Raw genomic sequence first — 72,089 nt, 5'->3', positions numbered from 1 at the left:
CACATGGGACCATTCTATAATAAATTTTCAAGATTTTAGGAGGTGATTTGGCGATTTAAAAAATTTAGAAAACGTAACCTTTATCTGTAGGTGGCAAAATCGATTTTTGAGATATTTTGAAATTCTTTGTGACCAAAACTTAAGCGTTTAATTCCTAATAAAATTTAACCTGATAGATAACTCATAGAGCTATTCCATAATATTTTGTAGGATTTTAGGAGACGTTTTTGGCTATCAAAAAAATTTAAAACCATGACCTTTATCTGTAGAGGCAGTTTCGATTTTATCTTCCTTTCAAAGCTATTTGGTGGCATAAAATCAGGAATTTAATTCCCAATTAAATTTTCCTTGATAGACAACTTATGGAAAAATTCCATAGTAATTTTTCAGGATTTTTGGAAATGTTTTTGGTTGTCAAAAGAATTCAAAACTCTAGTTTACTGCAAAGGCAACAATGGTTTTGACTCCACCAACTTAATTTTATGAAGGGTTAATTCTAGGGATTTAAATCCTTAAAATTCTTGACAACAATTCAGATAATTTATAGAACCTTTCCATAAAAAAATCCTCAGCCAATTGGTGCAACTAATTGCAAAAATTTAGGCCTTTCTTGGTTGCCAAGCCAAACAAAATCGTGACTATCACTGTTGTAAACAGTAGCTGTTTCAGCCATGTTTCTCGAGTCTCTCTAGGAACAATTAATCTAGCAACTTTCGAAATGTATTCGCTTTTAATTATAGCTACTTTCTCTCTCTATACTAATCTAGAAATTTGTAAATCCTCTAAACTTACCTTAAATGAGCCAAATGTTGAAGCAAATCACAAAAATCTTAGCTTTAATACTCAATAGAAATTTCTAGGCAAAAATCATAAATTTCTAGCATAAAAAATGTGAACGTTAAAGGTCTCAACCACATCAAATCACTGATATCTCATCTAAGAACTCCTGAACATCCTCAATCACATCAGACCTCAAAAATCATGAAGGTCTAAACCTCATAAACTTAAACAATGAAACCTTAGATGAAACCCTAGCCATCCCATAGTCTTGGTGGTCCTCATGACTCTGTACTCTAAGGAAGGCCTATCCAGTAGGATGGCCCTTCCCTGTCTCCTCTGATCTAGTATATCTTAAGCTAGAAGCTCTATAGTCTAACTAACTCTTTATAGTTTAGTATGTAAATCCTCTAGAGTTACTACTTGAGCAAGTGGTGCTGCAATCTCATAAGCTTGTCCCTCAACTACTAACTCGAGACCCTATCCTTTTGTCTGTGTACTGGTAGGGGTATCAGTTTCCTTAAAGTAACGACCTTGTTGCGTCTGCCACTACCTCTATAGTAGGTATGCATGGTCTTGTAGTACTGTCTGCAGAAGCCTAGCTCTTTACCACGTCTCTACCATTGGCCTGTGTCCTAACTAGCACTTTACCATGTCTCTAGCACTAGCCCTTGTCCTAAGTAGCATATCTCACGTAGACAAGAGCAACATATATAGTAAGACTCAATACTATAGACTTATGACAGTACTAGACATAACTCTTAAGCATTACATGGGCAAACAAACACAAAATTATATGTGGGAGACTATTTTCGATTTATGCTCGGGTACACATAATAAAAAGAAGATTCCTACATGCAACTCCAAACATTTTGTTGACAACCAAAGAAATCCTAAGACTCTATGAACCTAGTGCTTTAGTACCAACTTTGTCACATCCTTTTTCTTGGATGGATCTGTAGTACCCCGTACTTTGATATGGTGGCTAAGAAAACTTACGAATGCCAATTCAGGTTAATTACCGAGTTAAAAAGGTGATTTGGAAGTGAACCTGTGAAACCTCAACCTCCATAGACACATAACTAGAGTAGACGCCATAACGCGGACTAAGGGTAATTTCAACATTTCTCCTGATGCGCTTCTAGAAGTGGATTTTTCTAGTATTATTGAGGACTAATTAGGCCTAAGGAATAAATGAATGATGTTAATGACGGTGAAATAAATGAAGAAAATAGAAATAACAATAATTTCCACGATAGGGGCAAAATGGTCATTTTACATCTCGAGTCTAAATTTTTACGCTTTCATGAAATCGAGTATTTCTAGACTATTATGGATTTTGTCTTAGTGTCAAAAGAGTAAAAAGATTACACAAAGGATAGGAAGAAGACAAAATGACGTTGTTAAGGGCATTTTGGTAATTACATGAGAAAACGGATAAACATAAGGCATAAATATCTAAGTTTCTAGCAACTTCTTCAAATTTTTAGCAGATTTTTCAAGCTTTCAGCAACTTTTTCATCTTCCTCACCCATCCAATGCCATTTTCATTCCACCTCCATGAAAATCAAATTTTTCATGGGATTTTTCCTTGTTTCCTTTTCATTTCTTTTCTTTTCCTAATCCTTCCTTCTCCTAACTTCTTGGGCACTAAATTTTTAGCTTCTAACCCCAATTTGTAGCACATCTAAACCCTAGGAGAGAGAAAAAAAAATCTCTCATTGTTCCTTATACTTTCTATTTCTACTTCACTTTCAACAACACTTGGATTTTTGGCTTTAAACTTCATTTTCAAGGTTGAAAGGTATATATATATTTCCAACTTTTGAAATTTTTGAATTTATGGTTATATTTTTAGATTTATTCCCTAATTTCTTCAAATTATTTTTCTTGGAATGATTAGGTTTTTTGTTGATCTTCATGCCTCCAAGCTCATCCAGGTAATGAAATTTTAAATTTGAGTAGTTGGCCAAGTGGGTTTGTGAATTAGACTAGAAACTTAGGTTAAATATTAGGTTAGAGGGTCGATTGCCTAATGTAAATTCATTAGAATTATTAGATTTAAGTTATGACTTAATTGAGGTTGTTATGGTTTATTGATAAATATAGGTTTTAATGGTATTTCAAGACTACTTGAATTAGGACCTTGTTGGTGCTAGTTTTGTCAAGTGAGTGAACTTGCATTTCAAAATGTTTTGGGGAAATGTTTACGTGTTTCAATGAATCATTTGGGAATTTTATCGGTTTTTGCTTTAAAATTTTCTGGGAACAAGCCCTTGATAAAATGTTTGATGTTGTGAAATGTGAAATGTGTAAAAGGATGAATCCATATGTTTTTGTATAATGTTGATATATATATATATATATACTAAGTCATAAATGGTACCATTGTGTGACAAATGCAACCGTGCATGTGCTGGGTGAGTGTGCACTTGTTGGTGATGACGGTGGTGAAGGAGATGGATGGTGATACTATCCGGCTATGTGCACGATGTGGTGGGATGCACATGAGCTGGGTGAGATGCACATGATGAATCTTGAAAATTTTTCGTTATTTGCAAATTGATTTTATTGCAACAAGAAACATTTTGTTTATATTGCCTTACTTGCATAATTGTTGGAAATTTCCCTTCTTTCTAATTTCATGCTGAATACGGTTCCTTCCTCATTAAATGTGTCAAACCCTGTTCTATAAAATAATTACAATGTCATTTACATGCTCAATAGAATGTTTGCATATTTAGGAAGTTCGAAGAATCGTTAAAAGACGATATTGCCCCTAATGGTATTATTAAGTCAATTAAGCCTCGAACTAGTTCAAATAGGAATTTTAAGGTGAAATTAAGAGTTTCACAGCTCAGGGATGACTTAAAATAGTAATTCGAAGTTCGAGCATCAATTTGGAGTCAAACTGGAATTTTCACTATCTAGGGGTAAAATGGTCATTTGCCACTTAGGAAAAAAATGGGAAATTTTGGAAAAGATTTTTTTGGTCCATTTGACTTATTAGAGTATGATTTGAGGTTTAGAAGTGAAAAAGTTTAATTCCGACGATTTCTAGAGTGTAGGGGCAAAATCATAATTTTTCCAATTGTGGACAAAATTTGAGATTTTGAGAGAATTTAGATCACATTTGACAAATTGGAGAATGGTATGAGTATAAGGGATGAAAAATATGTCAATGGGCAATTTTTCAGTTTTTGGAGTAAAAATGTAAATTTTGACTTTTATAAGGGCAATTTTTCAGTTTTCATGGTGAATTCATGGTTGCCCAAATGGGTATGGAGAGAGAATGAAGTTAGATTAATTTGATTTTAAGTTATGTTAGTGTTTTAAGTTAGTTTAGCATATTTAGAAACAAAACAATAAGAAAAGAATTCATTTTCCTCCATTACCATTATTGGCTGAATTTTCTAGGGGAATATTGGCTGTTGATTTTGATGTTTATTTGAGGAATTATGATGAATTATAAGCCTACAAAAATAATGGGAATTTTCGAAGCAAAAACATGAATTTTTACCCACTAGGGGTATTTTTGTAATTTGCTATCGAGACTGATAATTTGGGCCACACTGAGGAACATTTAGTCAATTTGGGTGCAATTGAGGTATAGAAACTGAAAAAAATTAATTTGGAATTAAATTGGACGCGTTAGTAATTTAATCGGGTAATAGGCCGAATTAGGTCAGCATCGCATTTAAGTGGTAGTCGGATAAGTTGCATGTCATATCATGCATATACACCGAGCCTGAATTGATTTTATAATGGTCAAGCATTGATGTGGTGAATTATGTATTGTACATTGTGGATAGGTGGTGAGCAAATTACACTAGTAAAAGTACAGAGATTGTGCTTGAAGACTGGGATTAGGAGTACATCGACTCCTAGAACTGTGAGTGGACAATTTATCGTCTTAAATATCTAGAGTAATTATACTTGTTTGATGCTTTTATTGAATGGTGAATTTAAATTATAAAATATTATGTTTTCCAATTAAAATGTTTTTTAATAAAAATGAGATTTATACTGGTTTTGAAATCAAATATTGTTTTGGGAAAATTGAGTATATGGAGACTGTGTTGAAATTTATGATTTTATATGTTATTGAAATTGTGGCTTATGACAATATGGTAGCATGATGGCTAAATTTTTGGGGTTGGCATGAAATATATGAATAGTTTTGGATTGGTCTCAGTAAACTGGATTAAATTTTATTCGCCATATTATGCTACTGGAAATTTTATGGGTCTGGTGGTATAATAAACGGTCACTGCAGTGGCGGGGGTTTCCGTGGACTATCTATGAGAGGGGTACGGTAACCCAATTATATACTTACCTCCAAGGGGAGATATTGGGTGAAGTATCTCCTGAGGTATAATTTGAGTGCACCTCACGTTCGGGCCACCAAGTGAGAGTGAAACTCAGCCAACGCCAAGGAACGGCTGTGTGTCAGATATGAAAACATGTTTATGGGTATGGGTCATTGAACAGCCTTGGCAGTCTCAGTGGGATACCTTGACAAAGGTACCCGCGAGAATGATTCTGGCAAGGGCCAAGTTTAAGAAATTCATAAGCTGGGAAATTTTGATGAAAAGAAATTGTTTGGTATAGATTGAAACGAATTTTGTGTTATGAACATTATTGAGATATAACATTTTTATATTGTCTCCATCTACTCGGCTTTAGCTGCTTTTGATGGTAATTGTTTACTCATTGGGATTATGTAATCATAATTTCACCCCTCTTCCTATCCATTTTTCAGGCTCAAGACAGTTTGTTGATAGTTGATTAAGACGAGAATTAATCTCGGAGTTGTATCCTAGAAAGTAAGGGTTCGTAGCCCTACATCTTCTTAGTCAGTTGGGGGCCCAAGTGTCATTGTAAAGGTAATTTTATTCTTGAGTTATTTGATTTAAAGTATGTATGAATATATTTAGCTTTTACACCATGTTTTTGGCGAGTTTCAGTATTTTCGAAGAAAAATAACGAAAATGCCCCTATGAGCCAAAAAGTAATATTTTATTGTTTTGATTTGGAAATGACTTATGACTTTTTTGAAATGTGAGATTTAATAACTGTCGCTCACTGGGGAGATGCGAAAGCTGATGCTAAGCCTTGTGGGGTTTCGATTGACATTCGGGGTAATGAGTGCCTATCGGGACGTCGCGACGGTTGTCACGGGCTCGATGGGAGTTTCGGGTCGTGACAATTTTATTGGTATCCGAGCAAAGGGAAAGATAGCCCTATTCCTGGGAACTCTTGCATATGATCTAGGAGCTTGGAAGAGGAAGGAAGGGACTATTCCTAGTGCATCCCGGAGTGAAGTGGACGTCTTGCTGAGTGCTCTGATAGTTACCATTTAATGCCATTATGCCCTTAGGGGTTGAGTCGAATTAAAGTGGTATCAGAGCATGGTTTAAAGATCAAAGAATTTGGTTTTAAAGCTTTGGAGTTTAAAGCTTTTGATTTTAATATTGTTTTAAGAATTCACACTAACACTGCATGGCCCCAAGTCAAGTTAAGTTAGGTTAGATCGAGTTAGTTGCATATAGAATCTAAAGTCGTCTAAGTCCGTTCCATTTCTTATTGTAGAGTACCATGCCTCCTCAACGTGAGCATCCACCTCTCTATAGGTCAGTAAGGAGGGGAAGAGGCCGTACTAGACTTAGTCAGCCAGATATCGTGGAGGGGGAGTCTGCTGCACCTACTTTTCGAGTAGCACTTGTTGCTGAGCCTACTGAGATTCCTCCACCTCCTCCACCACCTACTGCTACTCCTAGTGTTCCTGCCATGTCTCCTGAGGCAGTCCAGGCATTAGCAGCTTTTCTTAATGTCATTACAGGCCAAGCTCAAACTGGTCAAGTCCCTCCTATTGTTCCCCCAGCAGTATCTCCAGTGCCACCACCACCACCTCTTGTTCCACCACTAGTGCCAGATGTCTCCATTTCCAAAAAACTTAAGGAAGCTAGGCAGCTGGGTTGCACTTCTTTTGTTGGTGATTTGGATGCAACCGCAGCTAAAGATTGGATTACTCAGGTAATGGAGACATTTGTGGATATGAAATTGGATGACGATATGAAATTAATGGTGGCCACAAGATTACTAGAGAAGAGGGCTCGTACATGGTGGAGCTCGGTAAAATCACGTTTCATTACTCCGTTGACTTGGACAGACTTCCTACAAAAATTCAACGGTCAATACTACACCTACTTTCATCAAAAAGAGAAAAAGAGAGAATTTCTAAGTTTACAACAAGGGAATTTGACCATAGAAGAGTACGAGGCTCGTTTTAATGAGCTGATGTCATATGTGCCAGACTTGGTGAAGTTTGAGCAAGATCAAGCTAGTTATTTTGAAGAAGGGCTTCATAACGAGATCAGAGAGCGGATGACTGTGATAGGCCGGGAGCCTCATAAAGAAGTTGTACAGATGGCTTTAAGGGTCGAAAAACTAGCTAATGAAAATCGGAGAATGCGAGCTGAGTTTGCAAAGAGGAGAAACCCGAATGTATCCTCTAGTCAACTGCCCAAAAGAGGTAAGGACACATCTGCTTTTGAGAGTACTATTTCTGTTCCGGTGATATCTCCTCGACCCTCACTTTCGCAATTACAGCAGAAACCTCCAAGATTTAGTAGGTCTGTGATGAGTAGTGCTTTCGAGAAGAGTTTTGGAGGTTCAAATAAATGCGAAAAATGTGGGAGATATCATGTTGGGGAGTGTTGGGGCATAAGATGCTTTCATTGTGACCAGCCGGGCCACATTAGGAGTGACTGCCCACAGTTAGGACGGGCTACGGTAGTTGTTCCATCCCCACTAGCTCATACGAATATGCAGAGGAGAGATTCCTCTGGAGTACACCCGAGGCAGGGGGTAGCTGTACAATTTGAAATGGGTAGCAACACCCCAGCACAACCACCTTTGAGGCCATTGACTCGTTCTTCAACAAGAGTTTTCACTGTAACAAAAGATGAAGCACGAGTCTAATCTGGAGAAAGTGAGTGCAAAGTTAGAAAAATGTGTAAAATAGTGATAGGGGATGTAAATACCAAGTGATGGACGTGTAAATAAAGGTTTCAAGAATAATATAGTAAATGAGTTCATATGGAATATGGTTGTAAGAATTTCTTACTATATTGTGGAAATTAGAACTCAAAAATACTTGAGGTATACAAAGTTCAAATGAACTTAAATCTTAAGCAATAAATTGATGTCGAAATACAAGAAGGATACAAAGCAATATAGAGGCATGAAAGATGATTGAGGACAAAGGGATGACTTTGAGGAATTGTGATATTGCATCGTATTCAATGATCCAATCAAGATAGATCTTGGATACATGAATGGGATTATAAGGCATATACACATATGTGGGGTTGATATTGTGATCAACTAAAATGAAGAATGATTTTTAGTGAATTAAGATTGAAACTTAATATATGATGAGTGATGTAGGTAGTACAATGATAAGAAATTTTATAAAAAATTGAACTATGTGAACATAAGAGACTTTGGGAAATAGTCAAGGAGATAATATCAAGGAAATATGATCTATAGCATGGTTAAGCTGTACGAGATGGATTAACATAATTAAGAAGATTAATATTTTATACCTGTGAGATAAACAGAAAGTATGTGGAAATAATGGAAGAAAATACCCCACCTTTTCTTTGAGTTTGATAAGTGAAATTTTGAGGACAAAATTTTATTTTAAGGGGGGTAGTGTTGTCAAACCTTGTTCTATAAAATATTTACAACGTCATTTACATGCTCAATAGAATGTTTGCATATTTAGGAAGTTCGAGGAATCGTTAAAAGACGATATTGCCCCTAATGGTATTATTAAGTCAATTAAGCCTCGAACTAGTTCAAATAGGAATTTTAAGGTGAAATTAAGAGTCTCACAGTTCAGGGATGACTCAAAATGGTAATTCGGAGTTCGAGGATCAATTTGGAGTCAAACCGGAATTTTCACTATCTAGGGGCAAAATGGTCATTTGCCACTTGGGGATAAAATGGGAATTTTTAGAAAAGATTTTTTTGGTCCATTTGACTTATTGGAGTATGATTTGAGGTTTAGAAGTGAAAAAGTTTAATTTCGGTGATTTTTGGAGTGTAGGGGCAAAATCGTAATTTTTCCAATCGTAGACAAAATTTGAGATTTTGAGAGAATTTAGATCACATTTGACAAATTGGAGAATGGTATGAGTATAAGGGATGAAAAATATGTCTATGAGCAATTTTTCAGTTTTTGGGGTAAAAATGTAATTTTTGTCTTTTACGGGGGCAAAAGTGTAAATTTCAAAAATTACTTCACCAAGACTTTGGATAAGTCTGAAAATTTTATCTAAGTTATGGATATTTAAAGGAATAATGTGTGGTGGAGATTTAAAGCTTAAAAGATAAGAATTTTAAAAAATAGACCAATAATGTAGTGACATGTGGCAAGTTTAGATTATTATATTATGTAACTATAAAAATCAGCCCACACCACCATTTTCTCTTCATTTTGGCAGGCCATAGCAAGAAAACAAAGGGGAAAAGAAAAACAAACACCTAGGTGGAGAAATTCAAGGAAAAATTGATGAAAATTCAAGGAAACAAGTGACAAAAGGTAAAATTTCTTGATTTTGACTTGTGATCTACCTTTCCCATGCTTTTCTCCTTATTTTTCATGGTTAGATTTCATGTTTTCATGGTGAATTCACGGCTTCCCAAATGGGTATGGAGAGAGAATGAAGTTAGATTAATTTGATTTTAAGTTTTGTTAGTGTTTTAAGTTAGTTTAGCATATTTAGAAACAAAACAATAAGAAGAGAATTCATTTTCCTCCATTACCATTATTGGCTTAATTTTCTAGGGGAATATTGGCTGCTGATCTTGATGTTTATTTGAGGAATTATGATGAATTATGAGCCTACAAAAATAATGGGAATTTTCGGAGCAAAAATATGAATTTTTACCCACTAGGGGTATTTTCGTACTTTGCTATCGAGACTGATAATTTGCACCACACTGAGGAACATTAAGTCAATTTGGGTGCAATTGAGGTATAGAAACTGAAAAAAATTAATTTGGGATTAAATTGGACGCGTTAGTAATTTAATCAGGTAATAGGTCGAATTAGGTCAGCACCGCATTTAAGCGGTAGTCGAATAAGTTGCATGTCATATCATGCATATACACCGACCCTGAATTGATTTTATAATGGTCAAGCACTAATGTGGTGAATTATGTATTATACATTGTGGATAGGTGGTGAGCAAATTACACTAGTAAAAGTACAGAGATTGTGCTTGAAGAATGGGATTAGGAGTACATCAACTCCTAGAACTGTGAGTGGACAATTTATCGTCTTAAATATCTAGAGTAATTATACTTGTTTGATGCTTTTATTGAATGGTGACTTTAAATTATAAAATATTATGTTTTCCAATTAAAATGTTTTTTTTTAATAAAATGAGATTTATACTTGTTTTGAAATCAAATATTGTTTTGGGAAAATTGAGTATATGGAGATTGTGTTAAAATTTATGATTTTATATGTTATTGAAATAGTGGCTTATGACACTATGGTAGCATGATGGCTAAATTTTTGGGGTTGGCATGAAATATATGAATAGTTTTGGATTGGTCTCGGTAGACTGGATTAAATTTTATTCACCATATTATGCTACTGGAAAATTTATGGGTCTGGTGGTATAGTAAACGGTCACTGCAGTGGTGGGGGTTTTCGTGGACTACCTATGAGAGGGGTACGGTAACCCAATTATATATTTACCTCCGGGGGGAGATGTTGGGTGAAGTATCTCCTGAGATATGATTTGAGTGCACCTCACGTTTGGGCCACCACGTGAGAGTGAGACTCAGCCAGCGCCAAGGAACGGCTGTGTGTCAGATGTGAAAACATGTTTATAGGTATGGGTCATTGAACAGCCTTAGCGGTCTTAGTGGGATACCTTGATAAAGGTACCCGCGAGAATGATTCTGGCAAGGGCCAAGTTTAAGAAATTCATAAGCCAGGAAATTTTGATGAAAAGAAATTGTTTAGTATAGATTGAAACGAATTTTGTGTTATGAACATTATTGAGATATAACATTTTTATATTGTCTCCATCTACTCGGCTTTAGATGCTTTTGATGGTAATTATTTACTCACTGGGATTATGTAATCATAATCTCACCCCTCTTCCTATCCATTTTTCAAGCTCAGGACAGTTTGTTGATAGTTGATTAAGACGAGAATTAATCTCGAAGTTGTATCCTAGAAAGTAAGGGTTCGTAGCCCTGCATCTTCTTAGTCAGTTGGGGGCCCACGTGTCACTGTAAAAGTAATTTTATTCTTCAGTTATTTGATTTAAAGTATGTATGAATATATTTAGCTTTTACACCATGTTTTTGGTGAGTTTCGTTATTTTCGAAGAAAAATGACGAAAATGCCCCTGTGAGCCAGAAAGTAATATTTTATTGTTTTGATTTGGAAATGACTTATGATTTTTTTGAAATGTGAGATTTAATAACTGTCGTTCATTGGGGAGATGCGGAAGCTGATGCTAAGCCTTACAAGGTTTCGATCGTCATTCGGGGTAATGAGTGCCTATCGGGACGTTGTAGAGGTTGTCACGGGCTCGATAGAAGTTTCGAGTCGTGACAAAAAGATTTTATAACCAAGGGTTTAATGGAGGGATTTTAATAAGAACTTGAAGTAAATGGCATTGTTTTTAAATAAGTGCATCATGTTTTCTAAACCATTCCTTGTCATTTCTTGTTCCCTTCCTATGTTTAGTCACTGAGTTTGTACTAACGTTTTTAAAATTCATGTTTTACATTTCTTGAGTTAAAGGTAATTGGATCTTAGGACAAGGTGCTCCTCCTTATCCATTGCTCGGTAGGTTTACCATGACATTAAATGTTAGCAACCATGACCAAAGTCACTCCGCTGACGGTCAAGGCCTAATTATGTGTATATGAATACTTGAGGTGAAATATCAAGATTCATTTGTCAAGCTATATATGTATATTATGGTAGTTGATGCCATTATGAATGCATAATTGGATTTTATGAATTGTTTTCAAAGGGACTATATTTGAACATTATGAATCTTGGATTTTAAAGGGATATGAATTACTATAAATTATACAAATAGGCTTGCTTGGGCTTAGTGGGTTGAGCCCATTAGGCCCTTGCGTCGGTCATGGCCCGAAAATTGGGCTGTGATAGGATCGTTGATAACTCAATTATATAGAGTTATTTTGACATATTTTTTAGGCTTAAATAGCTAAATCTTAGAGGTTTTAGGTTTGCATTTTAGCATTTTAGATGTTTTTTTAGTTTAAGTTGGATTACATGCTCAGTAGTCAATTTAAGTTATTTTAGTTTAATTTTACTTTATTTTACTTTAGATTACTTTAAGAATAGTTATTGCTATGGTTTTTGTAGGATGTTTGCTAAGAAAGGTTTAATTGAGTTAAAATCGCACACGTACGGTGAAGGCTTTATTCATACATGTTGTAATCTTTCAAGGATAACTTGAACTTCAGAAGTCCAATTGGTGAGATTCTTAGTCCATTGGAAAGCCAAGGAAATGGGCTATAACTTTCATGTTTACCACTTCACCCAGTTCAGCTCTAATCAAGGTGAAACTTGCATTAGAAAATGTTAGATGACTGTAGTATGCACAAGGCAACATATTGATTGGAAGTCGCGACCTTGAGTTACTCAAGGCTGCGGTGTTGAGGAAGTTAGGGCTGAGACGTTCAAAAGATCATGGTTGCAGCATTGGACAAATGGAGTGCACCATACAAATTCTCAAGAACAAACGGTCGTGGTGTTAATGAAGTAGTGCCACGGTGCTACAACATATGCTACAACCCCTCGGCACCAAAGAAGGATGGGTTATGACACCAGACGACATTCCAAAAACTTATTTTTCTACAAGAACTTGGAAATTAGGTCTTTTGGAGCTTATTTTAGGAGCCTTTTTCAGAGCTTTTAAAGGGAGAACAACACAACTTTATTAGAGATTTGGAGCTAAGAATTAAGCAAGAGAACCAGAGCAATTGAGAGAGATTTGAGATATACTTATTTCTTTCTTTCTTTCTTTTGAGATATACTTATTTTCTTGGTTTGGATTCATGGCTAAATTTCTTTAGATATTGATTTATTTAGATGTCATGAACTAATTTGTTTATCTAGGATTTTGGTGGATTTCAACGTGTAGTTTGAATATTAGTTTCTTTTTTATTTATCATGAATGGGTATAGTTTTACTTATTCAAATATGTTCTTAATGCCTTTAATTGCTTGATCAACAATTAATTGATTTGTAAATTTAATTGAAACTCGACAAAGAGATTTTAGATTGGACTAAGATCTGAATAGTGTATGTTCACATCACTTAGGTGATCTGATTCGCGGTTCAGGTAGACATACACCAATTGCCATACATAGTCAAAGTAAGACATTAGCTTAATGAACTTAATTTAACTGATTCCTATAGACATATAGTGAACTAATTGAGTTAAGTATTTGTGCAAGTATCTCAAAGGAGACTTGTACATAGCTTTAGATTCTAGGTCAGTAAAACCACACAGGAAAGATAAAAAATAAGAGAAATTGTTATCAAATGAAGTGTTGGATGAACCAATTGTCATAGCCTAAATCCTAGGCCATGATTGGTGCATGGGCCTAATAAGCATAGCCCACCAGACCCAAGCAAGCATTATTATAGTGTGAGACCCCAACCTCTATAGGCATGTAACTAAGCATAGATGTAATAATACGAGCTAGGGGTAGTTTTGTCATTTTCTCCAATAAGCTTCCAAAAGAAAGTTTTATGATATTTTAAGGCCTAAATAGGCATAAGACTACATAAATGACATGTAATGATGAAAACACGAAGAAAACTAGAAATGACAATAATTTTAACGATAGGGGCAAAATGGTCATTTTTTTTCTCGGATAAAAATTTTATGTTTTCATGAACCCGAGTATGTTTAGACCATTATGGACCTTGTCCCAGTGTCAAAAAAACAAAAAGATTGCATAAAAGATTAGAGGAGAGTAAGCTAATTGGTGGAGGGGCAATTTGGTAATTTCAAGGGAGTGGGTAAGTTTGGCCTCTAAATATCTTGAATTTCCAGCAGCTTCTTGAAATTTCCAGCAGCTTGTCTTCTTCTTCTTTCTCCTCTCTCACGTTTCTTTAATTCCTCCATGGGAGTTTTTGTCACGACCCAAATTTTGGGCCATGACTGGGTCATGGGCCCAATGGACATAGTCCACTAAGCCCAAGCAAGCCTATCGAATTATTCTGCTCCTCATTCCATCAAATATTGCTAAGTCACGAATTATAACTTTAAATCAAAATAGTAATAGACATTTCCAACTCGTATTGGCATTACTCATTTAAAATATACATACATCGTCTACAGCATGTGTCTTAATAATTTACATCAAGTTTGTCTATACATCTCAAAAAGAAGACTCGATTTCCAGCGAAGAGACTCGGATGAATGTACAGCTACTGAATACCGAGACACCTACCAAAAGATGTGTGCAAGTCTATAAAGACACCTCGTCCTAGTTACCGGCTACCTCATGATCTGAAAACATGAAGTTGAAAATGGTGAGTATAAACCCAGTGAGTGAACAAGAAAGAGAACAAGCATACCGTAAGGAATCTTTAATGAAATCATGATGCATTCTTTTTCAAAACAATGCAATTTGTTTCTATTCTTACTAAAAACCCCTCATCAAGCCCTTAATTGATTAATCATTTGAAAATCATGAATCCATACACAACGAACCATTTGAAGAATGAAAGCTTTAATGATACGTAAGCAAGTCAAATATGACAACAAATCTTCGCTGTAGCGAAAAGGCATTCTCTCTGCAGCGTAGCTACAGCGAAAATGAGTTTTCATTGCAGCAATGTTGGGATTAAGTTATTAGCTGAATGAGGGTTTCTCAACTGGCCAAGGATTTCTCACTAAACCTCCTCCCTTTAAACTTCTCATTTAATCCTTAATGTAGGAAGTCCATGCTCTGATATGGTAGTAAAGAAGTGAAAGATAGGGAAACAATTAGACAAGATAGGATACCCAAACAGAAGGTTTTTTGTTGCAGCGAGAAATAATCTTGCTGCAGCAAAATTGTAACCCAGAAACAGAAGGTTTCTCGCTGTAGCAAAATTCAACTGATGAAACAGAGAGTTTTTCGCTGCAACAAGATTCCTTTTTCGCTGCAGCGAGAGGCTACGGTGACTATCTCGCTATAGCGAGAACCAGTTCTGGTGAAGGTTCTCAAACCCGAGAGTTTCTTGCTGTAGTGAGAATGAATTTCTCTGCAGCGAAACCAGAGCAACAAGAGAAAAGTTTCCCTTCACACAACAAAAACGCCATCGTGCTAAACCAACAAAATCAACATACAACACCTGAAAATTCCCAAAGTGCAATGTATCAAATTTCTCATATATGTCAATCATATATCACATTCATAAGTTTTCATTTCATAAGTCTAGATATGCATAATTACATAGATAAACATCAACATCATCATAAACACACCCGGCTCATGTACATCCCCCCACATCGTGCACATAGCCAGCACCATTGTGTGCATCCCCCCACATCGTGCACACTGGCACTATCATCATCCGCCTCTCACTCCACCATCATCACCGGCATGTGCATTCCCCCACATCGTGGACACACACGGTTACAATCATTATACACAATATCATTCATCATGCACAACACACACATTTATATATCATCTTACTACAATAGTGCATGAATCCATAGCAATCACATATCACCACATAAAACCATTTTGCAAAAGCTTGTTCCCAAGGCACTTGTCTTTATAAAAAACTTGATAATTCATTCAAATGGGTGGCAAATACATTATTTTTCCCAAAACAAGTTTTGAAGGCAGTCCACTCACCAATTGATTGTAGAGCCTTTAGATGACTCCAATTCTGCTAATTGTCCAAATGAGATGATGGGGCTTCCTTAGAACCTACGATCACATTAGCATAAGTAATAGGTTAATTTACACACTATGAACCTTAAAAGCTATCTCTTAACTAGCTTCCAATTGCCACATTAAATGGCTATCTATGTTCACTATCTTAATCACTAAAAAGTAATGAACATAGTCAACAACAAAACAGCTCATAAATCTCAATTACTAGCCATTTTCTGCGGCTGAAAATTGAGCTTAGTTAATCACTTACCCTAGGGCTCCTTTGTAGTCAAATTCTCTCCCAATAGCTTCCAAATAAATGGTGTAATTCTCTCTTTCTCTCTCTAAAACGTCCAGCTAGTGAGAAAAAGTATGAAAACTAGATTTTTGAAGGGTTTTAAAGTGAGAGGATGAAAGAGCATAAGGGTTTATGGAAGAGTACACCAAAAGCATGAAAATTAGAGCTAGAGAGAGAAAGTTATGGAAGCTTGAAGAAAACTCCCATGGAAGAATTGAAGAAACATGAGAGAGGAGAAGGGAAGAAGAAAACAGCTGCTAGAAATTTCAAGAAGCTGCTAGAATTTCAAGATATTTATAGGCCAATTTTATCCATTCCTTAAAATTACCAATTTACCCCTCCACCAATTTACTTATTCTCCTCCAATCTTTTATGCAATCTTTTTGCTCTTTTAACACTGGGACAATATCCATAATGGTCTAGACATGTTCGGGTTTATAAAAACTTAAAATTTTAACTCGAGGTGAAAAATGACCATTTTGCCCCTACCATGAAAATCGTCAAAATTTTGGTTTCCTTTCCATTTTACCCCTAATTTCACCATCCATTTATACCTTAGGCCTACTTAGGCCATAATATTGTTTAAAACTTACTTTGGGAGCTTATTAAAGAAAATGACAAAACTACCCTTGGCTCGTATTATTACATCTATGCTTTGTTACAAGGCTATAGAGGTTAGGGTCTCACAATTTTCTTCAAGCTTCCAAAACTTTCTCTCTCTAGCTCTAATTTTCATGCTTTTGGTGTACTCTTCCATAAACCCTTATGCTCTTTCATCCTCTCACTTTAAAACTTTTCAAAAATATGATTTTCATACTTTCTCTCACTAGTTGGGCTTTTTAGAGAGAGAAAGAGAGAATTACCCCATTGATTAGGAAGCTATTGGAAGAGAATTCGACTACAAAGGAACCCTAGGGTAAGTGATGAATTAAGATCGATTTTTAGCTACAGAAAATGGCTAGTAATTGGGATTTATGAGCTGTTTTATTGTTGAGTATGTTCATTACTTTTAGTGATTAAGATAGTGAACATAGATGGCCATTTAATGTGGTAATTGAAAACTAGCTAAGAGATAGCTTTTAGGGTTCATAGTGTATAAATGGACCTATTGCTTATGCTAATGTGATCCTAGGTTCTAAGGAAGCCCCATCATCTCATTTGGACAATTAGAGGAATTGAAGTAATCTAAAGGCTCTACAATCAATTGGTGAGTGGACTGCCTATCAAAATTGTTTTGGGAATATGACTATTTTGAACAAAGTGTTTGAATGATTTTATACAACTTTTCTCAAAAATGAATGCCTTGGGAACAAGCTCTTGTGAAATAGTTTATGTTATGATATGTGGTTATTATGGATTTCTATGTGGCTGCATTATGTTAATATACATATATGCTTGAATATAATGTTGTGTAATTATATTGAGTCGGCTATGTGCGAGTAGGGAGTGCGCATAAGCCGAGGATGACCCAGTTGTGTGTGAGTAGGGAGTGCACATAACCCAGTGATGACCCAGTTATGTGTGAGTAGGGAGTGCACATAACCCAGTGATGACCTAGCCATGTGCAAGTAGGGAGTGCGCATAAGCTGGTGATGATGATGATGGGATGGTGTGCATGATGGTGATGGGTATATGTATATGTATAAATACGTAAACATGTGTGTTTTAATAATTTATGAGTTATGTATATGGATGTAATGTATGTGAAATTCGGTATGTTAAACTTTGGGAAGTTGTTATGTATTTTTTATTGGGTTTGAACATTTCAAGTAGGGTGGTTTTCTTTGGGAGAAAGGGAAATTTTCGTTTGGTGCCCTGTATTTCACTATAGCGAGAATCATTCTCACTGCAGCAAGAAACTCTCGAGTTTGAGAACCTTCACCAGAATAGGTTCTCGCTGCAGCGAGAATGAATTTCGCTGCAGCGAGATAGTCACTGCAGCTTCTCGCTGCAGCGAAAAGGAATTTTGCTGCAGTGAAAAACTCTCTGTTTCATCAGCTGAATTTCGTTACAGCGAGAAAGAATCTCACTGCAGTGAGAAACTTTCTGTTTCTGGGTTACAATTTCGCTGCAACGAGATTCAATCTCGCTGCAGCGAAAAACCTTCTGTTTTGGTCTCCTATCTTGTCCAATTGCTGTCTTATCTTTTACTTCCTTGCTACAATATCAGAGCATAAACTTCCAACATTAAGGATTAAATGAGTTAAGTTTAAAATGGGGAGGTTTAATGAGAAACCCTCGTTCAGCTAATAACTAAATCCCAACATCGCTGCAGCGAGAATGCCTTTCTGTTGCAGCAAATATTCGTTGTCATATTTGACTTGCTTGTGCAATATTAAAGCTTTCATTCTTCAAATGGTTCGCTATGTATGGGTTCATGATTTTTAAATGATTAATCATTTAAGGGCTTGGTGAGGGGTTTTTAATAAGAATAGAAACAAATTGCATTGTTTTGAAAAAGAATGCATCATGATTTCGTTAAAGATTCCTTATGGTTGCTTATTCCTTTCCTTGTTCACTCACTGGGTTTATACTCACCACTTTGAACTTCATGTTTTCAGATCACGAGGCAGCCGATAACTAGGACAAGGTGTCCTTGTAGACTTATACCCATCTTTTGGTAGGTGTCTCGGCATTCAGTAGCTGTACATTCTTTCGAGTCCCTCCGCTGGAAATCGAGTCTTTTTTTTTAGATGTATAGACAAACTTGATGTAAATTAGTAAGATACATGCTGTAGACAATGTATGCATATTTTAAATAAGTAATGCCAATACGAGTTGGAAATGTCTATTACTATTTTGGTTTAAAGTTATAATTTGTGACTTAGCAATATTTGATGGAATGATGAGTAAGATAAATCGATAGGCTTGCTTGGGCTTAATAGACTACATTTATTGGGCCTTGCATCGGTCATGGCCAGGAATTTGGGTCGTGACATATAGATTCTTGATAATGTACTATACTCGTTCACCAATCCATATTAGTGCTTAAACCATATTCTTTCGTATCATAACTTAAACCATAATTATAATAATCAATTCAATCTTCAAAACATATAATCATAAGTGTATACAATGAAGTCTAAAATCTCAAATGTAATACTTATACCAAGGCCACAATTCATTTACAATTAAATAAACAAAGTGCTATGACTCGACCTCTAGTAGCGGAGTGACTTGGAATGAAATGCTATGAGATGCCTTTACCTATCTGCGATGGACCATAAGTGTCGATCACTATCTGCAAAAGGGAAATGAGGGGGTGAGTCTCACAGACTCAGTGATCATCGGCTTCGTGAGCAGAGAGTAGATGGGAATCAAGCAATAAGCAGATCATTTGAATGATAAAATCAGAGTATCAAATGCTAATCTTATAAACCAAATCCTAATAAGGATATTTGTGCCTTGTAAAAATAATATCATAAAATCATAATATAATGCTTTCTTTGGCAAAACAGTGCCGATAATATGTGAAACAAAAAGAGTTTCAATTACCGAAAATATCATTTGCCATCAAAATATGAAATACGGTATAAAGGTATGCACGCTCCCAAAATGTGTGCCATGTAAAGAAATCAAAGTGTATAGCCACATAAACCAACTCATGATTGTCAAGTAAGCACGGAAAGCTTTTATTTAAACTAGGGGAGCTGTGGAGAAAATCTGAACCCTCCACCATGCAAAAGAGTATGCGTAAAAAAACTCATAAGGCTCTTAAGTGAAAAGTATAATATCAACACGTGGACCCACTTCCACGTAATAACAATCTAGGAGTCTTACTCCACCAGATTCCTATAGCCATGGTAGTCTCACAATGTTGGCCGACATCGGAGAATCAAGCGGTTGCTACCATACACATCCGGGAGTCTCACTATACTGGATCACTTGTGGCCTAGCCATGTATACATGTCACAGGTCGTGGCCCCTACCACGCCTAACTGCCCGTTGGATACCCAAAAGTTCTTTAGCTAGAGCTCACTTGTGCACGAGGGTCACACTTAACCGAAGTGACAGTCGACTTACTCTCGACACACTTGATTTATCAAAACCATTTTCAAAAATCAAATCAAGGTTTCCAAGTCTTTTGCTTAAAACCATTTGAAAACAAGGTTCAATAACCTTTCAATTTACTTTTCACATAAAAAGGCATGGTGAATTCTCTTATACAAAGATCGGACTAAAATCGGTGCTCAAAACTTGCATTTTAAATCATTTAACTATTTAATTTAAACTATGCATATCACCCACAAATACAAGGCACATATTTTGAATGCAAAACAATATAAAAGGTTTGTTTTTCGATTTCTAAACCACTTTACGTATGTAGCTCATCTATAGATATATCCAAAATAATTTTCAAAACAACTTGCATCCACAATTTCCTATAAGTTATACCAGCTCATGCTTTCCACAATAACAGTGTATAAATCATTATGAATCCATTTAGAAATTGCCTATCGAGGCTAACAGCTCATGCTTTCCACAATTACCTTTAATGAAATTTGGCAATGTTTATAAAACGTATAACATTATGTAGCTATGGAAATTTTGAAATAAGCACCCCCCACTCACCTTACAATAACAGGACGATTCGTCTCTATTGATTCGGGTGCGTATCTCGCTATTTCTACTTGCCGATCACTCGTTACTTCACCGGGCATGCCACCATGGCAACTTTTCTACTTATATATTTCCTAGCAACAATCCAAATTCAATAATCTTAGTGATTATCATTCCCATTTTCCTCGTTATTCAAACATTACCATCATGTTAATAACTCATACTATGCTAAAATCACCATTTTTCCTCACTTAACCTTGCATATTCATATACATCTTAACACATTTTTACCAAAGTTACCTTTATCCTTTACTTGCGTAATTCTTTAAATTATAATTACCGATAACTTATTTTTGACTCTAATACATATATTAATCATTTCTAAGGATATTTATCAAGCTCAACCATCATTTTCACACCAACAACCTCACATATGGCAACAATTATAAATCTAATTTCATCAAGCATTTCCTAAGTGTCACGACCCAAATCCCGGGCCATGACCGGCACATGGATTCAATTGACATAGCCCACCAAGCCCAAGCTAGCATATCTATGTGACTTGTTCATTATTCCATCAAAGTTACTAAAGTCACATTTCATAGTTTCAAAAATCAAAATAATGCTAATCATTGCCAACTCGTAGTGGCATTACCCATCAAAATATACATATATTGTCTAAAACATATATCTTAATAATTTACATCAGGTTTATCTATACATATAAAAAAGGAGACTCGATTTCCAGCGGAGAGACTCGGATGAAAGTACAGCTACTGAATGTTGAGACACCTACCAAGTGTCGAACCTATGAGGACACCTCGACCTATTTACCAGTTGCCTCATGATCTAAAAACATGAAGTTGAAAATGGTGAGTATAAACCCAGTGAGTGAACAAGGAAGGGAACAAGCAAACAACAGGGAAAACTTAAAGAAATCATGATGCATTTATTTTCAAAACAATGCTATTTAGTTTTATTCTTATTAAAACGCCTCATGTAAACCACATGAGTAAATCACTTGATGAAAAGGGTCCATGCTCAACAAAGGATTTAGAGAAGGAAAACTTTAATAACATTGATGCAAATCAAGTCAAGTAAACGACGGGTCCTCGCTGCAGCGGAAAGGCATTCTCGCTTAGTTAATTAATTCCTTGATGTTGGAGGTCAATGATCCACTATGGTGTTAAAGGGGCGAAAAATATGACAAAAATCAATAAGGTAGTCAACTGGGACAGAAAGTTTCTCACTGCAGCGAAATTCTGCTGGCCAAACAGAGAATTTCTCACTGCAGCAAGAAGCTATTATAAGTTTCTTGCTACAACGAGAATGAATTTTCGCTACAGCGAGAACCAGGTCAGGTAAAAACCCTTACAACTTGAGAGTTTCTCGCTTCAATAAGATTCAATCTCGCTGTAGTTAGAAACAGAGCACCAAGAAAAAGTTTCCATTCCCCTCAAGAAAAGGCCATCCTGCTAAAATGACAAAAGCAACATCAAACACTTATAAATTCTCAAATTTCAACATGTCAAAATTTACATGCATTACATGTCACGACCTGATACTCCCATCGAGCCTGTGACAACCGTCGTGGTGTCTAGATTGACATTCATTACTTGGAATGCCAACCGAAACCTCGCAAGGCTTTCGCATCAGTTTTACTTCTCCCCTGTGAGCAACAATTATTAAATATCATGTTTTAAAGAAATATAGACTAATTTCAAATCGAAACCAATCAAAAAGTAATTTTTACTAAATAAGGGTATTTTGGTCATTTTACCTAAAATTTTTGAACCTTGGTAAAAATATGATGTACGAGTAATAAACATCCATTTCATGTCTAAAAATAAGTTTCGTTGTCTAATTCATCAATTTAAAGTGAAATTATAGCTATTCAAATTAAATAAAAATATTAAATAAAATATTCTATTTTCTTATAAAACAATATTTATAGAACTCTGCGTAAATAATTTTTGTAGCATAAAAGCAAAATAAATTCATACATACAGTGGCACAAGCAACCAGGTATACAAAATATTCTATAATGATATGTGGGCCCCACAATAACCGCAATATATACAAGACTATAGACCTTCGATTTCTAAGGATGCAAATCCAAAAGCAACCCTCGACAAAATCGGCTGTTTACAGATCGTCTTGAGCCTGAAATGGGTAAAAGAAAGGGTGAGTTTTTACAAACCTAGTGAGTAAGCAAAGTTCATCTACAACATCTAAAGTCGAGTAAATGGAGACAGTTAAATCATCCCATAATAATATCATTCATAACATTTAAAACTCATTTCAATTCATATAAAACAATTACATTTCATCGAAATAATCAACAAGGCTTATGATTCTCTTAAAAACTTGGCTTGTACCAAAACTCATACTTGGTGACACCTTGGCCCGGACATCCAACCGAGTCCTCCAAGGATGTGAAAATGACATATACCCATAAAACATGTTTTTACTTTTAAAATATAGCCATTCCTTGGCGTTGGCTGAGTTTCATCCTCACGTGGTGGTTCGGCGTGAAGTGAACTCTAAACTTACCTTAGGAGATACTCTCCACGCCTCTCATACTAAGGTAAAATATAACGGGGTTTACTGTGCCCCTTTAATAGGCTAGTCCACAAAAACCCACCCACTGCAGTAAGCTAATCAAATAACCCACAAAATCAATAAACATTTCGACAGCATGACATGGCTAATATGATATTATCCAGCCTGTCAAGGTAAAACAAAAACAATTCATATAATCCACAAACCACAAATCCAGCCATTCATGCTACCACAATTTCATAAGCCATCAATTCAAATCATGTATATATATATAATATGAATGTATAGCCTCCACTTACTCTATTTCGAAAATAAACATTTCATTTTAGAATAATTTATAAATTTCATTCATTTAACCAACATTTAAAATGTAAAACATAATAATTTGCAAATTAAGTGCCTTATTCTTTAAAATCTTAAAACAAGTATAAACCACTTTAGATAATTAAGATGAACATCTAATTACTCACAATAGCAGGGGTTTGAAGTACTCCTATTCTTGGTCCTCGAGCACAATATCTTTACCTTTATCAGAAGGCTCACCACCTATACATAATACAAGACATGTAATTCAATATATTTGTGCCAAACTGTTATAAAACTATTTTAGGCTCTATATGAATGCATGACATTGAATGAGAATTGTTCGAATAATCACTTAAAGATGGTGTTCTACGTGGGTTCAATTATGATCGGACTAAATTGGCATTTGACCTAACTCGCACTATGCCTTGTTTAATTAGCCAAAACATCCAATTCAACTCCAAATATCTTCATTACACTTCCAATATTCCAAATACACCAAAGTACCTCAATGAGCTTAATTGTGACTTAATTCACCGTAACCGAAATTCATTCCGATACCATAAATCATCAATTCCTAGCTAAATAACATGATTTACAACCAAATCCATCATCAGCATGTCACCTAATAAATTCAGCCAAAGAGGGTTATTGAAGGGCATGTGATTTTCTTGCTTGTTTTTCCTTCCAAACATCACAAAATGACTAAAAACACTAGGATATTATGAAATCTAGCAAAATTCATCACCAAAACCTCTCTCCCTAAGTTCGGCCAGCATGTATTCCCTCATGGAAACTTGTGTTTCATCCATAGAAAATGAAAAAGAAAGCATGGGTAAGGTAGATCTTAAGCTAAAATTGAAAAATCTTACCTTTGATTGTTTTGTTCCTTGAAATTCAACAAATTTCTCTTGGATTTTCTTCTCTACGGTTTGTTCTTATTCTTTTCTCTTTGTTCTTTGCTTTGGCCGGCCATGATGAATGAAATGAGAGAGTTTAAGTTGAGCTTATAAAGGCAATTATAAAAATATTAAAACTTGACATATGTCACTATGTGATTGGTCCATGGTTAATAACTTAACGATTAAGCATTTGCTAACCACCACATGTAATTTCTTAATTATCCAAAGTATAAAGTGATAATAGGTGAAATTCATGGGCTTGAAAAGTGTTATGGTGGTGTAAAATTCCAAAAATTCCAACTACGTCCTCATGGGCATGTAAAATGACTGTTTTGCCTTTGTGTTCGAAAAAATTTCGAAATTCAAATTTTTCACTTCTCAAATTCAAATAATGCTCTAATTAATAAAATTTAGTCAAAATATCATCCAACATTCTAATTTTTCCATTGGGTGGCAAAATGACCATTTTGCCCTTACGTTATGAAAATTCTTGAATTAACTCCAAATCAATCCTCGAATTCCGAATCATCATATGAAGACATTCTAAGATTCAATAACTCTCAAATATATCATAAAATCTTTATTTGGCCTAGTTTTAGGCTTTAATCAACTTAATTGTACCACTAGGTACAATATCGACTTTTAATGATTTTTCGATACATTCACTTATGGAAACATTCTATCAAGCACATGAATGACATGACAAGTATATAATAAAGTAGGGCTTGACATTACAGCCATACACCATATATGCACACACACACACACACACACACATATATATATATATATATATATATATATATCAATCATCATGCACACCCTCCCATCATCATCAGCTCATATGCACTCCCACTAGCATATGGCTGGGTCAGCATTGGCTTATGCGCACTCCCACTCACACATAGCCGAGTCAGCATTGGTTTATGCACATTCCCACTCACACATAGCCGGGCCAATATCATTACATAACATTATTCGTATATATATATATATATATATATATATATATATATATAAACACAGTATAGGAGCACATAGGTCCATCCTTTTACACATTTCACATTTTAGCAACATCAAGACATTTTATCAAGGGCTTGCCCCCGACACACATTTTGAAAGAAAAGTTGGTTAAAATCATTCAAATATTTTGTGCAAATACATTCACATTCCCAAAATAAATTTTGAAATGCAATTTCACTCACCGGTATTTCGTTGAACCTTTATGTCAAGCCCGACTTTACAATATGTTTATTATGCCATTCTTACATAAGAATGCATGTTTGCTTACTTGGGTACCTTGGAAATCGTTAAAGGACAGTATTGTACCAAATGGTACAATTAAGTTGAATTAAGCCACGAACTAGTCTGAATAAAGATTTTAAGATGAAATTGAGAATTTTAAGACCCCAAAATGACTTAAAATGGTGATTTGGAGTTCGAAGATCAATTTGGAGTCAAATTGGAATTTTCATGACCTAGGGACAAAATGGTCATTTTCCCACCCGAGGTTAAGATGTTAGTGTTGGTTGAAATTTTTTACTAAGATTGATCATTGGGAGTATAATTTGAGTTTGAGAAGTGGAGGATTTTAATTCTGGCATTTTTTCGAGCATACGGGTAAAATAGTCATTTTGCCACCTCAGGGGTAAAATTGTAATTTTACACCACCCAACACTTGTCCAGCACACGAATTTTACCCAATATTATCATGGATAATTGAGGAAATTTAAGTGGTGGAGAGAGATTTCTTAATGGCTAAGTATGACACATGGACCAATGGAATGGTGACATGTGTCAAAATCTCATCCATTCATTATTTTCCTTATAAATTAGCACAAAATCAGCCCATTTCTCACCCATATGGCCAGCCAAAGCATGAAGTGACGAAGAAAGGAAAGAACACAAACCCTAGGTGGGAAAATTGAAGAAAAAGTGTGGGATTTCAACGGATTAAGCTAATAAAGGTAAAATTTTGTGACTTTATCTTGTGATTTACACTACCCATGCTTTCTTTTTCATTTTCCATGCTTAGAACTCAAGTTTACATGATGAACCCATGCTGGCCGAATTTGAGAGGAGAGATCTTCAGCATTGATTTTGCTAGATTTCAAGCTAATAAAGTGTTTTTGGTTGTTTGGTAATGGAAAGTATGAAAATCTAGCAAGGAATCACTTTGTTCTTCACAAACCCACAAGAGGCTGAATTTTCTAGGGAGGATATTGAGCCTGAAATTGATGACATTTCATGATATTTTTGTGGTATTTAATGATTGGTGAGGCTAGAAATTGAATGGAAAATTTTGGGATGAAAATCCAAATTTTTACCTAATGTATAGACATGTGCGATTTATGGTTAGGACTGATAAATTGAATCATATTCACAGTCACTAAGGTATTTTAAGTATAATTGGAGTGTAGAAAGTGAAAGAAATCGATTTGGAGTTAAATTGGAGGTTTTAGCGAATTACACCGAGAATAGTGCGAATTAGGTCGAATACCGTATTTAAATGGCTATTCGGACATTTTGCATCACATTTCGTGCATTCATATGGATTTATAGAGCCTGAAATAGTTTATGATAAATTGACATAATTTATTGAAATTCGTGTCACGTATGATGTATAGGTGGTGAGCCCTTTAACAAGGGAAAAGAGTTGTGCCCGAAGACCGGGAATAAGAGTATATCGAACTCCTAGTATTGTGAGTAACCTTACTATTGTCTTAATTATCTAAAGTGGTTTTTATCTGATTTTGTGAATTTCATGGAAAAAGAATTAAATGATTAATTTTTTCGGTTTTATAAACCAAATGTGATTTAATGAAATGATTTCATAAATTGTTTTAAAATTGAATAATGGCTTTGAAAATAAAGTAATTGGAGAACATTTAATATATTGTGAATTTATGGTTCTAATTGATTGGCTTATCACAATATTGGCATCAATGGCTAAATTGATATTTGTGTTGAAATTTATAAATTGTTGTTTGCCTTGATAGGCTGGATAATGATAAAATTTCCATGTTATGCTGTTGAATTTTTATTGTATGGTGGGTTTAGCCTGCTATAGTGGGCTGGTTCTGTGGACTAGCCTATTAGAGGGGCATGAAACCTGGTCATAGTCTTACCTCGGTTGGAGAGGCGAGTAGGGTAACTCTCGAGGTATAACTTTAGAGTTCACTTCACGCCAAACCACCTCATGATGATGAACTCCGCTAACGCCAAGGAACGGCTATGTTTTTAAAATAAAAACATAATTTATGTGTACATAACTTTTTAACAGCCTTGGCGGACTCGGTTGGGATAGCCCTCTATCAAGGCATCCCTGCTCGATTTATATGAATTGATTTTATTTGGTTGAAACAAGTTGAAAGGTGATGACTTTCAGTACGTTAAACTATTTTATCTATCTCTATTTACTCGACTTTAGATGGTTTAGATGGCATTTGTTTACTCACTGGGATTTTATAATCTCACCACCCTCCTCTTCAACCATTTCAGGCCTAAGGTAGCCTGTGGATAGCAGATATTGTCAAGGATTATAGTCGATTTTACTACAAAAACTGTAGGTTTACTACCTTTGTGCACTTTTGTTCCTTGTGAGCCCACGAGTCACTGTAAAGTAAATTTCATATCCTAGTTATTTGTATTATAGTACGTATGCATTTATTTAGCTTTTACATTACAAAAATTATTTACCAACGACTCTATAAATATTGTTTTACAAGAAATTAGAATATTTTTATTTTATTCAAATAGTTGCAATATCATTTTTAATAAATGTTTTGGACACCCAAATTTATTTTAAATCATGAAATATGTGTTTTCCACTCATCTACTAAATTTTTAGTCGGGTTCGAACAATTTTGAGGAAAAATTTATGAAAACACCCTTGTGAGGCGAAAATTATTTTTCCACGATTTTGAAAGGGAAAAAGCTTAAAGTTCTTTAAAAACGAGGTTTGGCGATGATTACTCACAGGGGAGATGAAAAAAAAATGGTACTAAAGCCTTACGGGGTTTCGGTTGGCACTCCGGGTAACGAATGTCTATCAGTACGAAGCGACGGTTGTCACAGGCTCGAGGGGAGTACCGAGTCGTGACACTTGAGTCGATTCCAACTTCCCTAAGGTCCAAATGGGACGGTGGGGTTTCGTTGGAACCTATCATCATATTAACATCACAATTAACTCAATTCTCATAATTACAAGTTCTACAAACTAGCACCTACTAGTTTCCAAGTGCCATTAAATGGCTATCCATTTTCACTATCCTAATCACTCCAAAGTGAATTAACAACCTCAACTACAAAATATTCACAAGTCAAATCTCTAGTCATTCTCAACACTAAAAATTCAACTTTAATTTACTGCTCACCTTAATAGCTTTGTAACTTTGAAATTATTTCCATCAATTCTCCAAACTATTGTAAAGCTCCCTCTTTCTCTCTCTAAAAACCTAGCTAGTGAGAGAAAGTATGGAAGTAATATTTTTTAAGGGTTTTAAAGTGAGAGACTGAAAGAGTACAAGGGTTCTATGGAAAAAAGCATAAAAGCTTGAAAATTGGAGCTATTTTGAGAGAGGTTATGGAGGTTTCATATCAAGCTTCCATGGAGGATGAAAGCAACATGAAAGAGAATAAGGAAGAAGAAGAAGAAGCTGCTAGAAAATGGGAGAAGAAGCTGTTGGAAGAAAGATATATTTATAGCCCAAGCTTATCCGCTACACTTAAATTACCAAAATGCCTTCACAAGTTAACTTGTTCTCTTACAATCCTTTATGCAATCTTTTTACTCTTTTGACACTAGGACAAGGTCCCTAATGGTCTAGAAATGCTCAGGTTTGCGAAAACTTAAAAATTTTGACCTGAGGTGGAAAATTACCATTTTGCCCCTACCGTGAAAATCATCATCATTTTTATTTCCTTTGTCATTTTACCCATATTTTCATCATTCATTTATGCCGTAGGCCTACTTAGGCCTTAATATTGTTTAAAACTTACTTTTAGGGGCTTACTAAGGAAATGACGAAATTACCCCTAACCCGTGTTATTGCATCTATGCCTAGTTACGAGCCTATAGAGGTCGAGGTCTCACACTAAGTTTACATGCACCACAATTTCCATTCATATGCTACCCACACTTGCACAATTATTTCCTCACAATATTCAACAAACCAATGGCTTTAAAACATAGTATTAAGCTTACCGCATTCCTTTTCCACTTTAAGTCTGTAAAACTCGACCCTATAAATACATGTCATGACATACATGCACTGAGTACCATGTTATTACGCTAGGAAAGTCCCTAAGAATAGACGAAATCTGGTATTGTACCTAACGGTACACTTGAGTTGATTTAACCTCGAACTAGTTCAAATAAGAATAATAGGATGATTTTTAATATTTTACAATCCAATAATGACTAAAAATGATTGTTCGGAGTTCGAGAGTTCATTTGAGGAAAAATTGAAAATTTTTATGTTCAAGGGCAAAATCGTCATTTTGCCACCTAAGATAATAATTTGATCATGGAGTGAAATTTTTGACCAAGATTAACTATTTGGAGTATAATTTAATGATAAGAAGTGAAAAAGTTTAATTCTGGTGATTTATGGAATGTAGGGGCAAAATCATAATTTTGCCACCCACGGACAAAATTTGAGATTTTGAGAGAATTTAGATCAAATTGGACAAATTGGAGAATGGTATGAGTATAAGGGATGAAAAATATGTCAATGGGCAATTTTTCAGTTTTTGGGGTAAAAATGTAATTTTTGACTTTTACCGAGGTAAAAATGTAAATTTCAAAAAAATTACTCCACCAAGACTTTGGATAAGTCTGAGAATTTTATCTAAGCTATGGATATGTGGGACAAGTGTATGGTGAAAATTTGGAAACAAATGGATGGCTAGAATTTAAGGAATTAATAAAACATTAAAAAAATGAATAAAATAATATTATATTATTTTAGCCTTTAAAAAGGTAAAAATTTCCAAAATTCTCATCTTCTTCAAGCTGTCCAAACCAGGAGAGAAAAGGGGGAAAAGAAATAAGAACCCTAGCTGAAAAATTTGGAGAAAATCAAGAAAAATCAAGAAATCAAGCACTAAAAAGGTAAATTTCATTGATTTTCCTTGTGATTTTCACTACCCACGCATTTTTTCTCATTTCTATGCAAAATTGGAAAGTGGGTATGGACACCCATGCTGGCCAAACCTCCATGGATGAGTTTTGAGCTTGAGTTTTTATTGATTTTAATTGACTTAAGTGATTTTAGTTAGGTTATATTGTAATATAGCAAAAATAAGCTAGAGAAATAATTTTCTCCCATTGAAACGCATTATGCTGAATTTTCTAGGGGAATATTGGCTGCCGATCTTGATGTTTATTTGAGGAATTATGATGAATAATGATGAATTATGAGCCTAGAAAATAATGGGAATTTTTGGAGCAAAAATACAAAGTTTTACCCATTAGGGGTATTTTCGTAATTTGTTATTGGGACTGATAATTTACACCAGACTAAGGGACATTAAGTCAATTTGGGTGCAATTGAGGTATAAAAACTGAGAAAAATTAATTTGGAGTTTAAACGAACACGTTTAGGCAAAATTTAGACATTTTGCACTTCATATCATGCATTAGTAGTATAAATTAGTTTATTTTGGTTTAGTACCAAAGTAGTAAACATCTTAATTGTGCAATTTGTCAAGGTGGCGAATCTTCTGGTAAGGGTAAAGAAATCGCATCCGATGAGTAATAGTTGGAGTAACCGAATTTAGTTTTCGAAAATTGTGAGTAAACCTATTATTATTGTAAATTATCTAGAGTTTATTTTTAAATGTTTTTTTTAGGTATTTTATGAAATTAAAATGAGATTAAAATGGGACTTTTGATATTTTAGAAATAAATGTGACAAATAAATATATTGTGTTGATTATCTGCAATAAGAAACTTTTGATAATGAAATTGAGTAATTGGAGGCTACCAATTGTCTTGAAAAAATATATTTTCCTATGAATGGCTTATGATATATGAGTATATGTGGATATATTTTATAATTACATTGGGAATTTATGTAAGCTGTCTTTTACTATGCAGGCTGGGTAAATAAATAAAAGCCACGCTATACTATCGAAATTTTATTAAAGTTGGTGGGTTTCGTCACTACAGTGGTGGGTTTCAGTGGACTGCCTATTAGAGGGGCACGGTAAACTCGGTTATATAGTTACTCCAGTTGTAGAGGTGAGGAGGGTAACTCCCGGGGTAGTGTTAGAGCTCACTTCACGTCGAACCCCCACGTGAATGTGTAACTCGGCCAACGCTAAGGAACGACTTGCTTTCAAAACTAACATGTGTTTAACATGTAAATATCTTAACAACCTTGACGGACTCGGTTAGATGCCTCGGCCAAGGTATCCCCGAGGACTAGTTTTTGGCTTGAGACCTATTTATAGTAAAAGTCATGATCGTTAACAACTATTTTGGTAAATTACAAATATTTTATGGTTTAAGAAATAAGTTGAAAACCTTATGAAATGGTTTGTGATTTGTTGTTTAAACTAGCCTCCATTTTACTCGCCTTTAGATATTTATAATAATGTCTTTTTACTCATTGGGATTAAAAAATCTCACCCACCTCCTTTTCAAATATTTCAAGCCTGTGGTAGCTTGTAGATACCCGATTTTGTCGAGGATTCCAGTTGACACCTCTATCTCATAGACAGTAGGTTACTATCACCAACACTTGGTGTATTTATGGACCACTTGTCATTGTAATTATTATTGTACATTGTAACTTTGTAAATTATTGTATGTATGAATTTATTTTACTTCCAAGTTACAAAAGATTATTTACACGTGTTTCTATAAATATTATTTTATATAAAAATGCTATATTTTAATCAATATTTTGAATAGTAATATTTGTCTATAAATCCTTAAAAGAAAAAAGAAAGAGAATATATTTTTGTCTTTTGATTTACTTGAGCCGAAAACGAATGGTAATTAGTTAAAACGGAATGTTTAACAACGATTGCTCACAAGAAAGGCAAGAAACTGATACGTAAGCCTTGCGGGGTTTCGATTGGCATTTCGGGTAATGAGTGTAAATCGAGACATCGCGGCAGTTGTCATGGGTCCGAAAGAGGTTTCGGGTCATGACAATTCGGTTAGTATCAGAGCAAAGGGAAAGATAACCTTATTCGTAGGAACTATCGCATATAATCTATGGCGAAGTATCACTCTCCGCATAGGAGCTTGGAAGAGGAGGGAAGGGACTGCCCCGTGTTCCCCAAGGTGAAGTGCACCTCTTACCGAATGCTTTGATAGGTACCATCGAATGCCATCTGTGTTCAGAGTGGTGGAAGAATTCGGTTGGTATCACAGTTTTCGTTTTAAAAGCTTATGGTTTTGAAAGAAGTTTTTAATTTTTAAAGTTCTTCGATTTAAAGTTATTTTAAAATAATTTACAATGTTAGTGTGGCCCAGTTAAGACTAGCTAGTTGCATGTAGTTGCATATAAAGTCTTAAGTCTCCTAAACCAATTCCGTTCTTTTGTGAATCATTATGCCTCCTCAAAGTGAGCTACCACTTATCACTAGATCTACCGGTAGGGGAAGAGGTCACTCTAGACAGAGTCGGTCGGATTCCATAAAAGAGGAGTCGACTGCGTCTTCTTTTAGAGCAGTTCTTACTACTAAGTCTACTAACATTCTTATACCTCATCCACCACCTGTTGCTGCTCCTAGCGTACCTGCCATGTCACTCGAGGCAGCTTAGGCATTAGCGGTTTTTCTCGCTGCTCTTACGGGGCCAGGCTCAGGCTGGTCTAGTTCCACCCGTTGTTTCCCTTGTAACAGCCCCAATACCATCACCTCCTATTCCACCCCAAACACCGGATGTTTCCATTTCTAAGAAATTGAAGGAAGTTAGACAATTAGGTTGCGTCTCATTTACTGGTGAGTTGGATGTGACCACAATTAGGGATTGGGTTATTCAGGTATCGGAGACACTAACAGATATGGGATTAGATGATGAGATGAAATTGAAGGTGGCTACACGGTTATTTGAGAAAAGAGCCCGTACTTAGTGGAATTCAGTAAGGTCTCGCTCTCCTATACCCCTTACTTGGATGGATTTCCTCCGAGAGTTTGATGGTCAGTACTACACCTATTTCCATCAGAAAGAGAAAAAGAGAGAATTTATGAGCTTGAAACAAGGGAACATGGCCATTGAGGAGTATGAAACTCGTTTTAACGAGCTGATGTCTTATATACCTGAGTTGGTGAGATTGGAGCAAGACCAGGTAAACTACTTTGAGGAGGGACTCCGTAATCAGATACGGGAGTGTATGATAGTGATTGGCAAGGAGTCGTATAAGGAAGTTGTGCAGATGGCCTTAGGGGTTGAGAAGCTCGCCATTGAGAATAGACAGATTCGAGCTGAGTTCGCAAAGGGAAGGAATTTGCCTACATTCTCGGGTCAGTCTTCAAAGAGAGGTAGAGATTCGACATCTACTGCAAGAAGTACTACCTCAGCGTTTGTGGCATCCACTAGACTTCCATCTCAGTAGTCACAGCCGAGATCTTCTAGATTTGATCGGCCAGTGATGAGTAATCAGGAGGGGACTTTAGGAGGATTGGACAGATGCCATAATTGCGGAGGATTTCATGTTGGGTCATGTAGAAACCCTGTAAGATGTTTTCAATGAGGCCAACAGAGGCATATCCAGAGAGATTGTTCTTAGTTGAGACGGGGTACATTAGCTACTTCTACTCCTCCGACTCGTTCTAGTGTACCGCGGAGAGACACTTTGGGATCACAGTCCAAACAGGGCCTAGTGATACAGTCAAGCATGGGGAGTAATACTCCAGAGTAGCCATCTTCCAGACCGCAGTCCTAGATTTTGACCAGAGTTTTTATAGTGACTGAGGATGAAGCCCGAGTTTGACCTAGCACAGTGACAGGTACTATGATTGTGTTTGATAGAGATGCACATGTTTTGATAGATTCAGGCTCCGATAGATCATACATGAGCATATCATTTGCATCATTCTCAGATAGGAACCTGTCACCATTAGAGGAAAAGGATATAGTGCATACTCCTCTAGGCGAGCGGTTAGTAAGAAATACATATTATAGAGACTGTGGTATTAAAGTTGGGGAAGAAGAATTTATGGGTGATTTAATTCCTTTGAAGATTCGGGACTTTGATTTGATCTTGGGTATGGATTGGTTGTCCACTCATTGAGCAAAGGTGGATTGTTTTAAGAAAGACGTGATTCTCCAGAGTTCAGAGGGAGCAGAAGTTGTATTTACGGGGGAGCATATAGTTTACCATTTTGTGTAATCTCGGCCCTTAAAGCTTTGAAATTGGTGCGAAAGGGATATCTGGCATACTTGGCTCGCATGATTGATATATCGAGGGAGGAACCTAAGTTAGAGAATGTCCCCGTAGTAAGTGAGTTTCTTGATGTATTTCCTGATGAATTATCAGGACTTCCTCCCGATCGTGAGATTGAATTCACCATTGACTTACTTCCAAGTACTACCCCTATCTCTATTCCTCCATATAGAATGGCTTCGATAGAGTTGAAGGAGTTGAAAGTACAATTGCAAGAGTTAATGGAGAAGGGTTTTATACACTCTAGTATATCTCCGTGGGGAGCACCGATTTTATTTGTTAAAAAAAAAGACTGTACACTTCGGTTATGTATAGATTACCGACAGCTTAATAGAATGACCATTAAGAACAAGTATCCGTTGTCGAGGATTAATGATCTTTTCGATCAATTACAGGGAGCTACAGTGTTTTTTAAGGTTGATCTGAGGTTTGGGTATCATCAGTTGAGGATTAAAGAACAGGATGCACCCAAGACAGTATTCAAGACTCGGTACGATCATTATGAGTTCTTGGTCATGCCTTTCGGGTTAACTAATGCACCGACAGCTTTTATGGATCTCATGAACAGGGTGTTCCACCCTTACTTGGACAAGTTTGTTATTGTGTTCATTGATGACATCCTGGTTTACTCGAGAGATAATGATGAGCACGTTACCCACTTGTGTATAGTATTACAGACTTTGCGAGAAAGACGGTTGTATGCAAAGTTTTCGAAGTGTGAGTTTTGGTTACAAGAAGTGGTATTCTTGGGACACGTAGTATCGGGAGCTGGAATATATGTTGATCCCAATAAGATAAAGGCAATTTTACAATGGGAGCAACCTAAGATAGTGACGGAGATTCGTAGTTTCCTCGGATTAGCCGGTTATTATCGGAGGTTTTATCAGGGGTTTTCCTTAATAGCAGCTCTTTTGACTCGTTTGACTCATAAAGGAGTTAAGCTTGAGTGGGATGATGTTTGTGAGAATCGATTTCAGGAGCCAAAGAATTGGTTAACCTTCGCTCCCGTTTTAACACTTCTTGTTAATGGAAAAGAATTTGTGGTGTACAGTGATGCGTCTAAGTTGGGGTTAGGATGCGTACTGATGCAGGATGAAAAAGTTGTGGCTAATGCTTCTAGACAACTAAAGAGGCATGAAGCAAATTACCTTACCCATGATTTAGAGTTAGCAGCAGTGGTGTTTACTTTAAAAATCTAGAGGCATTACTTGTATGGTGAGCATTGTCGGGTATTTACGGATCACAAGAGTTTAAAATATTTGCTCACTCAGAAGGAGCTTAATTTGAGGCAAAGGCGATGGTTGGAGTTGATAAAAGATTATGACTTGGTGATAGACTATCATTCGGGAAAGGTGAACGTTATAGCTGATGCTTTAAATTGTAAGTCTTCATCGTCTTTAACTGCACTTCAGAGTTGTTATTTTTCGACATTATTAGAGATGAAATCTCTTAAGGTCTAGTTGAGAAATGGTAAAGATGGATCCTTATTGCCAAGCTTCATTGTGCAACCTTCATTACTTAATCAGATCAAGGACATTCAGAGGTCTGATGATGAGTTAAGAAAAGAAATTTAAAAATTGACCGATGAGGGAGTCAGTGAATTTAGATTCCGAGAGGACAACGTCTTGATGTTTAGAGACCGAGTTTGTGTTCCTGAGGGAAACCAGCTGAGACAGGCGATCATGGAAGAAGCCCATTCATCTACCTATGCATTACATCCTGGAAGCACCAAGATGTATAGGATTATCAGGGAGAATTATTGGTGGCCAGGTATCAAGTGAGACGTAGCAGAATTCGTAGCAAAGTGTCTCGTATGTCAATAAGTTAAGGCAGAGCATCAAAAGCCAGTAGGTACACATCAGTCTTTACCTATTCCCGAGTGGAAATGGGAGCATGTAACTATGGATTTTGTTTTGGGACTGCCGCAGACATAGAGGGGAAAGGATGCGATCTGGGTGATCGTAGATTGGTTGACAAGTTCGCTCACTTTTTCGCTGTCCACAGTACATACTCTATTGAGAAGTTGGTTCAACTCTATATAGATGAGATTGTGAGGCTACATGGAGTTCCCGTTTCTATAGTGTTAGACCGAGATCCTCGATTCACTTCTTGATTTTGGTTGAAATTTCAAGAAGCTCTCGAAACCAAATTGAAATTTAACACTGCTTTTCACCCACAAACATATGGTCAATCAGAGAGGATTGTCCAAACTATGGAGGATATGTTGAGGGCTTGTGTCATGGATTTTCTTGGGAGTTGGGATAAACACTTTCTATTAGTGAAATTTGCTTACAACAACATCTTCTAGTCTAGCATTGGTATGCACCGTACGAAGCTTTATATGGAAGGAAATGTCGTACTCCACTTTGTAGGGATGAAGTGGGTGAAAGAAAGTTAGTTAGTGTGGAATTGATTGATCTAACTAATGACAAGATCAAGGTTATACGAGAGAGGCTAAAGGTAGCCCAAGATAGGCAGAAGAGCTATGCAGATAAACGAAGAAAAGATTTGGAGTTTGAGATCGATGATAGAGTTTTTCTTAAGGTTTCTCCGTGGAAAGGTGTGATTCGATTTGCGAAGCGGGGAAAGCTTAACTCGAGGTATATTGGACCATTCCAAATCATTGGGAGAATTGGACCAGTGGCTTATCGATTAGAACTACCTCTGACGTTAGATCGGATCCACAACGTTTTCCATGTCTCCATGCTTAAGAAATATGTACCAGATCCCTCTCACATCCTCGAAGCACCTCTGATCGAGTTGCATGATGATTTAAAGTTCGAGGTGCAACCTGTGAGTATCTTGGATCAAAAGGATCGAGTATTAAGGAACAAGAGTATTTCAATGGTCAAAGTGTTGTGGAAAAGTGCTCGAATGGAGGAAATGACATGGGAAGTAGAGCATCAGATGAGGAACCAATACCCGCATCTATTTATCGAATCTGGTAAGTGAAATTTTGAGGTCAAAATTTTATTTTTAGGGGGGTAGAATTGTAAAATCCGACTCTATAAACACATGTCATGACATACATGCACTGAGTAGCATGTTATTACGCTAGAAAAGTCCCTAAGAATAGACAAAATCCGATATTGTACCTAACGATACACTTGAGTTGATTTAACCTCGAACTAGCTCAAATAGGAATCGTAGGATGAAATTTAATATTTTATAGTCTAGGAATGACTAAAAATGATTGTTCAGAGTTCGAGGGTTTATTTGGGAAAAAATTGAAAATTTTGATGTTTAGGGGCAAAATCGTCATTTAGCCACATAAGATAATAATTTGATCATGGAGTGAAATTTTTGACCAAGATTAACTATTTGGAGTATAATTTAATGATAGGAAGTGAAAAAGTTTAACTCCGGTGATTTCTATAGTGTAGGGGCAAAATCGTAATTTTACCACCTGCGGACAAAATTTGAGATTTTGAAAGAATTTAGATCAAATTTGACAAATTGGAGAATGGTATGAGTATAAGGGATGAAAAATATATCTATGGGCAATTTTTCAGTTTTTGGGGTAAAAATATAATTTTTTACTTTTATAGGGGCCAAAGTGTAAATTTCAAAAAAATTACTCCACCAAGACTTTGGATAAGTCTGAGAATTTTATCTAAGCTATGGATATGTTGGACAAGTGTATGGTGAAAATTTGGAAACAAATGGATGACTAGAATTTAAGGAATTAATAAAATATTAAAAAAATAAATAAAATAATATTATATTATTAGCCCTTAAAAAGGTCAAAATTTCCAGAATTCTCATCTTCTTCAAGCCGTCCAAAAGAGGAGAAAAAATGGGGAAAAGAAATAGGAACCCTAGCTGAAAAATTTTGGGAAAATCAAGAGAAATCAAGAAATCAAGCATTAAAAAGGTAAATTTCATTAATTTTCCTTGTGATTTTCACTACCCATGCATTTTTTCTCATTTCCATGCAACATTAGAAAGTGGGTATGGACACCCATGCTGGCCAAACCTCCATGGATGAGTTTTGAGCTTGAGTTTTGGTTGATTTTAATTGAATTAAGTGATTTTAGTTAGGTTATGTTGTAATATAGCAAAAATAAGTTAGAGAAATAATTTTCTCCCATTGAAACCGATTATGCCGAATTTTCTAGGGGAATATTGGCTGTTGATCTTGATGTTTATTTAAGGAATTATGATGAATAATGATGAATTATGAGCCTAGAAAAATAATGAGAATTTTTAGAGCAAAAATATGAATTTTTACCCACTAGGGGTATGTTCGTAATTTGCTATCGGGACTGATAATTTGCACCACACTGAGGGACATTAAGTCAATTTGGGTGCAATTGAGGTATAGAAACTGAAAAAAATTAATTTGGAGTTTAAATGGACACGTATATCGATTTATCGGGTAAAAGACCAAAATAGGCTAACACCACATTTAGGCAAAATTTAGACATTTTGCACTTCATATCATGCATTAATAGTATAAATTAGTTTATTTTGGTTTAGTACCAAAGTAGTAAACCTCTTAATTGTGCAATTTGTCAAGGTGGCGAATCCTCTAGCAAGGGCAAAGAAATCGCACCCGATGAGTAATAGTTGGAGTACCTGAATTTAGTTTCGAAAACTGTGAGTAAACCTATTATTATTGTAAATTATCCTGAGTTTATTTTTAAATATTTTTTTTAGGCATTTTATGAAATTAAAATGAGATTAAAATGGGACTTTTGATGTTTTAGAAATAAATGTGACAAATAAATATATTGTGGTGATTATCTGAAATAAGAAACTTTTGATCATGAAATTGAGTAATTAGAGGCTGCCAATTGTCTTGAAAAAATATATTTTCCTATGAATGGCTTATGATATATGAGTATGTGTGGCTATATTTTATAATTGCATTGGGAATTTATGTAAGCTGTCTTTTACTATGCAGGCTGGGTAAATAAATAAAAGCCACGTTATACTATCGAAATTTTATTAAAGTTGGTGGGTTTAGTCACTGCAGTGGCAGGTTTTCGTGGACTGCCTATTAGAGGGGCACGGTAAACCCAGTTATATAGTTATTCCGATTGTAGAGGCGAGGAGGGTAACTCCCAAGGTAGTGTTAGAGCTCACTTCATGTCGAACCCCCACGTGAATTTGTAACTCGACCAACGCCAAGGAATGACTTGTTTTCAAAACTAACATGTGTTTAACATGTAAATATCTTAACAACCTTGGCGGACTCGGTTAGATGCCTAGGCCAAGGTATCCCCGAGGACTAGTTTTTGGCTTGAGCTCTGTTTATAATAAAAGTCATGATCCTTAACAACTGTTTTGGTAAATTACAAATATTTTATGGTTTAAGAAATAATTGAAAACCTTATGAAATGGTTTGTGATTTATTGTTTAAACTAGCCTCCATTTTTCTCGCCTTTAGATATTTATAATAATGTCTATTTACTCATTGGGATTGAAAAATTTAACCCACCTCCTTTCCAAATATTTCAGGCCTGTGGTAGCTTGTAGATACCCGATTTTGTCGAGGATTCCAATTGACCCCTCTATCTCACAGATAGTAGGTTATTATCACCAGCACTTGGTGTATTATGGGCCACTTGTCATTGTAATTATTATTGTACATTATAACTTTGTAAATTATTGTATGTATGAATTTATTTTACTTCGACGTTACAAAAGATTATTTACACGTGTTTCTGTAAATATTGTTTTATATAAAAATGCTATATTTTAATCAATATTTTGAATAGTAATATTTGTCTATAAATCTTTTTTTTTTTAAAAAAAGAGAATATATTTTTGTCTTTCGATTTACTTGAGCGGGAAACAACTGGTAATTAGTTAAAACGGAATGTTTAACAACGATTGCTCACAGGAAAGGCAAGAAACTAATACGTAAGCCTTGCAGGGTTCCGATTGGCAGTCTGGGTAATGAGTGTAAATCGGGACATTGCGGCTGCTGTCATGGGCCCGAGGGAGGTTCCGGGTCATAACAGAGTCCATCATGTACCCACGAGTTTATTGGCTTCTATGTCACCAATTTTTCTACAATCAAGCCAATCTTTGCTGCCACAAGATATTTCTCTTAGTCACTAACTCATTTTCAAAAATTACTCAAGCTAAAAACAAGAATCCTTACCTTTCCTTGCTTGAATCACCAAAACCAAGCTTTTTCTTCCTTTATCTCTTTTCCTTTGTCATGACCCGAAATTCCCATCGAGCCTGTGACAACTGCCGCGATGTCTGGATTGACATTCATTACCCGAAATGCCAACCGAAACCTCGCAAGGCTTTCGCATCAGTTTTACTTCTCCATTGTGAGCAACAGTTATTAAATACCATGTTTTAAAGAAATATATACCAATTTCAAATCAAAAACAATTAAAAAGTAATTTCTACTACACAGGGGTATTTTGGTCATTTAACTAAAATTTTCGAACCCTGGTAAAAATATGATATACGAGTAATAAGCATCCATTTTATGTCTAAAAATAAGTTTTGTTGTCTAATTGATTGATTTAAAGTGAGATTATAGCTATTCAAATTAAAAAAAATATTAAATAAAATATTCTATTTTTTTATAAAACAATATTTATAGAACTCTGTGTAAATAATTTTTATAGTGTAAAAGCAAAATAAATTCATACATACAGTGGCACATGCAGCCATGTATACAAAATATTCTACAATAACATGTAGGCCCCCAAAATAAACATATATGTACAAGACTATAGATCTAGGATTTCTAAGGGTGCAAACACACAAGCAAACCCTCGACACAATCAGCGATCTACAGACTGCCTTAAGCCTGAAATGGGTGAAAAGAAGGGGTGAGTTTTTATAAACCCAGTGAGTAAGCAAATTTCATCTAAAACATCTAAAGCCGAGTAAATGGAGACAATTTAAAATATCTCATCATAATATGATTCATAACATCAAATCTCATTTCATTTCATATAAATCAATTTCATTTCATAAAAATCAACAAGGCTTATAATTCTCTTAAAAACTTGCACTCGGTTACTCCTTGCGCCAAGGCATTCAACTGAGTTTGCCAAGGCTGTTAGAATAACATATGAGTATAAAACTCATTTTTTTTTTACATTTCAAAGCACAGCCATTCCTTGGCGTTGGTTGAGTTCACCCTAATGTGGTGGTTCAGCTTGAGGTGAACTCTAACTTTACCTTAGGAGATACCCTTCGCGCCTCTCATACTAAGGTAAAATATAACGGGGTTTACCATGCCCCTCAATAGGCTAGTCCACGGAAACTCACCCGTTGCAGTAAACTAATTAAATAACCCACCAATTCAATAAAATTTTCGACAGCATGACATGGCTAATATAATATTACCAGCCTATCAAGGCAAAGCAAAATAGTTCATATATTCCACATAAACACAAATCCAGCCATGCTTGCCATCACATTGTCATCAGCCATCAATTCAAACCATAAGTCAAAACATATATATAACACAAGTATACAGTCTCCACTTACTTAATTTCCAAAACCAGTATTCAATTTCAAAACAAGTTATAAGTCTCATTTCGTTTAATCAATACTTCAATTATAAAACATAATAGTTTGCAATTTAAATTCATTTTTCTTTAAAACATAAAAATGAGTATAAACTACTTTAGATAGTTAAGATGAAAGTCTGATTACTCACAATAGCAAGAGTTTGGAGTACTCCTATTCTTGGTCCTTCGGCATAATATCTTTACCCTTATCAAAGGGCTCACCACCTATACATAATACACGACACGTAATTCAATATATTTGTGCCAAACTGTTAAACTATTTTAGGCTCTATATGAATGCATGACATTGAATGAGAATTGTCCAAATGATCACTTAAAGACGATGTTCTACGTGGATTCAATTATGATCAGACTGAATTGGCATTCGACCTAACTCGTACTTTGCCTTGTTTAATTAGACAAAACATCCAATTCAACTCCAAATATTTTCATTACACTTCCAATATTCCAAATACACCAAAGTACCTCAATGAGCTTAATTGTCACCTTATTCACCTAAACGAAATTCATTCCGATTTCGATATCCAACATCATAATTCATCAATTCCTAGCTAAATAAAATGAATTATAACCAAATCCATCATTAACATGCCCTATAGAAAATTCGGCCAAATGAGGGTTATTAAAGAACATGTGATTTTCTTGCTTGTTTTTCCTTCCAAACATCACAAAATAACTAAAAACACTAGGATATTATGAAATCTAGCAAAATTCATCACCAAAACTTCTTTCTCTAGATTTGGCCAGCAAAGGTTCCCTCTTGAAAGCTTGAATTTCAGCCATGGAGAATGAAAAAGAATGCATGGGAAAGGTAGATCACAAGCTAAAATTAAAAAATCTTACCTTTACTTGCTTGATTCCTTGAAATCCAACAATTTCTCTTGAATTTTTCCTTCCTAGGGTTTGTTCTTCTCTTTTTCTCTTTGTTCCCTTGCTTAGCTGGCCATAAGAGTGAAATGGGAGAAGCTTAAGTCGGTTTATAAAGGAAAATCATAAATATATTAAAGCTTGACACATGTCACCACTTGATTGGTCCATGATTAAAAACTTAACCATTAAGCAATTTCCCACCACCACATGTAATCCCATAATTATCCAAAGTATAAAGTGATAAAAGGTGAAATTCATGGGCTGGACAAGTGCCATGGTGGTGTAAAATTTCAATTACGTCCTCATGGACACGTGAAATGACCGTTTTGCCCTTATACTTGAAAAATGTCGAAATTGAAATTTTTCACTCCACAATTTCAAATTATGCTCCAAATAGTCAAACTTGGTCAAAAATCTCATCCAACATTCCAATTTTGCCCTTGGGTGGCAAAATGACCATTTTGCCTTTACGTTATGAAAATTCCTAATTGGACTCCAAATCAATCCTCGAACTCCGAATCACTATATTAAGACATTCTAAGATTCAATAACTCTTAAATACATCATAAAATCTTTATTTGGCCTAGTTCGACGCTTTAATCAACTTAGTTGTAGCACTAAGTACAATACCGACTTTTAATGATTTTTCGATACATTCACTTATGCATACATTCTATCAAGCACATGAATGACATGACAAGTATATCATAGAGTAGGGCTTAACATCCTTTTTCCTTTCTTTCTTTCCTTTCTCATTCCTTTCTTTCCTTTCTCCTTTCTTCCAACTGATCTCATATATTTGTTTCCAAGAATACGATTTTCCTTGCAAAATAAAGCCATTTTTCTTTTCGAATGCATGGTGGCAAGGTGAAAATGGCTTCGAAGCATGAAAATGGCGTTGGGAGTTATGAAGATGAAGAAGAAAATATCTTGTGGCTAGAGATATGAACCAGCCATGAAATAAAGATGAAGTGTCAAAGCTTCCTTTGCCCTTCAAGGTTTTCACCATTTTTAATTGTATCCTCCCACAATATTTTAATTTCAATTTTTTTCCATTTTTTTCCTTAACACTTGTATCAATAAAAAATCAAGTTTATGCTTCAACGCGGTATCACCATAATATTTAAATATTTACTTACCCACGCTAGCTTTATTTAATAAAGACACGCGGGCCCCATTAACGTCAATTTTCTTTGAAATTTTCTTGTTCTTCTTCTCCCCCACTTAGATTGACCATATACTCCTTCTTCATGTAAAATTTCAACACAGAATAAAATATTAATATTTTAATATTATTTTATTTCAAAATTTTTCACTTGTCTCCTTGGCACCCAAAATGTCTTATTATGCTCCAATTCACTTTTGAATCACTTTTTAGATCGTTAATTCATCCTTAAATAAAATACTATTATTTAATTACTATTGCTTCGCGTACGAAATATTTTTCTCTAGAATATTCCTTCCACCCTTCATCACTCTTAAACACTCCAATTAACCTCGATTGGTATTCGATAAGTTTTATTAGTCAACATAGCAAAGTACAAGGTGTAAAACCAATTATCCTAGATTTTTAGTATATTGTCTTCCTTAACTATATTTACTTTATGTTGGTTAATTTATTGTTTATTTTAATTTTGTTTGAATTAATTTTTTTTCTAATTTCAGTTCCTTAAATAAGATTGATTTGTTATAAAATTTTAGTACTTAGTAAAAATTTAGAAATGAATCCCTGTGGGAACAATACTCTACTTTTACTATATTACTTTTCTGCGATAACATGCAATTGCGTGAAAATTCGATAATGCAGGAACCCTAATGAGCATAACTCGCTAAGTCCAAGCAAGCCTCTTATCATCAACATCATTAAACATTCATCATTACATGTGGAAGCAACTTATAACATCCATTTACATACGAAATCATCATGCATGCATTCATACTACTCATTATACAAGTAAGGAACTTCACAACTTAATTCCATAAGTTCAAGCATTTGATATATATATGTATATATATACATATGAAAAAGTGTCACTGTCACAATGCACAATAACATTAGCGATCAACCACCCCCTCAGGTGTCTGTGTAGGCTCTCGAGACATTACCATAATCTCATACGTAACATTCTTAATGTAAAATGCCCAAACATAGGCTTGTTATTTTAAGCCCTGCAAGGCAATCGATTTTGTGCTTGTAAAACACTACATTAATTAGTCATATTTCATGTTAAAAACATTATGGATATTTTATATAATGTATGAGGTATTTCTTTATCCATGAGTTTATCTATAAAGAGTTATGAGAGACTTATATAAATAAAGTCCTTGGAATATAATGGCCTTGCAAAAAAATTATAAAGGTTATAATTATGAGATTCTTATGCATCAAAGCCTTGTTCCTAAGTATGGTCATTGTATTGTCAAGAATAAGGGCATTGACAATGCTCAAAGGCTAGTACATGCTAACCCTCCTTACTTTAGTAGTAACCAATTGATCTCATAGGTTGGAGTATGTGAGATACTTGGGGATAGTATGTTGGTGCTTGTTAAGGAACAAGTTCACTTAACATGACTCACTACGAGAGTTCCATTTGGTATTTCACTCAAGTGTCTATGAAAATACTCTCATGTGTCAGTAGTGTAAGTAATTCTTAGATTGGTGATACCAGGTCATCTTGTATGTGAATTGTTATGCTTTGATTTCACCTCTACGGGTCTAGAGGTTACCAGATGCTTAAACAGGATGCTTTTGGGTATGGCATAAAGCATGAGAAGATGAATGAGTAGTCTAGAGAGGATTCATAACCCCAAGTGATTTGAAGGGGACATATCTTATTTGCTCTTGCCTTATATTGATTAAAAGTCCTTGGCCGAGGTAATCTTGATAAGTCAACATAGAAGCTACAAGACTAATATGGATGAGTTAGAAAGTAGACACTGAGCCAGGCTTTCTATCTATCTAGAATATATGATGAAAAGATTAAATTACACTAAGATACTATATACTGAAAGGTTAGTCAAATCATATTGACTCTCTTGACATTTGGATAGTCATGATGTATTGCTAGATGCCACTCATGAACTATAAATATAAATATAAATTTTAATTGAATTAATTTATATTTATTGCCAACATGTTGGGAACCTAATGGGTCACACATATAAGGTGAATTGTTGAAATTAATTTGAGTTCAATTGAATGTGATCTAATTGATTTTATAGAGGCTTAATCTAATTAAATATTGGTGTAAATCAAATTAAGTATTGGGATAAATCAAAAATGATTTGATGGAGTATTAAATAAAGGCCCAATTAGCCCAAGACATTCTATAATCCTTGTTGAATATTAAGTAGGTCAATTCACTCTATAAAAGAATCCCTTGGTCGCCTCTTATATATAGAAGAGTTTTATTTTATTTTCTCATGTGTTGAGATAGATCATAGCTAAAAAGAGATAAAAACAAGGGAGCTCAAAGTTGAAAGTTTGCTAGCACAAACTTTGACGTAAGGATTCACACACTCTTCATTGCGAGATTTCAACAAATCATTTTGTGGATCACCATTAGAGGCAGGACAACTATGCTGTTATGGTTTGATAAGTCCTAGCTAGTGTACAAAAAAAAAAAAAAGCCAAGGCAGACTTCAACAAAGAAAGCAAACTTTCAGGTATGTCAAAATTTCTCTTGTGGTTTTTATAGATTAGTTTCAATTAAAGTGATCTATGGCTTTGGGGATTAAAATTTTAATAATATTTCACTGCGTATGAGTCATCTTAGCATGATTTAAATCCCCAACAAGGCTACATTAGCAAAACTTATTCGTAATCCATAAACATAATCAAATACTGACTCGTCAATGACTGCTAGACACCTACCAACACTTGTATCTGTGACACTAGCTGCTATCAGACTGCTATCACTGATCTATGACAAAATAAAAAGGGAAAATAACGTGTGGGTCACAAAAACTTCTTGAGTGGATATGAGAAGGGGACAGACTATGGGATAAGAATGTTTCATAATCATGCACTTATAATCTCATGCCATTTATGATCAATTTAACCTTTAATCTCATGAAACATGGTGTTTAAACACATTTACATAGCATATATGATGTCAACAAGTATGAATAATCATTGGAAAATCTTGTTACCTTTAAAAAGCTTTCAAACAAGCCAATACATACAATTCTAGAACTCATCTATCGATTGATGATAAGCATCTATCGATAGATTTGAAGCAGAATGCTTTTTGTTGCATTCTGTATGCTGTGTATCGATAGATGTTTTACATGTATTGATCAATAGCCTTTGAAACTCTATTTTTTGGGCAAAATTGTGTATTTTTGCCATTCCTTAAGTCCCCTTACCACTTGGGACTATCTCTATAGCTCATTTCATTTCTCTAATTACATTCTCATGCTAACATAGACTGTGGATCTTAAACATTAATCAAGATGAACTTAACATGCAACATATCATAAAGATAATAATCATAATCATTCCACTGACATTGAACTCACACATTGTGATGGCACAAGCCCCATTAATCTTGGGCTGGCAATGTATAAACTTATTGCACCTTGTGTGTTTATGATGTATCATAAGAGTGAAGTCATCACTACACCCCCTATGAGTAGAATCAATTGCAGTCATTAAACTCTTATACTTATAGCATTTAGTATGTGGAATGTACATCACATACATGCTTACTCATCTCATAAGTTTTTAAGAGAAACATAAGCCTTGTTGATTATTTGATGAAATGTAATTGTTTAATATGAATTGAAATGAGTTTTAAATGTTATGAATCATATTATGATGGAATGATTTAATTGTCTCCATTTACTCGGCTTAGATGTTATAAATGAATTTTGCTTACTCACTGGGTTTATAAAACTCACCCTTTCTTTTTACCTATTTCAGGCTCAAGATAGTCTGTAGACAACCGATGTTGTNAACTTTGCTTACTCACTGGGTTTATAAAAGCTCACCCTTTCTTTTTACCTATTTCAGGCTCAAGATAGTCTGTAGACAACCGATGTTGTTAAGGGTTGCTTTTGGATTTGCATCCTTAGAAATCCAAGGTCTACAGTCTTGTATATTTTTGGTTATTTTGGGGCCCACATGTCATTGTAGAATATTTTTGTATACCTGGTTTAGTGTGCTATTATATATATGAATTTATTTTGCTCTTACGCTACAAAATTTGTTTATGCAGGATTCTATAAATATTGTTTTATAAGAAAATGGAATATTTTATTTAATATTTTATTTAGTTTGATTAGCCATAATTTCATTTTAAATGGATGATCTAGATTACTAAAATTATTTTTAGATAAGAAATGTATATTTTTCGATTGTATATTGTATTTTCAGCAGGTTTCAAAATTTTTTTTAAAAATGACCAAAATACCCCTATGTGGCAGAAATTACTTTTTGTTTGTTTTTGATTTAAAAAAAGTTTATATTCCCTTAAAACATGATATTTAATAACTGTTGCTCACAGGGGAGACATAAAATTGATGCAAGAGCCTTGCGAGGTTTCGGTTTATATTCCGGGTAATGAATGTCTATCGAGACATCGCGGTAGTTGTCACTGGCTCGAAAGGAGTACCGGGTCGTGACATCATAGCCCTTTGTTCCGAGTCACTCCACTACTAGAGGTAGAGTCGTTCATAGCATGATGTATTTGTAAATAGTGTCAATGTAAATGTGAAGGTGGATAATTATAGACTATAATGTATTCTTTCGATTATGGTGAATAAATGATAAGATGGCTTATTACGATTTATGTTCAATTCTTATTACAAAAAGTTATATGGTTCAAAGTAATTTCATAGATGATGGCATGAATATGAAGTAATAACTAAAGTTTTAATTAAGGCTTGTTCAGGACTTGGCGGGTTCTCTCGTGAGACTCAGATGCCGGGAGCGATCGAGAAGTGGTCATTACATAAATTCCCTCAATTAGCTCTTAACTTAGAAAGAATTTTCGTGTTATTCTGAAAGTGCTATTCACCTCTATCTAGCACTCTCTTTGAGACCAACAATAAGCACAAAATGAATACTAAGGGATAGGATCATTTAAAACTCATTATATCAATTGGTAAAGCTCCCTTTACCATTAAGCATTCCAAGTATATTAACTTTAAAGTTCAAACACATTTGGGAAACAATAATCAATTTTAAGCTCATGTGAAGGAGAGGTAATATGAAGCTTGATGTAAACATAAATCTAGATGCTAATAGAAAATGCCTAAAGCTTGATATCAATGTTTGGAAAAAAAATCTTGATATCAATTGTGAATTTTAACATTCAAGCATAAGTGAGAAGCATTATAAAGCACTTTGGCATTAGAATGTGTCACAACCAAAACCTATGTGTTCGTGACCAGCATACTAGCCCAATAGGCAAACCCACTAGACCCGAGCAAGCCTTAAAGTTCAAAATCATATAACACATAGCTAAGGGATTTCATAACCAAATATGCAAAAATAAAATTTAAGTTCAAACATAATACATTATCCCTAGCACATAATTCATACAAATATTCATAAGGCCATACATTGGCCATCTACAGCGGGTACGTACGTAGCAACCTTTACACAAGTTCATACAGCACAATGTGCTTACATACACAATAAACTAAGAATAGAGCAGAAGCTCATGAGTAATGTAGCCAAGTGAAATAGCGGCTAGGAACCTACTAGATGCCAAGATTAGTCCATCACCGGACAACATTTACCATGTGGCTCAGTGTCTATTTATATGTACATGGTACACAAATGGATGAGTACTTTAATACTTAGTGAGTGGTGCAGATAATCAAAATCATACATATATAAAACACAGAAAAAAATTGCACTATCATTGCATACACATAATCTATCAGACATTTCCAAGTATTGGGGCATATCATCATCCCCACAGTCCCTAATATGGGGGCATATCATCATCACCAATGTCTCCAAATACCTTCACATAAATCATTTCATCAAAGCCATTAAAAGTAATTTGGATCACTTTGCACGGCACACTCTAGTTGCCGAAGTATCATATTGATTTCAAATCAAATATGTCTAAGCTTCTCGTAGGTTGTCTCATATCGTACACATATCAAATCAAATGATCTAGCGGTCCTCCCTTGGACATAGTCAAATCACACTCGATGGCCAATTGACAGAGAATTAAATCACAATCAAAGCAAAGCTACTGGTGGAGAACAAATGTCACGACCCGGAACCTCTCTTGGGCCCATGACAACCACCTCGACATCCCGATTGATACTCATTACCCGAAATACCAATCGGAACCCTGCAAGGCTTACATATCAGTTTTAAACAATTTTCAATCATTTTCGGCTCAGGTAAATCAAAAGATAAAAATATAACATTATTATATAAAACAATATTTATAGAAACACGTGTAAGTAATCTTTTGTAACTTAAAAGTAAAATAAATTCATACATACAATAATTTACAAAGTTATAATGTACAATAATAATTACAATGACAAGTGGCCCATAAATACACCAAGTGTTGGCGATAGAAACCTACTATCTGTGAGATAGAGGGGTCAACTGGAATCCTCGACAAAATCGAGTATCTACAAGTTACCACAGGCTTGAAATATTTGGAAATGAGGTGGATGAGATTTCGCAATCCCAATGAGTAAACAGACATTATCATAAATATCTAAAGGTGAGCAACATGGAGGCAAGTTTAAACAACAAATTACAAACCATTTCATAAGGTTTTCAATTTATTTTTTAAACCATAAAATATTTGTAATTTACTAAAACAGTTGTTAAGGCTTCTAACTTTTATTAAAAACAAGGCTCAAGCCAAAACTAATCCTCGGGGATACCTTAGCCGAGGCATCTAACCGAGTCCACCAAGGTTGTTAAGATATTTACATGTGAAACACATTTTTATTTTTAAAACAAGCCATTCCTTGGCGTTGGTCGAGTTACACATTCACATGGGGGTTCGACGTGAAGTAAACTTTAACACTACCCCGGGAGTTGCCCTCCTCGCCTCTACTACCAGAGTAACTATATAACCGGGTTTACCGTGCTCTTCTAATAGGCAGTGCATGAAAACCCGTCACTATAGTGACTAAACCCACCAACTTTAATAAATTTTTGATAGTATAACGTGGCTTTTATTTTTTTACCCAGCTTGCATAGTAAAAGATAGCTTACATAAATTCCCAATGCAATTATCAAATATAGCCACATATATACTCATATATCATAAGCCATTCATAGGAAAATATATTTTTCAAGAAAATTGACAGCCTCCAATTACTCAATTTCATAATCAACACAATATATTTTTATTTGTCACATTTATTTCTAAAACATCAAAAATCCCATTTTAATCTCATTTTCGTTTCATAAAATCCATGAAGAGCATTTAAAAATAAACTTTAGATAATTTACAATAATAATAGGTTTGTTCACCGTCTGTACAAACTAAATGCTTCCTAGATGCCCCAATCACTGTTCATCGAGTACGACTTTCTTGCCTTTATTGGAAGGCTCTCCTCCTAGACACAGTGCAAAAATTTCACAATTTACCACATTGATGCTAAATCACTATATAATTGACTTAAATCCTATACTAATGCATGGTATGAAATGCAATAGCCTAAAACGGCTTAAATGCGGTATTAACCTATTTTTGGCACTTTACCCGATAAATTGCTAACGTGCTCTATTTTAGCTTTAAATTTTCCCATTTTTCTCTCCAACATTCCTAACCATTAAATATCAGCCAATAATCTTCTAAAATCACCAAAATCAGCTCATTTTTCTCCTTAGAAAATTCGGCCAAAAATGGGACATTAATTCGGTAAATCTTCCACTTTGTTTTTCTATCACATTTAACCATTTTTCATCATTTTCTCTTCATTTCTCTTAGAATAAAAATCAGTTCATCATCATTGTACATCATTGAACATTCAGCCAAGGGTGGGTATTGTGAAAACTTCATGCTTTCTTGCCCAATTTGATTTCTATACACATTTAACTAAGTAAAACTACAAATTTAACTAAGAATCAAAACCTAAAAATTCCAAAATCCTCCCCCTTGAATTTCAGCCAGCCCTTGGTTTCACTTTTTGATCTCTCTCCTCAAGCATGCTCAATGGAAATAAAGGCATAGGAAAGGTAGAAATCAAGCTAAAGTTGAAAAATCTTACCGTTAGACCCGTAAATGGACGAAAAACGCGATTTCCCCTTTGAATTTTCTAGTTTTCCTTTGGTTTTTCTCTTTTCTTCCTTTCCTCTCTATTGTCTCTCTTGTTATCTCCTTATGGCCGGCCATCACTTAATATGGGGTTTAAATGGGCTGACTTTTCATTAAAATAATATTAAATCATTAAAAAGTGCTAGGTGTCACTTTCCCGTTGGCTCATTTTTAAAATTTCATCCTTTAAACTTCAATTTTTCACCTCTTAGAATACCATAGTTATTCATACCAAAAATAAATAAATCCTATGATTTTGACAAGTTTTGGGTGGTGAAAATTACGGTTTTTACCCCAAGACGACAAAATTACCGTTTTGCCCCTATATTTTGAAAATTTTCACTTCCTATCATTAAATTATACTCCAAATAGTTAATCTTGGCCAAAAATTTCACTCCATGATCAAATTATTATCTTAGGTGGCAAAATGACAATTTTGCCCCTAAACATCAAAATTTTCAATTTATCCCTAAATGAACCCTCAACTCCGAACAATCATTTTTACTCATTCCTGGACTATAAAATATTAAATTTCATCCTACGATTCCTATTTGAACTAGTTCGAGGTTAAATCAACTCAAGTGTACCGTTAGGTATAATACTGGGTTTCGTCTATTCTTAGGAACTTTCCTAGCGTAATAACATGCTACTCAGTGCATGTATGTCATGACATGTGTTTATAGGGTCGGGTTTTACACACATAGTCACAAGGGGATAGAACTCCACTCAACCATAAGTCAGACCAATGCTCGGAATTAATCCCTTGGACGGAATGCAAATCCACAATGAGGCCATCATGCCTTTATCATTCCATATATCCATAACATATCACAAATAACATTTATCAAGCCTTAATTGTCTATAAGCTCATGGCATTCATGTCATAATGTCATAAATCATTCACATGTTTAGCCCATAGTGTACATGACCTTTAGAACACATACATCTCATGGCATTCATGTCATAATCTCATAAATGGAACTCATGCTTCCATCATACCTTACATGCTACATCATGTCAAGCATGTACATCATACCATTCATCTCATCTTAAAGGAAAACATTTGAAAAGGCTTGTCCCCTTTGTTGGAAACTAATACATAGTAGATTCGCAAAGGATTGGAAAACCATTGATGTCAATACACAATCAATCATCATTAAATCAAATCCATTAGTCATTATTTCAATTAGTAGTTGAAATCCTTGAAACTTAAATCCATTGATAACCATTCTTCAAAATACTATTTCATCATGCACAACAAATAATTCCCATAAAAATCATGCTCACTTTATGTATTAAAATACTTGAAGAGGTGTATCTACTCACTTATTTGGAGATTCAACCTCTAGCTCCAATCATACTTTCTCCAGTGAATTCCCTAGTGTGTTCAGTCATTCCTAACATTCAATGATTATAATAATCAATCTCTAGATTTAAAATTTTGTAATACCCATTCTAAGCATTTTCGAAACTAATCAAATTCAACTAAAACTAATATTCTAGCTTAAATCCACTATTACTATAACTAAATACTACATAAAAACCCATAAATCCTTCATGCTTACCTTAGTTGAGCTTTGACGTTTAGAAAATCACAAAAGTATGAGCTTAAAAATCCATAGAATAATTTGGGCAACAAAACCATGTTTTTAAAATCTAAAAATAAAGATTTGAAGATTTCAAAGTTGAAAATGTCATTTTGTTCATAAAAACTTAAAATCAAGCTTAAAATTATCAAAAATTGTGATTTAGGTTGAAAATGAAAATGTCTTAGAGAGGGCTTAGGGTTGAGAAAATACCTTGAAAAAATGGTTAAGGGTTGCGAACCCTTGTAACATGTGACCTAATTATAGTTTGAAGTGCGAAAACTTTTATTTTTCTAAAACAGTGTCATCTATTGATAGATTAGGGTCATCTATCGATAGATAGGCTTAAGGATTTTTTTAAAAAGCTATCTAGTTACTATTTATCGATAGATATGTCCATCTATCAATAGATTTAGCTATGTATGGGTACATCTAGCCATCTATCCATATATGTTTTTCAGTGCTCTTTTAAGAAAACTTTTTTAGGTTGAATCTATCGATAGATAAAGAACATCTATCGATAAATAGGCTCCAATAAGCAAAAATAAACATTAGAAACTTCTCCAATTAGGCTCCTTTTAACACCAAACTTAGCAAATCATCTTAATGCATCAAACAATGAAATTTTCCAAGATTAAAACTTAGTTTTGAATGTTAAAAACATGAAACCAACATGCTCACCTATGGATTTCTTAACTTAGCATCATACATCAAGGTGGGATTTCACATTCTTCCCCCTTTATGAAAATTTATCCTCTTATTTATATAGTGTACTAACCTTCATTCAACAAATGCGAGTATCGCTCTCACATATCGTTCTTTGCTTCCCAAGTTACCTCATTGCTTGCATGATTGTGCCACTGTACCTTGATCAATGTTACGTCCTTGGAGCATAATTTCTTAACTTGCCTATCTAAAATGGCTATCAATACCTCTTTGTAACTCCAATCATCTCCTAGCTAAAGTGACTCGTGCTGAATCACATGAGATGGGTTTGCTTCGTACTTTCGTAGTACCAAAACATGAAACACAGGATGAACACTAGCTAGATCCAGTGCAAGTGCTAATTGACAAGCTACCATGCCAATTCTCTCAAGAATCTCGAAAGGTCCAATATACCTTGGGCTCAACTTGCCCTTCTTGCCAAACTTCATAATGCCTTTGGTTGTCAAAACCCTCAAAAACACATGGTCACCAGCCTCAAATTCAAACTGTGGACGTCCATGGTCGACATATGACATTTAATGACTTTATGCCATCAACATGCTTTCTCTAATTAATGGTATCTTGTTGGTAGTCTCTTGAATTATCTCTATGTGAAACCTCGACCTTTATAGGCATGTGATGGAGGGAGACACAATGACACAGATTAGGGGTAGTTTTGTCATTTCATTGGTGAGCTCCTAGAAGTGAGTTTTTCTAATATTATTAAGGTTTAAGTTGATGTAAAGAATAAATGAATGATGTATATAATAATGAAATAAATGAAGAAAATAGCAATAACGATAATTTCCACATTAGGGGCAAAATGGTTATTTTAGAGCTCAAGGTCTAAATTATTAAGTTTTCATGAACTTGAGTACCCCCAATCTATTATGGACCTTTTCTCAGTGTCAAAAGAGTAAAAATTTTGAGCAAAAGGGAAGAAGAAGGCAAAGTCAACTATGCAATGGCATTTTTGTTAATAAGTAGAACTTCAGTCAATTATAGGATAAATATCAAATTTTTCCAGCACTTTCTCCTCACTTCCAATAGCTTCTTCTTCTTCTTCTTGATTTTCTTCTCTATTTCATGTTTTCCATCTTCCATGGAAACCATCTCTTGATACCTCCATAATTTTCTCAAAACAACTTCAATTCTCATGCTTTGGTTCACTTTTTCATAGGATTCTTTGTGCTCTTTCGCTTCTACACCTCAAGAACCCTCAAAAGTCTTTCCTCAATACTTTCTCTCACTAGTTGGACATTGTAAAGACAAAAAGAGACTTTCCATAATAGCTTGATAAACTCTTGGAAAGGAATTCAACTGCAAAACCACTAAGGTGAGTAGTGAGTTAGGTTTGATTTTAAGCTGTTGATGATGGCCAATAATTAGAGTTGTGGGTTGTTTATTTGTTGAGGGTTGTTTATTTATTCTTAATGTGACTAGAGTAGTGTAAACTAATGACTAGTCAAATGGTAATTGGAAGCTAGTTAGGAATAACTAGCAAAACTTGATTTAGGAAAAGAGCTTTTGGAATAATATTCATGTCAATTGAGTTAGTGTGATGCTATTGTGTGTGATAGGTTCCAACAAGGCCCTACACCTCCACACGGAGCATTAGTTGAAGTTGGAGTCGATCCACAAGCATTAACAAAGACATGTGAGTGAACTTGCATTAAATTGTTTTGGGATAAATGAATATGTATTTGGTTGAATTACTTGAAATATTTTACTGAACTTTTCTCAAAATATGCATGTGAACAAGCCCTTGATGAAACGCTGTATGTTATGAATGTGTAATATGATGAATCCTTGTGCTCCTATATTATGTTGATATATATATATATATATATATATATATATGTCGTGTATTGATAGTTAATATTGTGTGATAATTATAACTGCGCATGTGCGGTGTGGGAGTGCACATGCCGGCGATGACGGGGTGCAGGAGTGTGAATGATGATATTGCTTGTGTACGATGTGGAGGTGCACCGATGGCATTAGCTATGCACGATGTGGGGGTGCACACGATGGTATTAGCTATGTGCGATGTGGGGGTGCACATGATGACTCCAGCTATATGCGGTGTGGGAGTGCACATGAGTTGGGTGAAGTGGTGGTGGCATACGTGTATATATATATATATTTACTAGATAGAGAGGTTTGGAATTAATATGTGATTACATTGACTGTTGAAACTTGATCATTGTCAAATGTGTTTAATTTGATTTTCGTTGCAACAAGGTTGGATTTTTATAGTAGTGAAAATTCCCCTAATTGCATCTGCCCAGAAATTTCACTGCAACGAAAATGCCTTCTCACTGCAGTGAGAAACTCTCGGGTGGATGGCCTTAACCCTTGCTCTAGATTTCACTACAATGAAAATGTTTTCTTGTTACAGCGAAAAACTCTCGGGTGGTTGGGTAAAATGCCTGCTCGAATTTTTGCTGCAAGGAAAATGCATTCTCATTTCAGCAAGAAACTCTCGGGTTTTTGGTTCAAAATTTTCCTGAACTTCGTTGCAGCAAAAATTCATTCTCATTGCAGCGTGCCTTTCGCTGCAGTGAGATTCACTCTACTATGCTTGCCTTGCTTGAACTTCCTAAATGTTTTAAAATGAGTTGAAAAACAGCAAGGCATCGAGTTTTGTTCACAATATACAAAATTGCATTATTTTTAAACAAGTGCATCATGTTTTTGAAAAGATTTCTGTATCATTTGCTTGTTCCCATCTTATGTTCACTCACTAGGTTTATACTCACTATTTTCAACTTCATATTTTTTAGATTCATAAGTAGTTGGGACCTAGACTGAGGCGTCCACTGACACTCACCTTTTGGTAGGTATCATGGCATTCAGTAGTTGTACCTTCACACAAGGTCACTCCGCTGGAAGTCAATGAGTCTTTTTGCCTGTGTATACTTACATGTGATGTAAATCATTAAGATACATGTCGCAAACAATATATGTTTATTTTGATTAACGTTGCCACTATGAGTTGGCAATGGATGACATTATTTTGGATAATATAAATGTAAGTAGTTTATTGCCATGTTATATTGTTGAAATAATCATACTTGAGAATGAAGAAATATGACATTTAAAGTGATGGATAGAATGATGAATAGGATCATATAAACAGGCTTGCTTAGGCTTGGTGGGATATGCCTATTGAGCCCATGCATCAGTCATGGCTCGGGAATTGGGCTATGACACTTTAGTCTAAGTAACTTCCACTCATTGACCTTAATTCAACATATGGGCAATTCACATCCCTACTCATATAAAGCCTCATAAGGCGCCATCTAAATACTAGCTTGGAAGTTATTATTGTGGGCAAACTCAATCAATGGCAAGTGTCAATCCCAAGCAACTCTAAAGTCTTCGACACAAGCCCTCAACATGTCATCTAGTGTTTGAATGGTCCTTTTAAACTATCCATTTGTTTGTGTGTGGAAAGCAATACTAAAATTCAACTTAGTTCCCAAAGCCTCTTGTATTTTCCCCAAAGATTGACTAGTAAACTATGCCTCTAACTGACACTATAGTGACTACAACTCTATGCTATCACACTATCTCATCAATGTACAACCTAGAGTATTGTGCTGCTCTGTAAATGATCTTCACTGGTAAGAAGTGTGTGGACTTGGTGAACCTATGCGCAATCACCCAAATAAAATTGTACCTCTTGCTTGTACGGGGTAGTCCAATCACAAAATTGATAAAGATGTGCTTGTTCTTTATCACCTCCAATTTCCTAGAGGGATTGTGATTGACATGTGGACTTAGATACGTATAGCTTGCTAGGCCCAAGCAAGCCTTTTTAACATTCATCATTAACATTTGTCAAAAAAACATTCATCATTTCGTAAACATATGTAATCATCATAAGTATGCAATCAACTTATGCATACTATCATACACAACATTACACATATATGGAACTTCTCAACATATTAGTGTTTGTGCAACATTCACATATTATCTAAGTGCCACATTCTCAATGCACTATATCATTTACATATATCTTAACACCCTTAGATGTCCATATGGGCTTTTGAGCCACTATTCACATTCAAGCATAACATTCATGATGTAAAGTGCCCAAACATGAGCTACGTTAACATAACATGTTCACAATCCAAAAACATAGTTAAAACTATAAATATAAACATAAGACTGACTTGTTAGTGGAACATAACCAACCTTCTAAGCATCAAGTGGCTATTAAACAATTACCAAAAATAAAGACTGAACACTTGTATCTACGACACTGGCTATTATCATAATACTACATTAATCTGTAACAAAATAAACAGTGAAAAATAACGCGTAAGTCACAAAAACTCTATGAGTGGATACAAGAAGAGGACAAGCCAAGGGTGTGACACCCCGTACCTTCGTAAAGAAGTCAATATGACCTTATCAATGAGATAAAGGGTCAATGGATGCTAATTTAAGTACCAAAGAGCGAAAACGGGTGAAATGAGTATTTTAAAATAAAATATCTTGCATGCAAGGAAATCATAATAAAATAATAATATTTTTATTAAGGGTGAATTAGTGAGTTGAAAGGGTGATTCAAAAGTGAACCAGGGCAAAGTAAGATGTTTTGGAGCCACAAAAGGCTAGTGGAGAATTTTAAAATAAAATAATATTTTATTAATAAAATAATATTAAAATATTAATATCTTATCTATAGTTGAAATCAATCATGAAGGAGGAGTACATGGCTAATCTAAGTGGGGGGAGAAGAAATAAGAAAGAATTTCAAAGAAAAAAGATGATAGTTGTGCCCGAGTGTCTTTATTAACTAGAGCTAGAGTGGGTAATTAAATATTTAAATATTATGGTGATACTGCGTTGAAGTGCAAATTTTATATTTTGTTTGCACACATGTAAATGAAGAAAAATAGAAAGAAATTGGAATTAAAAGATTGTTGAAAGGACTAAATTAAAAAGGGAGAAACTTGAAGGGCAAAATGGTCATTTTTCCATGAGCTTGGTCAAAAAGGAAGCTTTGACTCTTTTCCTCCTTATCCATGGCCGGTCCTTATCTTCTCCATAAGGCATTTTCTTCTTCTCCTCCAACACAATGCCATTTTCTCCCTTGCAACAAAAACCCATCTATTTTCTTTTTCTTTCTTTCTTTTACCTTTTCTTTCTTCTCTTGATTCTTCATTCTTCTATCTTCTCATTGTTCATCAATCCACCATTCTCCACCCCATTTTCATGACAAATGGGCTTTGGGAGAAAGAAAGGAAAATTTTCTTTTTTTTCTTCTTTTATTTTCTTCAGTTTTCCATTATACTCCACTTTCATCACTACCTAAGCTTTTTAGCTTCAGATTTGCATTTTAAAGCCAAAATGTATATATTTTCAACTCTTGGATTTTGAAATATATGGGTTTATATATATTTTCAGATTTTATTTCCTAATTTTCTTCAAATTTCTTTTCTTGGAAATATTAGATTTTTATTGATCTGTATACCTCCAAGCTCATCCAGGTAAAGAAACTTTAAATTGGAATAGTTGGTCTAATGGGTTTGTGAATTAGACTAGAATTTTAAGTTAAATGTTAGGTTATAGTGTAGATTGTCTAGTGTAAATTTATTAGAATTATTAGATTCAATTTATGACGTAATTAAGGCTGTTATGATTTATTGACAAATATAGGTGCTAATGGTACTTTAGGGCTTACCTGGATTAGAACCTAGTTGGTGCTAGTTTTGTAAGGTGAGTGAACTTGCATTTAAAAGGTTTTTGAACAAATGCATATGTGTTGAATGAAATGCTAGAATATCCTTGGTTGACTCTTTTAAAATTTATGCATGGGAACAAGTTTTTCACAAGTGATACTTCTACATTTTTAAACATAAAATGTGATGAATTACTATTTGAAATATTATGTTGAATTGCCAATTGAATTGTGGCATGTGATATATTGTTATGCAAAGATTCTTGTTACACATTGTTATGTGTACCATGCATGGAAATGTAATGTTGAATGATAATATAACCGTGTGTGTGCGGTGTGGGAGTGCACATGACGGTGTCGGTAGTGTGCCGTGCGGGAGAGCACACGCCGATGATATATGCCATGTGTGGTGTGGGAGAGTACATGATGATGATATATGCCATGCGTAGTGTGGGAGAGCACATGATGATGATATTTGCCATGTGCGGTGTGGGAGTGCACATGAGGATATTACCTATGTGCGGCGTGGGAGTGCACATGAGCTGTGTGAGACCCTGTCAAGCTCGATTAAAAGACGGTATTGTACCGAGTGAGACAACTAAGTTAAATCGAGCCTTGAACTAGTTCAAATAGAAATTCTAAGAGGAAATTGAAATTTTGAAACCCACAAAATGGCTTAGAATAGTGATTCGGAGTTCAAGGTCCAGTTTGGAGTCCATTAGGAAAATTAACCGATTAGGGACAAAACGGTCATTTTACCATTTGATGATAAAATGGAGATTTCTAGCCAAGATTTGATCACATTTGACCAAGAAAAATTATATGAAATATAATTATGATTATTGGAGTATAAAATGATGTTTAGTAGTGAAAAATTGTGATTCTCGGTATTTTTGAAGCATAAGGGTAAAATGGTAATTTTACCACTAAAGGACTAAACGAGAATTTTTATAAAACGATTTTTGCCCCATTTGGTTAATATTGATCAATATTAGTGTTATTTGAGGTTGAAAAGTAGAAATAATGTGATTCCGGTACATTTTAGAGTATAGGGGCAAAATCGTAATTTTTTCACCCCGGGGGTAAATCGGTAAATTTTTTGCCCCAGCACTTGTCAAGACCAAGGGATTTTAATTGTGGTATGACTGGATAAATAGCAGAATATTTGTGGTGGAAAATTAAGAAGAAAAAGTCAAAAAGTTAAAAATTTGGGCCAATAAGCATGTGACACGTGGCATGCTTGATTATTTTATTATTTTCTATGGAAATCAGCCCATTAAATCCCCAATTCTCTCACCATCTTCGGCCTAGACAACCAGCAACAAGAAAAAAGGAAGAACAAAGGGAAAAACAAGAAAACCTAGGTGGAAATTAAAAGAAAAAGTGAAGAAATCAAGGAAACAAGCTAGGTAAGTTAAAATTTCTTTAATTCTCCTTGATACCTAGCTTACCCATGCTTTTGTTCTTGATTTCCATGGTTGAATATTGAGTTATCATGATGAATTCAATTCTGAAAAATGGGTATGGAAGAGGAATTGTTGTTGGAATAATTTGATTTTAGACTATGTTAGTGTTTAGGGATAGTTAAGCATGGTTATGAACAAAAACACAAAAGAAATATTCAATTTCTCTAGGGTTCCTTGTTGGTCGAACCATGAGGGCTGAATATCAATGGGGGATTGTTTTTATTTCAAGGAAAATGGCTTGGAAAATGATGAATTAAGGTGAAACGGTTATGTAGAAAAAAATTCGATGCTAGTGCACCAAATGACCAAATTTTTCTATAAGGAACTGTGAGGGTTCTAATGCTGAATTTGGCTTTATTTAAATGGTATGTGGTAAATTAAGGTATTAGAGGAGAAATGGATTAATTTGGAGGTGATTTGGACACAATCGCCAATTAATCGGGTGATCGGTCGAATTTAATCGATACCGTGATTAAGCGGTAATCGGACGTATTTTTGCATTTACATATCAAGCATTAGTAATTTAAATTAGTTTATATCAATTTAGGGACAATATAGTAAATTCCTCAACTTTGTTATTTGACAAGGTAGTGAGACATCCGAAAAAGGCAAAGGAATTGCGCCTGAGGACTATTAGTCCGAGTGCACCCGGAATCTGGATTTTCGACACTTGTGAGTGAATTTGCATTTCAAAATTTAGTTGGGAATTCTAATTAAGTTGAAATGAAATGTGTGAATGATTATATCTAATTCCCATTTAACAATGAATCTCAGGAACAAGCCTTTAGTGAAAATATTTCAGTAATGTTAAATATGGTTGCGATGCATTTGTGTATATCTGTTTGATGCCTACATGTATTATTGAGAAATTGTGTGAAACTAAGTGTACTGAATCTGTGTACCCTTGTATTATGCTTATATGCATTATTAATAAATTATGGTGAAATTGATGCAACCGTGCATGTGCGGAGTGGGAAGTGCAATGCCAGTTGAATGACAAAGGATGTGATAATTACAACCGTGCATGTGCGGAGTGGGAAGTGCAATGCCGGTTTAATGATAAAGGTTGTGGGTACGGCGATACGTAACGCCCACAATTTCCTAAAAATTCAGAGGTGTGCAAAGAGGGATACTAAGTGATACCCCTTACCGAGTACTCCGATAGTTATTTCTTTGTACCACCAAGAATAGTGAAGACTTGGCGGTGTATATAATTACTCATATCTTTATGCATATATGTTTGATTGTGTGGTATGTGAAACCCTTGTTTGTGACAGTTTGTGATAAATCGTTAATTTTGCTATCTTGCTTGATAGAACAATTGGTGAATGAAATTGTACGTGATACATATGCATATATAAATTGTACGAGTTGTGAAACCCTTATTGTGTGACAATTTGTAAATAACCGTCAGTTTTACTACTTTGCTAGAAGGATCGATGTAAATTCAAAGATGTTTAATCCTTGAATGCGTAATAAATTTCTAGGTAAGAGAAAAAGGGTTTGGAATAGTAGTTAGATGAAAATGGCTTTATTTTCAACCGGTGCATCATGATTGTCAAATTTCCTGGTTGAGATTGCTTGTTCCCTTCTAATATTCACTCACTGAGTATTGTAGTCACGTTTTATAAAAATTCATATTTTCAGATCACGAGGTAGCCGATAATTAGGACGAGGTGTCCTTGTAGACTTGTGTCCATCTTTTGGTAGGTGTCTCGGCATTCGGTAGCTGTATATTCATCCGAGTCCCTTCGCTGAAAGTCGAGTATTATTTTGTTATGTATAGATGAACTTAATGTAAATTTTAAATGAGTAATGCCAGTACGAGTTGGCAATGTATATCACTATTTTGATTCAAAAGTTATGAAATATGACTTAGTGATAATAGATGGAATTATAAGTAAGATAAATAATAGGCTTGCTTGGGTTTAGTGGATTACGTCCATTGGTCCCATGCGTCGGTCATGGCCCAAAATTTGGATCGTGACAAGCTAAATTGAGGATGGCAGTTGTGTGCGTTGAGCCATGTTGTCTAATTAGGATTGACCTTGATGTGTTTCATGCATGTTTGAAATGTGATTGCATTGAATGTTGAAAGTTGAATTACCTAAATGTTTTAAAATGATTTAAAAGTCAACATGGCATCAAGTTTGTTTATGATATACAAATTGCATGATTTCAATACAAGAGCATCGTGTTTTCTAAAGATTTTTTGTATTGTTCGATTATTCCCTTCCTATGTTCACTTACTGGGTTTATACTCATTATTTTCAACTTCATGTTGTTGTTTTCAAGATCGAAGGCAATTGGATCCTAGGCCAAGGTGCTCCCTCCTATTCATATTTCAGTAGGTTCACTACGACTCTCAATGATAGCACCCACGCCCAGAGTCACTCCGCAAGTTATCAAAGGTCTGTTGTATGTTTATATGTGATGGTTTAATGTAAATGGTGAGATTTGTTGTGAACTTTGTACGTACTTGGTTTTCACGATTTAAATTTTAAAGAGATTGTTATTAGAAATTATGAGTTTTAGATCCTAAAGAAAATCAAGTGATAGCTGGACTACTGATAGGTTTACATAGAGAGGCTTGCTTGGGCCTGGTGGGCTATGCCTGTTAGGCCCATGTGCCGATCATGGCTCGGGTTTTGGGCTATGACAAAGGGATAAGAGTATTTATAAACATGCACTTGAAAAATCTCATGTTCATAAATAATTTAATCATAAAATTTATAGAACATAGTATTTAAACATATTTTAAATAGCCTTTGCATGGAAAACAAGTTTACATAACCTTAAAAAACATTTTTACCTTTGAAAAACTTTTAAACAAACCATTACATACAATTTTGGAACTCATCTATCGATAGATGATGAGCATCTATTGATAGATTTGAAGCAGAATGCTTCTTGTTGCATTTTGTCTACTATCTATAGATAGATGTTCTACATGTATCGATAGATAGCCTTTAAAACTCTATTTTCTAGGCAAAATTCTACATTTTTACTCTTCCTTAAGTCCTTTTACCACTTAAGACTATCATTAAAGCTCAGTTTACCTCATCAAGCACATTCTCTGCCATTATAGAGTATTAGATCATAGACAAAACTCAAATAAACTTAGCATGAAATATTCATAAACATAACAATCATCATAATTCCATGAATATTAACATTCACATATGTTGATGGTTTTAACCCATCACAGGAGTGAAGTCGTCACTACACCCTGTGTTAGTGGATCAATCACACTCATTGTGTAAAGCCCGACCTTATAAAATACTTGATAAGGTATGATTTTTTCAATTTGTGCTTGAGATCTAGCATACCCATGCTTTATTTTCTTATTTCCATGGCTGAAAATTGAGTTGACATGATGAAACCCATGAAGGCCGAATTCTAGAGAGAGAGAGAGTTTGGTGATGGTTTGGTTGGATTTTAAGTTATATGGATGTTTTCACTAATTTATGGTGTTTAGTGTAAGAATCAAGCTTGAAAATCACCCATTCCTTATGTGTTCTTCATTGGTCAAATTTTCTAGGGAGGATATTGTGGCTGAAATTGATGATATTTCATGATTTTTGGTGATATTTGATGTTTGGTGAGGCTAGAAATTAAATGGGAAATTTTGGTGTGAAATCTGAATTTTTGCTCAACGTATAGACATGTGTGATTATTGACCCGAGACTGATAAATTAAATCTCATTCACAGTCACTGAGGTAATTTAGGTATAATTGGAGTGTAGAAAGTGAGAAGAATTGATTTGGAGTTAAATTAGAGATTTTAGCCGATTAGACCGAGTATAGTGTGACTTAGGTCAAATATCACATTTAAACGATTAATCGAACATTTTGCATCCCATCGCATGCATTCATTTAGATTTAGAGAGCTTGAAATAGTTTATGACAAATTGACACAAATTATTGAATTTTGTGTCATGTGTGATGTATAGGTGGTGAGCTACTTGATAAGGATAAAGAGATTACACCAAAGACCGAGAGTAGGAGTATTTCTACTCCTGATACTGTGAGTAACCTTACTATCATCTTAATTATCTAAAGTGGTTTTTATCCGATTTTATGATTTTATGGAAAATGGGTTTAAATGGTAAACCTTTATGTTTATAAACAAAATGTGTTTAAATGAAAAGATTTTATAAATTGTCTTGAAATTGAATGATGATTTTGAAAATAGAGTAATTGGAGACTCCTGATGTGTTGTAAATTTATGATTTGAATTGATGGCTTATGTTAATGTGTTGGCATGACTGGCTGGGTTGTGTTTTTGTTGAACTGTATGAATTGTTCTATTTTACATTTACAGGCTGGATAGTATTATATTAGTCATGTCATGCTGTCAAAATTTTGTTGTACGGTGGATTTAACTTGCTGCAGGGGGCAGGTTTTTTGTGGACTAGCTTATTAAAGGGGCATAGAATCTTGATATATTTTACCTCAGTTGGAGAGTTGAGTAGGGTAACTCCCGAGGTATAACTTTAAAGTTCATTTCACGCTAAACCACCACGTGAGGGTGAACTCAGCCAACGCTAAGGAACGGTTGTGTTTTCTAAATAAAAACATGATTTATGCGTACATAACTTTTAATAGCCTTGGCGGACTCGGTTGGGATAGCCCTCGATCAAGGCATCCCTGATAACTGGGTATGAAAATGATTTTTGGCACGAGCCAAAGTTTTAAGAAATTCATAAGCCACGTTGATTACTCGATTTATATGAATTAATTTTATTTGATTGAAATGAGTTGAAAGGTGATGAATCACAATATATTAAACTATTTTATCTATCTCCATTTACTCAGCTTTAGATATTTTAGATGGCATCTATTTACTCACTGGAATTATATAATCTCACCACCCCCCTTTCCACCCATTTCAGGCTCAATATAGACTGTAGATAACTGATATCGTCGAAGGCTACAGTTGGCTTTACTTCCTCAAAAACTATAGGTTTGCAGCCTTCATTCATTTTTGTCATTTGGGGGTTCACATGTCAATGTAAATTAAATTTCGTACTCTAGTTATCTGTACTACTGTATGTAGGAATTTATTTTGCTTTTACGTTGTAAAAAATTATTTACGCAATGTTTTAAAAATATTATTTTATGAGAAAATTGAGTATTTTATTCAATATTTTTATTTTATTCTAATAGTAATAATTTCATTTTAAATGAAGGTTTTATATGTTTAAACTTATTTTTGATTATGAATTGTATATTTTGTACTTGCATACTACATTTTTAACGAATTTTGAGATTTTTGAGGAAAAATGACCAAAATGCCCTTGTGAGAAAAAAATTGTTTTTCTATTGTTTTGATTTGGAAAATGGTTATAATCTCTCAAAACATAATTTTAGTGACTAATACTCATAGGGGAAGCGAGAAAAACTGATGTTAAGCCTTGTGAGGTTTTGATTGACATTTCGGGTAAAGAATATCTATCGGGATGTCGTGGTGGTTGTCACGAGCTCGATGGGAGTTTCGGGTCATGACACATTGAGTTCTTATACTCATAGCATTAGGTATGTGGAATGTCCATCAACTACATGTTTACTCATCTCAAAAGGTATATGGAATGTTACATCATATACGCACCTCATGGTGTTTCTCATGCCCAATCAATTATCTCATGTAGCATGTGAAACATATATTATATACATAATCTCATGCCATTTGTCATACTTTCTCAATCATCTCATGCAGTATATGGAATATACATCATATACATAAACATATCAAGCTTAGATGGAAAAACATTACTCAATCCATTATGCATCCCATGCATTCAACCTAGCAAGCACTCACATCATAAATGTTCATACATCAATATAAATGATTTCTCCTACCTACACTAGTCCGAAGATCAGAGTAATTGAGTGCTACAAACAATAAAGTGCTTGTCCCTCCTTATTAAAAATTAATACATAATAGAATATTTATATACTTACTAGATTACAAACAAGTTGCAAAAATATTTTTCTCATCCACAATTATTTTCAATTCATAAAATATTTGGAAAAAATTATATTCATCAATAAACCTCAATTCATGCTTCGACTTTACATATCAAAATAGTTTTGAAAGTGGTGTATTCACTCACCTTGATCAAAGACCTAATCACAACCTTTCTCTAGTGATTTCTTTTGAGTTTTTGATCATTCCTAACACAATAATTGTTGCAATCAATTTCTACACTAACAATCTTGGAATAATGATTCTAAGAACTTTTAAAGGTTATTCACTTTTGACTAAGTCTATCTTCTCTTACTAAACCCACTCTAAAATTCATAAATCCACTAACCCTACCTTAAATGAGATTAGATGACTTGAAAAATCTCAAAAACCTTAGCTTTGATGCTCCAACAAAATTGTTGGGCATATAAACATAAATTTCAGAATAAAAGATGAGGTTTAAAGGCTCTAAAACATAAAAATTACTTTTTTATCATTAAATCTCAAAACTAAGATCAGAATCATTGAAAGTACTAATTTTTGGACTAAAACCTAGTTGAAAAGGTTTAGGAAAGAGTTTACCAAAGCAAAAATGGTTGAGGGTTGAGAAACCCTCGATTATTGTGACATATTTATAGTTTAAGAACTGAAAATATGCTTTTACCCCTTTTATTTTTGTGAATACGATGCCATCTATCGATGGATCGGGGCTATTTATCGATATACAAGCTTCAGAGCCCGTTTTATAAGATTTTTGGTTGCTATCTATTGATAGATGGGAGCCATTTATCGATAGATCTGGCTATCTATGGATAGATTTGCTCATCTATCCATGGTTCTTATTCAAGGCAACTTTGATAAAACTTTTCTAGATTGTATCTATTGATAGATGAAAAACATTCATCGATTGATAGGCTTCAGCAATGAAAAATAAACCTTAGAAACATGTCCAATTTGAATCTTTTTAACGCCAAACTTATCAAATCATCTTAATACATCAAAACATGAATTTTTTTCCAAGATTAAAACATGGTTTTGAATGTTCAAAATACAAAATCATCTCAAAACATTAAAACATGAAAGTCCCTAAGTTTAAAACAAAATTTCAAGTGTTCCAAAACACAAATTTAACTTGCTCATTGAAGGATTTTTTAATTTAGAAATCCTACATAAAGGTGGGGTTTCACATCCTTCCATTCAGAAATAAGCAATGGCTGTAATAACGCAATAAGATTCTGATGCTTTGCCTTTACTTGTTGGCACACTAAACACCTGGCCACAAATTTGGACACATCCCTCTGAAGACCTTCCCACTAGTACATCACGTTCAAGTCATGGTACATCTTGATTAGTGCCTGGATGAACAACATAAGCTACCACATGGACCTCCTCTAAGATCTCTCATCTCAAATCATCAATATCTACCACATATACTCTAGATCCATATGTAGGTAATCTGTTAGCGCCTCTAGTGAACATCTGCCCTTTCCTCACTTGAGAATCCTTTAAAGCCTTTATCACAAAATCTTTCTTATCTTGGGCTTCGCTAATGCTCTCCATCAACATCGATCTCACTCTAAAATGGGCTAATATTGCCTCCAAATCATCAACCTCAAATCGAATGCCCATATCGCTCAACTCATGCATACATTGTACATCAAATAGAATGATCTCTTATCAATTAAGATGTAGGCTAAACTCCTTATAGACTTTTGACTTAAAGCATTCGCCACCACATTGGCTTTGTTGGGATGGTACAATATCATGCAATCATAATCCTTAATCAACTAGATCCATCGACATTGCTTGAGGATGAGATCTCTTCGCTTAAAAATGTACTTGAGACTCTTATGGTCCATATATATCTCACAAGTCTCACCATATAGGTAATGCTCTCTCAAAGTCTAAAGCACAATCCTCAAGTGCTGCTCATGTTGCTTTCAACTCCTCAAATAGACCAATATATCATCAATGAACATAACCACAAACTGATCCAAGTATGGTCTAAACACGCTGATTATCTTATCCATAAAAGTTGTAAGGGCATTAGTCAATCCAAAAAAGATAGCCAAAAACTCATAATATGTCACGACCTGAAACCTCCCTGGGCCCATGACAACCGTCGCGACGTCCCGATTGACACTCATTGCCCGGAATGCCAATCGGAACCTCGCAAGGCTTACATATCAGTTTCTTGCCTTTTCTGTGAGCAATCATTTTTAAACATTCCGTTTTAAACAATTATCAGTCGTTTTCGGCTCAAGTAAATCAAAAGACAAAATTATTTTAAAAGGATTTATAGATAAATATTACTATTCAAAATATTGATTAAAATATAGCATTTTTATGTAAAACAATATTTATAGAAACACGTGTAAAACTCTTTTGTAATGTGGAAGTAAAATAAATTCATACATACAATAATTTACAAAGTTATAATGTACAATAATAATTACAATGACAAGTGGCCCCTAAATACACCAAGTGTTAGTGATAGTAACCTACTGTCTGTGAGATAGAGGGGTCCACTGGAATCCTCGACAAAATCGGTATCTACAAGCTACCACAGGCCTGAAATATTTGGAAATGAGGTGGGTGAGATTTTACAATCCCATTGAGTAAACAGACATTATCATAAATATCTAAAGGCGAGTAAAATGGAGGTAAGTTTAAACAACAAATTACAAACCATTTTGATAAGGTTTTCAATTTATTTCTTAAACCATAAAATAATTGTAATTTACTAAAACAATTGTTAAGGCTTCTGACTTTTATTAAAAATAAGGCTCAAGCCAAAACTAATCCTCGAGGATACCTTGGCCAAGGCATCTAACCGAGTCAGCCAAGGTTGTTAAGATATTTACATGTGAAACACATTTTTATTTTTAAAACAAGCGGTTTCTTGGCGTTGGCCGAGTTACACATTCACGTGGGGGTTCGACGTGAAGTGAACTCTAACACTACCCCGAGAGTTACCCTCCTCGCCTCTACTACCGGAGTAACTATATAACCGGGTTTACCGTGCTCCTCTAATAGGCAGTCCACAGAAACCTGTCACTGCAGTGACTAAACCCACCAACTTTAATAAAATTTCGACAGTATAACGTGGCTTTTATTTATTTACCCAGCTTGCATAGTAAAAGACCGCTTACATAAATTCTCAATGCAATTATAACATATAGCTACATATACTCATATATCATAAGCCATTCATAGGAAAATATATATTTCAAAATAATTGGCATGCTTTAATTACTCAATTTCATAATCAACACAATACATTTTTATTTGTCACATTTATTTCTAAAATATCAAAAATCTCATTTTAATCTCATTTTCATTTCATAAAATCCATGAAGAGCATTTAAAAATAAACTCTAGATAATTTAAAATAATAATAGGTTTACTCACCGTTTGTACAACCTAATTGCTTTTTAGGTGCCCCGATCACTATTCGTTGGGTACGACTTCCTTGCCTTTACTAGAAGGCTCTCCTCCTAAACACATTGCAAAATTTACCCAATTCACCACATTGATGCTAAATCACTATATAATTGACTTAAATCATATACTAATGCATGGTATGAAATGCAATAGCCTAAAACGACTTAAACGAGGTATTAACCTATTTTTGGCACTTTACCCGATAAATTGCTAATGCGCTCCATTTTAACTCTAAATTGTCCCATTTTCTCTCCAACATTTCTAACCATTAAATATCAGCCAATAACTCAGTAAAATCACCAAAATCAGCTCACTTTCCTCCTTGAAAAATTCGGCCAAAAATGGGACATTAATTCGGTAAATCTTCCACTTTGTTTTTCTATCACATTTAACCATTTTTCATCATTTTCTCTTCATTTCTCTTAGAATAAAAATCAGTTCATCATCATTGTACATCATTGCACATTCAGCCAAGGGTGGGTATTGTGAAAATTTCATGCTTTCTTGCCCAATTTGATTTCTATACACATTTAACTAACTAAAACTATCAATTTAACTAAAAATCAAAACATAAAAATTTCAAATTCCTCCCCCTTGAATTTCGTCCAGCCCTTGATATCACTTTTTGATCTCTCTCCTCAAGCATGCTAAATGGAAACAAAGGCATAAGAAAGGTAGAAATCAAGCTAAAATCGAAAAATCTTACCGTTAGACGCGTAAACGGTCGAAAAACGCGATTTCTCCTTTGAATTTTCTAGTTTTCCTTTGGTTTTTCTCTTTTCTTCCTTTCCTCTCTATTTTCTCTCTTGTTCTCT

Source organism: Theobroma cacao, chromosome 5 (assembly GCF_000208745.1).
Source record: "Theobroma cacao cultivar B97-61/B2 chromosome 5, Criollo_cocoa_genome_V2, whole genome shotgun sequence".
In the NCBI taxonomy this organism is placed as follows: Eukaryota; Viridiplantae; Streptophyta; class Magnoliopsida; order Malvales; family Malvaceae; genus Theobroma; species Theobroma cacao.
The sequence above is the reverse complement of the archived record's forward strand: the minus strand, read 5'-3'. Positions refer to the sequence as shown.